Raw genomic sequence first — 72,089 nt, 5'->3', positions numbered from 1 at the left:
GTTTTCTACTATTCCATGTGGTCTCCTAATGCTTCTATTTGCTAATTGACAAATCATTAATGTTTTATGCATGCAATTTAAATCAAGGGCTTGGTGAATAGATAATGGCATCACATTTATAGCAGGCCCTACATCAATCAATGCATTTGAAAAATTTGTATTGCCAATTTTGGATGGAATAGTGAAAGAACTAGGTTTCTCACACTTAATAGGGAGTTGAGGCTTCATTATAGCACTTATAGAAGGGGCTAATTGAACCCTTGCATTAGGCCTAAACTTCCTTTTGTTTGTACAACAATCCTTTAAAAATTTTGCATACTTGGGAAAGTTCTTAACAATATCCATCAAGGGTACACTTACATGTATCTTATGAAAGAAATCATATACCTCTTGATTAAATTTCCCTTTCACTTGCTTAGAGTCTACTTGTGCTTGAGGGAAAGGAAATCTCTGCACAACCTCTTGACTTTACTTTGCTTCTTCCTTTCTTAAACCTTCCTTGCTTTCTTCTTTGTTTTCAATCTCTCCTCCTCTTTCTTCTCTAAAACTCTCGGCCAAAGTCATCTTCTCTACCTTAGATGGTGGTTGCCCACATATGATCTCCTCAATGTGCTCATCATCATAATCCCTATAAAAAAGATGCATTATTAGGAGAAAAAGAAGAACTAGAAACATTAAACTTAAGAGAAGAATTCATAGAGTGGTTATTGGCCTTCCCTTCTTTTTAAGATTCTCATACTCTTTCTCCCAACTCCTTGCCACTCCTTAATGTGATAGCATTGAGATTAGCTTTAAGATTAGTAATAGTGTTGGATGGTAATGTAAGAGCTTGAGCATTGGCTGCACTCAATTGGTTACAAGCATGCTCATTTGAGAAGTAAGGTCATCAATTTTAGAATTCATATTCTCACACTTGTAACCCATATTCTCTACCTTGTTCCCAAAGCCATCTTTCATATTCTTTTATAAGGAATTCATTTCAATCAATTGCTTGAATAACACATTCACATCATTAGAAGAACTAGAGTTAGAAGAACTCCCAATTGGAATAAGCCTCTTATCACTATAAGAATTAGAAGAAGGTATAAGAGAATTACCATTTAGATTGTAGTTTTGGGAAGACCTACCTTGAGACAAATGAGGTAAAGGCTCATGGCCTTGAGTGCCTTAACAGTAATTGGATGAAGAAGGTCCTTGAAACTCATGGCCAAAATTATTTTGGATTGCTCCTCTTGATTGGTTGTCCTGCAAAGCCACATTTAGGTTTAAGTAGAACAAATTAGGATGCTCTCTGTGTAATATCCACCTCCTTCTAACCCATGATTAATTCTAAATCTCAAGTAATAAAGAGATTATATTAAGATAATTAATATAATACCAAATTATTAATGGGTGAAAAAGTTAGGGTCCTAAGTTTACAAAATTAAAACCATTTTCAAAGTCTTTTAAGTAGACAAATCAGAGTTCATAAATATGCAAAAACACAAAATCATTTCAAATATGAGTGCATTTGCAAAAACATTTAAAAACAAAATAATTTTGTAAAATTTTAGAGCATACGCCACGACGTGTTTGCTTCTGTGCCATGCACCGTGGCTCATGGTACCATACGTTGTGGTGCATTTGCATGATTTTTGATAGTAAATTTTGTTGTTAATTTGACAGCTTTTGAGGCAACTTATGACTTATCCTAATCCTCCGTTCGACGTCTGATTGATGCAAACTAGGTGCTTACAAAAAGCACTTTTCAAGCTCTAACCAATGGCTTTAGTTTCATAACCAATTATTACACAATCAATATCTAGACACTCTTTTCAAAACTTGCACTTTTTTAACAATTTTCATAAAACTAAGTGTCCAATTCATTTATCAAAAGCCAATAGCCATTGACAACAATTAGACCATATGAAAAACTTCAAAACTAACTCATGCAATACACCACATCTCATTAAATACTTATAGATCACAATTTCAATACTCAACCCTTTAATCTCAAAAACACACAAGGGGTAGTTCAAGTCACTTTTCATCAAATATTTCATAATCAATATACATTTTACCCAACCCTTACTTATATTAGTATTTTAGCTCTATCACATATATCTTACTTCATAAACTCACTCCCTAGGGCCAAAAATACACTTACAATCCACAAAAGCATAATGCAAGTAAGAACAAAAATGGACTAATTCCTAGTTGGCAATTTAAATTGTCAACTATACATAATGACTTAAAAAATAACAGGCATATTAAATAGGATCGTAGTCCTAAGCCTCTGGGTGCTTTCCTTTATCTGATCCTCTTAAGCTATTCTCTATAATATTGAAGATAATAGGGTGAGTATAAACACTGAGTAACTAAGGTCCAACTAACTTATACTAATACATGTCAATTAATATGCAAGTGGCAAATATAATTAATTCTCCAAACCATATAAAACATTTGAGAGTATAAATTTACATTTCCAAGCATAATAGCACATATATGGGAAATAATGCTTTTTAACAATTTTCATATCAAAGAGAGTTTGTTAAACAATTCAATGACATATACTTGGAAGTGATTAAGACTCAATTCATGAGTATTCTCATTAGGGTCACAATACAGATAACCATATGCCCTTACTCACTATATGCATGATCACACTTCTCTTATATACTCCTTATTCCTTTGAGATAAAACTGTGGGCTATAACACAATAGGATAGTCTATAATCCATGACTTCCCTAGCCTAAACATTTATGAGGGGATTACCCAAACAAGACATACCCAACTCACTTATGGAACATGGTTTCTCCTATTTCTCACACTATAGGGTTTCATACTTCCTTAAACTAGCTTCCTCGTTGAACCAGTAGATAGCTAACTAGGTTTGAGTCCCTTATTGAACTAGTACAGCAACCCCTCATTGAACAAGTGGGATAATATGAATATAATCAATCCGAGAAAGCCATCACTCGGATGGGAGCCCTACTACATAGATTAAATCCTCTACTCCTCTTCTTAGGTGAACTCCCACCTCTCATGATCATGAAATACATATATTATGCAATATTTTGAAACATGCAATTACTCATTGTCACGCATGCACAAACACATCATCATACATAAAAGTCACATATAAGTCAGATATTGGACTCCTTATAATCATCAAACTCCTCAGTTTAACTTTTCATTGAACTTCATAATACATAAATCATTGAACTTTTCAAATTCACAATCATTGTACTTTATCGACTCATAATCATTGTACTTTAAACTTTCAATCAATCATGGAACTCCATTATTTTACACATTATTGAACTCCTCATAAAAACGTTTTCATTAAACTTCATAATACATAAATCATTAAACTTCTCAAATCCACAATCATTGAACTAAATTAAATCACCACTTCATAGTGAGCTTTTCAAACAAAACAAGCCACATTTGCATGTTAACCAATTACACACAATTCAATCATCAAATATTATTCAACAAACTAATTAACATACAAAAGTACAGGATAGAATTCCCTTGGTTACCTCAAATATTTGAGAGGTCAAAAGTTTCACCCCTTAAATACTCACTCCCAAAGCTTCTAAGCCAAAGATAGTCAATCTACAAGAATTTACAATGTAAATCATCAATATCCACATTTGGGATAATTTTCATTAATACTTCAGCACTTCTTAATACTCAAGATTCATTCTTGACTCATGTAAAAGTATCCATATGGTTTCTTAGCTTCCTTTAACTCCATTAATATCATTGAGCTCTTTAATTATCATTAATGGAGCCACATTGTCCTTAACTAACACATTTATAGGAATTTTTAAACACTTAATGCTCCTCAACCACTAATCACCATATAATCATAAATACCAAGTTTACTTAGCTCAATCTACTTTTATTAACTCTATTTAAGTTGATGGGTTCAGACCCATAGCTTTTATGGATCGAAAACCACCATTATTAATCAAACCATAACTTTTACCACTAAGAAAATGGAAGAAGAGAGGAGGATTTGAGTGTAGGAAACTTACCTTTGATATTTATGAGCTCTAAATTACTCCTACTAGTTGGTTTCTTCAAACCCTAGTGTAGCTTTTTAGACTCTCAAACTCCTTTGTTCTTCCTTTTTTTTCATCTCGCAACTTTATTACAGTAGAAAAGTGACCATACACCATGGTGGATGCAAAATGCATTAAGGCGCATGGCACAAAGAGCACCTCCTATGTGTGTTGCCACATATGCACCACGGTAGCTTATTCACAAGCGACGATGTGTGGCATAAAATCTTGCCTTTCAGAATTTCTTCCTCTTTCATTCTTGAGTGACCCGATTCTCCTTTGAACTTGCGTTTAGGGATGAAATTGAAACCAAACATGCCTGTAAGGCCCCTCTAGCCACACACCTCACTAATGGACTTAAATAATCTATTTAGCCTTAATTAATCTGGTTTAAAATCGAGGATGTTACACTCTCTATTAAGGGTTATAAGTATTTGAATAAGCATTTTGCCCATGCCTCCAACCAAAGGCTTGTTTTTCCATTGTAGATAGCATTAACTTGCTAAGATTTTATATGACAATTGCTTTCTACATGTATGGGTGAGTCATAAAAAGTACAAGAATAAGGGACAAGTGCTTGAGAAGTAGTTACATTGCTCACTTGAGATATTTATAGAGCTAACATTCTCCTAATCTTGGTAGCAAGCAAGTTCACATGTGAATTATTAAGCATAAAAGAACTAATCGTGTTGATACTTCTCTTCTCTCTTGTTGAGTATTGAGCACCACTTGAGGTTATTTTGTCAATTAATTCCCAAGCCTTTAAAGAAGTGAGGTCAATCAAGCGTCTACCTCTAGTAGCATTCATGTTAACCTAGTCTCTTGGAGTCAAGCTCTCATATAAATATTGGACTAAATTCTCATTAGAAATTTGATGGTGTGGGCATTTAGCCAAAAGATCTTCAAATCTAGTCCAATACTTATAGAGACTCTCATCCTCTCCTTGTTAAACCTTATAAATTTACTTCTTTAAGTTGGTGACTTTGGAATTTAGAAAGAATTTATCAAAAAAGGCCTTCTTAGCTTGACCCATATACTCACTTTGACATAGGAAGGGTAGTTAAAATACCACTCCTTTGCTAAGCCTTCGAGAGAAAATGCAAAAGCCTTAGCTTCAACATCATCAACATTTACATGCATAGGATTCATAGTATCATAAATCAAATAGAGAGTATGCAAAAACCTATGGCAATCCTCTCCCTATAACCCATGAAATTTTGGCAATGCATTAATCAAAGAGGGTTTAATTTCAAATTGAACATTAGTAGGTGGAACACACAAACCATAAGGGTTATTATGCCAATTAGGTTGAGTTAATTGTCTAATGCTCCTCTCCTCTCTAGGATTATGCAATCCCTCAAATTCATTATTAATATGGCTTTTATCATGTAAATGTTCATGACCATTCCCATGGCCCTTATCATGCACATGTTCATGCCTTAGTATACCTTCCATTTTTGAATTACAAACTAAATGAGAATCAAGAATAGGTTGGGATCTTCTCAACTTTGAAATAGTCCTTTCAATTTCTAGATCAAATTCAACAAAAGGGGTATGTTTCCTACAGCTCATACACAAATCAAGCTCAAGAAAAACAAAAACAAAGAACAAGCTATGCTAAAATGCAAAGCACAAAGAGATAATTCAAAACACACAAGAATAAAGGAATCTTTTTTCTTGTTCTATTAAAGTCAATAGTAATCAAATGATCAAACACAAATAAAAACAATACCAAACGAGTAAAAAAGGAGTTAGAAATGCCCAATAAAAAAGCTTTGCTAATTCTAGAAATCATGCAACAGGCTCTCTGGAGACAATGAACTTATGGATTTTGTAGCAACTAATCTACACGAGTAATTCCCCTAAAAATTTTACGAGAGACACAAGAGATATACAAGTAATGATAAAAAATTTTAGATTAAAATTCCTTCTCAATCATTCCCAAAATGTTCCACAAGTTGGCCTACAGTTCTAGAGAAATAGGGTTTCATCTAGAAGACCTTCAGAGTTTTCAACAAACTTTTAAATAAGATAAAGGAAAAATTGATGAAAATTTTAAACAAAAGAAATAAATATAAGACAATAAGGAGAAATTCAAGATTAGAATTAGGAAATTTAGACATATAGAGTAAGAGATATGCTAACTCAAAATTGCAATAGGGTTTTGGAAATCCTTTGTAAAGGCTCCCTGGACCTTGTTAGCTTGTAAAAATTACATAGGAAAATTCCCATATCTAAAATTGACCAAACCAAGTTTAAAATGAAGCTAAGAGATATAGCTTTCAAATGCAACACATTTCAAGTCAAAATTTCCCCAAGTCTGTTCTTAGTTGATTTTTCAATTCAAGGCAGAGACATTGGAAATAGAGTATTGTCAAGTTCTATACTAAACCAACGAAAACTACACTAATTTTTTTATTTTTTCTAAAACAGAACAAAAACACTCAAAACACAAAAAAACAGTAAGACAAACACAAAACAAAATTTTTATGATTTTTTCAAAATTTTCTAGAAACACAAAATAAACAAATTAAGTACTAAACAACCTTAAAATCAAACCTAAACATATTCCTTAGCAACAGTGCCAAAATTTTGATCAGAATTAGTTGCTTACCATTAAAATTAAACTAAAGCTAAATCTAATGCAATATAGGGCCAACCCTAGGTTATATCCTAAGGAATGGTTTTAGTCTAATTAAAGATTACCTAATGTAATAAGTCACCTAAAATTGGAAGTTTGATTACCTAGTTACTAAACTAATTACCCTATTGACAAATAAAAGTGTGTAACAAATGTGTTCTATTACCCATAAGATTGGTGTAATGGAATTATTGTATAAATAATACTTGTATATAAGTTGCCGTAGTTGCTATATGATCATGTGCATTCAAATGTGATATTGCACTTGTGTGAGATTCATTCTGTAGCCTAGCCCCATAGCGTATATATGTGTGTTTTGTGGTGAATTTTTATAATGAGGGCTAATGAACTATTACAAGTGTAGTTATGTAATTTGATATGTGATAGAAGTGTGTAAAGTTTGGCCAATAATGAGATTCTATGTGGAAGTGTGTTATTCTACCCAAGTGTATATGGAACGGGTAGTGTATAAGCCAAACTTGTATACATGAGTGATACTATGTATATATCTGGTCAATTAAGTGTTAAATGTCCCAATAGATGTGATCAAGGCTCTAGAAATGCCCAATGACATATGGTTTGAATTTGAGGTTCTGGGGTGAAATAGATTGACTTAAAACAATTAATTTGCACTTGGGTGTCCAATTCTCTAACAAGATATCAGATTTGAAAGAAACTAGTGTTATTGGTTAGATTTTGGAATAAGCTATGTGTGAGTGCTTGAGTTACCCTAATTGAACATTTGATGCAAAAATAGCCTATGTTTAAAGTTTGTATCAGAACTTTTATATTGACAGCAGATTTTGATATGTGCGCCATAACACCTAAAGACATGCTATGGCACATGACACAGCTAGAACCCATGCCTCGATACCACATGCCATGGTGTATAGGGCTATTTTTCCTTAAAGTGTTGTTGTGTTTCTGTTTTCTTCTTATGCTTTATGTAGATAAATTTGTTGTTTTTACTGTGTACACATTTATATTTTAGCATATTGGAAATGGTTTTCAAATAATTTAAATTGGGATCCCAAATCTTTTTATGGTTTTTAACCTTTTATGGTTTTCAATCATAAGCTTAAGTGTTTTTGCGTGTTGGAACTGTAATGTTGGTTGGCATTACAAAAAGAGTTGAGGTAACTAGATAATTTACATTATTTATTAGTTTGAAAAAGTTATTCTCAAGATTGATTTGTGTATGTGATTGGTTTCATACATATATACATACATACATATTGTAAAAAGCGGAGCATTTTAGAAAAAAAATTGTAATGCAATTATTGGTGAAACTTCATGCTTTTGAAAAGAAGTAAGAGTATTCATGATATTTGTTTAAAAATTTGAAATGTATGGTTTAGTGGAGATATATAGTAAAATGTGACATATTAGTAGGTAAGAGTTCACCTTTGTAAAGATAGTGAAAATAAAGTCCACATGGCACTGTTAGCACGTCGAGATGTGAGATGCAACTTTTATTTCTCCTTAGTACCCAAAAAGGGTGTGTGTTGGAGAATTACTCTCCTTAGTATCCAGTAGGTTGCAGAGTTGAAATTATACTCCTTAGCATTCATAGAATGCATTCTATAGCTCAATCTAGTATGTAAGATTCTATTGAAGCTCCACTTTTTCAAGCTTAATCACATGTGACGAATCCGATTGGCACTTTTTCATTTATGACACGTGAAACACATCATGTACCCTAGATAATAGCGAAGGTAAAGTGATTTGATACCCTATAGGACCCAGTCTACACAGAATATGGCATGGCCTATTCTACCTTAAAGTGTCGTTATGCTTTTGTTTTCTTCTTATGCTTTATGTAGATGATTTTGTTGCTTTCACTATGTACACATTTATATTTTAGCATATTAGAAAGGGTTTTCAAATAATTTAAATTGAGATCCCAAATCTTTTTATGGCCTTTAACCTTTTATGGTTTTCAATCATAAGCTTGAGAGTGTTTTTGCGTGTCGGAACTGTAATGTCAGTAGGCATTACAAAAAAAGTTAAGGTAACTAGATAATTTACATTATTTATTATTTTGTAAAAGTTATTCTCAAGATTGATTTGTGTATGTGATTGGTTTTATACATACATACATGCATGCATATTGTAAACAGCGGAGCATTTTAGAAAATGTGTAATGCAATGATCGGTGAAGCTTCATGCTTTTTAAAAGAAGTGTTAAGAGGATTCATGATATTTGTTAAGAAATTTGAAATGTATGGTCTAGTGGAGATATATAGTAAAATGTGACATATTAGTAGGTAAGAGTGACCTTAGTAAAGATAGTGAAAATAAAGTCTATATGGTACTGCTAGCATGTCGCAATGCTAAATGAAACTTTTATTTCTCTTTAGTACCCAGAAAGGGTGTGGTGTTGGAGAATTACTCTCCTTAGTATCTGGAAGGGTGCAAAGTTGAAAATGATACTCTTTAGCATCCATAGAATGCATTCTATGGCTCAGTCTAGTATGTAAGATTCTATTGAAGCTCCACTTTTTCAAGCTTAATCACATGTGATGGATTTGATTAGTACTTTTTCAATTGTGACACGTGAAACATGTCATGTACCCCAGATAATAGTGAAGGTAAAGTAATTCGATATGCTACAGGACCCAGTCTACTCAAAATCTAGTATAATCCTATATAGTGAGGTGACAACTTCTTAGCCCGTGTGGATCTTCCCATACTAGTTAGTGGAGAAACCTTAAGAAATACATGGTCCTCGACCTTAAATTCCAATAGTTGACGCCACCTATCAGCATAACTCTTCTGATAACTCTGGGCAGTAACAAGTTTCTGCTAAATAACTCGGATCTTCTTTGTGGTTTGTTCCATAATGTTTAAACCAATCATACTTCTTTTACTTAGTTTAACCCAACATAGAGGAGATCTACACTTTCCTATATAACACCTCGTACGGTGCCATCTGAATACTCATGAATGGAAACTATTGTTATAGGTGAATTTAGCTAAAGGCAAATGGCTGTCCCGACTGCCTTTCCAATTCAAGGGCACATGATCGAAGTATATCCTCTAGAGTTTGTATTGTGCACTCAATCTGCTTATCAGTTTGTGGGTGATATAAGGTACTAAACCTCAACTTATTACCCATAGCCCTTTATAGTGCTCCCTAAAATCTTGAATTAAACTAGGGATCTCGATCTGAGACTATAGTCTTACAATCTCTTTCACATACACTTTGGCATACTTTCCCATATCATACGTTGTCTTCACTAGCAAGAAGTGTGCTAATTTTGTCAATCGATCTATAACTACCCACACAAAGTCATATCCATACTGAGTTCTTGATAGACTAGATACAAAGTCTATTAATATGCTATCCCACTTTCATTGGGAAATCTCTAAAGGTTGAAGCATCCCAGTTGGTTTCTGATGCTCAATCTTCACTTTCTGACACATAAAACATCAACTTACAAACTTAGTAACATCTCACTTCATACATTGCCACCACCAATATTTCTTCATGTCATGATACATCTTGGTAACACAAGGATGTATTTGATATTTGCTCTAATGAGCTTCTTGCAAAAGTCTCTTTTTGATTCCCTCATTTGTAGGTATGCAGATTCTATCCTTGTACAAAATAAACCCATCATTGTTGAACCATGAAAGAGTAGTATGATGGAGGCTTATGTTACTTACACTCTAAAATAACTAAGTTAACACTAATATAGTACTAGTGACAACCTAGGTCATTTTTTACTAATGAGACTAACTAGGGTTAATTAAGGTTAGCTAATAGACTAAACTAATCAAAAGTTGATTGATTTTAGCTAATTAAACTAAGTGGATAGATTTAACTAAACACCTAATTAACTAGTGAAATGGAAATGTGAGTGATTAAACCTTTTTAAAGTAGAGTCCTAGGAGTTATGGGATGCTAAATTCCTTGTATATTCTTTTTAATTAAGCTTAGGTTAACTTCCACTCTCTTGACCGAATTAAACCCTTTACATAATTTTGTGTTGGTATGCCTTCTTAACCAATTCAATTAATCAAGTCCTTGCACAATTTTGTACAAGTCCTTAATCAATCTCTTAGCTAGGTACGAAGTGATCAAAATTTCCCTTATGTTCCTTTTAAGTACAGCTTGGCCTATGGTAAGTCTAATGTATAATTTTACACATAAGAAATTTTATCAAACACTAACCAAACATATTTATACATAGTCAATATAAGACACATTCGACACACATAAAACATATATTTATATGACTTACAATGTATTGGCGAAAATTTCTAGCAACTACATGAAGGAGAATTAAGTAGAAAAATAATAAACCATCAAGTTAAATACCAATTTTGGTAAATAAAAAATGACATATAACAATGTTCTTAATTTTAAGAACAAGATTACATTAACCTAGATTTAATGGAGAGTGGCCATGACCTTCATCCTTTCTTGAGAGACTTCAAGACTCCTCTAGCATCCTTCCCTCCTAATACTTCTTGTAGATTTAACCTCTAGTCATCTTGGAACCCACTTGAGCACAATCCCTTCATCACAGCTGAATCATACTCATGAAAACCTTAAAGATTTTGAAACCAAACCAAGAAAATAAAGCTTAGAATTTGAAGAGTGAGGCAGAAGAAGAAGAATAGTAGAGTCGGATTAGGATTTTGATAGTTACATCATGGGATATGGAGGAGAGAAGGTGATGTGGAGATGAAGAATAATGGAGAGAGAATGGAGAAGGGTGGAGGCTGAAAAAAATGCTAAATAGAGGTGGCATGAATGCTGAAAATGTATTAGGGTAGTTTGATTCAAATTTAGGGTAAAAGGCCCTAACTCTAGTATTAAGTGAATGGATAAAAAATAAGCTAGGGTAATTTTATTTTTTATTAGGGTAAAATATACTAAAATTTAGATGAAAATGGTCTGAAAATTGAATTAAATAAAGCTAAAGACAATGGAAAATTAAGAGAGAGATCAAAGTGTGGTACAATGTATGCAAGACTATGCAAGGCTTGTACTTTCACCCAAAACTCAAGTAGTTTATCTCTTGACTCACCTAGTATTCCAATCCAATCGTCCTCACATACCAAATTTAAGACGTGTAACTCTACACAAATAAATGTGACACACAAGATCAAAGTTCAAAACATATGGATAATATTTGCATTTTTAAATTAAAATTAATTCGAAAATATGTGAAAAAATGCAATTAAATAATAAAAACCAATCATGACATCACAAAAGAGGATTTGGAGCATGACCTAGAGCCTAAAAATTATAAGCCACACAAGCGCAACAATGCCTAGCCTAAATGCAAGAAAACAAGTTTACCCAAAACTTTGACTTTTCAAAATTGTCAACTTGTGAAAATAATTACTCTCAATTTAAAATGAATTTTAAAAATATAATTGGACTATTGTTCTTCTGGACTAAAAATTCATCTTGACTAATTTTCTCAAAAGTCTAATTTTCTATCCAAAATGCCTTTAATGCATAGAATCCTGAACATAGGTGATTATTCACAATCAATGCAATAAGTGTGCAATTTAGGTAGATATAACATGATTTTTGGTCAATAATAATAAGAAAAAGTGTGTAATAAATGTGATTTATCATATGACCTTCTTCAATATCTTCTTGGGTACTTGACAAGAACTTGTCTTTCAACTGAGCTTCTCGTATCTCCCACCAAAACTCATTGGAAATCATTGTAGAGACTGCATTCAAAGAATAATCTAATGCCTCAAGTCAGTAACAGAAGGGTTAAGGTAACTTGATAACATACACTACTTATTGACTTATTAGAGCATATATGAGGTTTTATAAATGGGTAAATAAGTACATATAATTGTGAACAAGCATGTGGGTATGTGATTGATATGTGAAATTGATTTATTGTAGTGGAATATGGACTTATGTTACTTGTGTGCAAGTCTAATCAAAATGCATATGTGTGATATGGATCAATGCAACAAAGGGTTACATGGTTGTGATTGTATGATGTGGATCATAGCAATATGTGGTTGCATGATTGTATATATGAGGATGACAAGTTCATCCTAGGTGAGAAAATGTGTGTAATTGATGACTTAATTAAAGAAACAGGTATTATGAAGAATTTAATTTGAGGAATTATTTTTAAATGAGGAAATATGTGTACTTAAGGATTTTATTGAGTAAACGTATGTAATTGATGACTTAATTGAAGAAACATGTATTGTGAAGATTTAATTGATGATTTATGTTGATTAAGATTATGGACATTAATCAATTATTAAGGAACTTAATTATGGTTTAGAATAGGCCTAAGATCATGTATAAGGGTTATTAGAGGTCCAAAATAGGTGTTAGGCTAGGTTAGGCCTAAATTATTGGGCTTAAGTGAGTTTTTCTAGTACTATGCCATATGCCACATGACATGCATATATGTTGTGGCATATGGCACATTTTCAACATATATTGTTTTAGTGCAAAAAATAGAATCATAAGGGGGAGAGGTAGGGATTAGTGCTCAATTTTAATGCTCGCTACTAGCATTTGGTAGGAACATTGATTTCCTATATTTTTGAAGCCTCAAATCTTCTAAGGTAAGCTCATTTAATCTCTTATCTACCTTCTTTTCTCCTCTTTAGCTTAGTTTATGAAGAGGTTGGTGCTTGGATATCTTTTTTAAGTTTGCCTAACCCTCAGATTCAAATTATAAGGGTGTTTTGAGGTTAGATGATTATTATTTAAGTTGTTTTGATGTTGATAAATGTGGTAGGATAATTATATCAAAAGGCACCATATGAGGCTCTATACGGAAGAAAGTGTAGTCACTATTGTGTTGGACTGAGTTGAGTGAAAGAAGTATAGTAGGACCTGACATTATAGACTAAATGATATAGAAGATTGAAATGATAAGCTAGAACCTTTTGACAGCTCAAAGTAGATAGAAGAGTTACAACGATTGGCATAGAAGGTTGTTAGAGTTTCTGATCAATGATCATGTGTTCTTGCGAGTTACACTAGTAATTGGAATTGAGGAGGTCAATTAAGCTAAAAAGTTGACTCTTAGATTCATGGGTCTGTTTAAAGTTCTGGAGAGGATTTGACTAGTCACCTATCGTGTTGCTTTACTACTGTAGTTGTTTAGGTTTCATAATATGTTTCATGTGTCTCAACTCAAGAAGTACTAACCAGATCTTGGTCATGTGATTAAGCCTAAAAAGATAGAGCTATAAGAGAATATGACCTACCTGACCGACCCAGAATAGCTAGTGGATGTGAAAGATAAGCAATTGAGAAATAAAACTATTTGACTGGTGAAAGTGTTTTAGAAAGGAATAACTCTTGGTGATGCAACTTGGGGAATAGAAGCCAAGATGAGGCAACAGTATTCACATCTGTTTTGTTAGGTATGTGTTTGTAGTTGTTTCAATTTTGAGGACAAAATTCTTAAAAGGAGGGCTGAACTATAACATCTTGAATTCCTAATTCTGGAATTAATTACTAATTAGGGGTAAGTTAGTAAATTAGTGTATGATTAGCATTTTGGATGGTGAAATGATGCTTTTACTCTTTAGGAGAATGGCATTGCAAAGTGGAACATGCGAGCATGGTGAGAGTTTCCTTTCTTATGCCAATGATTGGAAATTAGTTGCTTACCCTCAAAATTAAACTAAAGCTAACTCTAATGTAATATAGGACCAACCCTAGGTTATCTCCTAAGGAATGGTCTTAGTCTAATTAAAAATTATATAGTGGAATAAATCACCTAAAGTTGTAGAAATTTAGTTACCTAATTATCTAAACTAATTACCTAATGTTCAAGTAATTAAAATGCTAATTAAAATGAGTGAAATGAACTTTTCTTTTCACAAGAGTAGAACCCTAGAGATTAGTTGATCTTGGACTCATTATCTTCTCATGATTAGGCTAAGTTAAGCTTCTCTGTCCTCTTGACTAAAGCTGTCATGACTTAAGAAAATTATCCTAAGCCAATTAACCTATCCCTAGGTCTTAGATTAAAGTCTCTAATTTAATTAACCAATTGGTGAAGAAATTAGTGAAGTGATTCACTCAAACCTCTCCCTCAAATACCACGGCCAAGACAAGGAATCAAGTAACCATAATATTATGTCAAGCTACTTAACAACTTAAGCCTTAACACCATAAGATTATGCAATATTAATACAAGTAATTCACTAATTGAAAAATGCAAGATTATGTGCTAAACTCATAGTGGTTGAAACACTATAGCTGTCCAAAGAAAGAAATTAAATGAAACAATCCTCTCTCTTTACATCAACATCAAATTCAAATTAGAATTTACAAGTTAAGATGATCAAACCTTAGATAAGAGGATATAAAACAAAAGAACTTAGCCAATTTGAAACTTAAGACTCATCCTCCATCTTCATCTCTCTAGGATTCCACCATGAAACTTAGCCAACCATCTTTATCTTCAAGAACCCTAGGAGAAACACCTCTTGGCCAAAATTCATAGAAGCTTGGATGAAGAAATTGAACTTAGATCCTTGTGAGAATGGAAGGGATGGGATGAGAAAGGAAAGATATGAAGAATGGTATAGGTTTTGTGGTGGTTTGGTTGCTGAAAGTGGGAGATATGATGCTGGAAAATGAAGAACACAAGAGAGAAAATGAAGAACACTATGAACCAGTGAGAGAAAATGAAGGAGATGAAATGAATGAGGTGGGTGATCTGAAATTAGGGTTGAATGGTGTGATTCTAGGTGTTTCCCTCAGCTGAAAGCTTAATTACAGAATAAGAAAAGAAATTAGAAAGGAAACGGGAGCCTTGTCACACTTGCAAGGTGGCAACCTCCTATTGGTTTGTAGATGATTCCAAAGTATGCCTAATTTCTCATGTGTCATCCACATTATTAAGGTTGATTTAATCCCTCAAATGAATCAAAAATCATGCCATGGTGCTTCAGCCTTTGACCTCTAGATGTGTTAACCTTAATTGCTAAATTGATGCACAAGTCACATGTCACCTATGTCATATAAATCACATAATTTAATTAAATAGCAAGTAGCATAATAATTTTTAATTAATATCTAGAATTAAATTCATACTTATAAGGGAGAATTTACTAAAATAACTAAGTTTCAGGTTGCACAAAATTATATAAGAATTTCCACATAAGGGCAAACTGAAAACTAGGTCAAACTAAGATACTTTAGAAAGTGTTGACTTTTTATTTAATTACTCTCAAAATAAAATGAATTTCAAAAATCTAATTTAACCACTCATCAACTGGATGTAAAATGCACTTTTTTAATTTTTTTTTATACATTTTCTCAAAAGTTCATCTTTTAGACCAAAATATCCCTAGTACACTAAACTTAAAAACTTAGCAAAATTTCAAATCTAATGCAATGTGTGCACTTTGAGTGATAAATCAATAATAAAAGGGTCCTAATTGACAAATAGAAGTTTTTAACAAATATGTTCTATCAATTTCGCCACACTTATCTTTTGTAACCTGAGCAAAATCAAGTGAAAAAGGTCCCTAAAGGAAACTCTAAGATAAAGAAACAAGAGAAAAATAATATTCAAAGTCATTAAAATACTAGCTCATGAACTTCTACAAATTATCAATCAATGTGGAAATAATTAAGAAAGAATTATGCACATCACAAACAAGCCCTTACCAAGAATCAATATCAAAGAGTAAGCCTCTCTAGGTTAATTGTTTGCTCTTATCACTCAAAGTGTATAAGGTATTTAATTTCACTTAAAATTGCTTAGGACAAACCCTACCATGAGTTTGTAACCCTTCTACATCTCCACTACTAAATAGCACTTGCAATTAAGAATCAAGTGAACTATATTAGGTTTTAATGTCAGTAATGAAATGATGTTTGAGAAATGCATATATGAAAAATAGGGTTAGCATCAAGATAATGCTAAGGTAAATATATATTGTAAGCCTTACCATTATCTACTCGATACAGGAAAAGATTAATAAAATTACCACTTAAACACACTTATTAGTAATCAAAGAATTTATTTGAAAAGCTTTAGCTAAAGAATTGTTTCACAAAATCATCAAAACCATAATACATTTGAGTAACACATAGTGGAAGCCATTCATATCCATTCACATCACTCATTGCATGCCATAAAAACCACAAAATTAGGTTGAGAGTTAGGTCATGTGCAGCGGCATCTAGTACATACATTACAGCATGTGACACAGAGCCACATGCTTAAACTTTCTATGTCATGCGCCGTGATATGTGACACCAAGCGCCGTGGCGCACCTGTCTAAAATTTTTGCTATTATTTTGATAGCAAAATGATGAACTTCCAATATGCACCATTTTCACATGCAACATCCAATTGGAGTGATTCAAGTATATACACATAGCTTATTTCATAAGCTAGCTATGAGATAGGTTTGGACATGATCTAATGGTCTGATCAAAATTTGACAATGGGGTGCAGAAAGCTAGTTTTTCTGAAAATCTTGCACACCCAAGCGCTCAAATTGATCCCTTTCTTTCATTAGACCACACAAGGCCTTGAATTAGTTTAAGAGGACCTAATACACCTTATTAACTACATTATATCACAATTTCACACCTATACTAAAGTTTGACCCTTTAACGGCCAATTTCCACATTTCCTAACTTTATAGAATTTAACACATTTTGACTCATATTGGCCCTCTTAGCCATTTACTCAACACATTCACATAGGATCTCATCCATAACATATTCACAACATAATTTTAACCCTAAATTACTCATTTCATCATAATTTCACACATGGGCTTAAGAATTACTAATATTAACAACAATTTCAACACAAACAAACTTAAATCATAGCCCCTGATTCATTTCATCATAGAAATATACAAATGGGCTAAGATTTCACAAAATTACTACTCAAAGCAGGAATGCAACCCTATGGCAACTCATATACATATATATATACACAAGTTCTGTTCATTATACAAACTCCCAGTTCACACAGTTTCAACAACTCAAGCTAACTTAGACTCTCTTCCCTTACCCTGATCATTACTGTGTCCTATAAAAATATAACCATAGGGGTGAGATAAAAATTTTAGTAACAGAATAACTACTCCTATTGACTATCACATGCAACAATATGAAAGTAAAACATAATATACTATTTTATATAACATATCATCTATTTTGTTTCAAATCACCACTCATATCACACATTTTATTACTTTTACATTTATTTCATCACTTTTCTCCACTTATACCACATATAGCAACATATAGCATCACATAGCATTCTATAGCATGATCACTATCAACCAAACCTCCAAATCACCCTAACACAAAACCATAGGCTCGTCTTAAACTAATGTACACTCTCATTAGTTGTGAACTCAACTTTAATGGTAAAATCAATTGACTAAAGATATTCTATCTTACTTTCAGACTATGGTTTCTCCCAATACACACAATGGGGTGATGTTAATTCTAACATTATATCACACAAATATTAAGGTGTTCTATATCTCCAACACCGCACCTCAATAGGCACTAAAGAGATCTTCTCCAATACCGCACCTTAAAAGGCATTAAGAAGGCATAATTCTCCAACATTACACCCTATTGGGCACTAAGGAGAATATACCATATGGTCTTATTATCACTTTTCTGCTTAGGTGAACTCCCACCCCTATGATCATGCTTTTCGAACTATTTATAGGTTCTCAATCATCACCTTTCTCTTACATATATATACATACACACATTTTATAGCAAACTCGATAGATTTCATCATTCATTTAACTAAAAGTTCTTTTTACATAATAAACATTCAATGCCATAAAACATGCTCAGTTCAAAATAATTTCATGCACTATATAACATACTTACACATAATTACAATAAACACTCAAACAAAGGAAGTTTTTCAATTACCTTAAGCCTTCTAAGCTTCTTTTCTCAACTGACCCGCTCAATATGTCAATCTGAATACATTTGACACATTTTAGTCATTTGTCCCTTTTGACAGAAAATACATTTTCACTACCTAGGGCTATATTCATCCGTAAACTCTTTTTCATTTATCCATTCTAGGTCTATTACTACTCAATTATTATTTTACATCACCTCAACCGGTCTCATTTTGCCCAAATACAATTTCACCCTAGAATCTCTCTCTTAAAGCTAAAATTGAGCTTATGGGTTCAAAGCTCTATTGTTTAGCTTTAAACTAGTCACAAAGCTCTAATTTAACTTTTGAGAATTTTTTATTATATTAGGCAAGAATCAAACCCTTAAAATTCCACCAATTCAATTTTCTTATAACTCATTTTCAGAGAAATTTGTGTAGAATGGAATATAAGAGCTATACGTAGCTTACTCACTAAGTTATCAATTAGAAGTACCTTCTAATGACTTGAAATGGCTTGCCTTAGGACTTCAACCCTTCTTTTCTCCTCCCTCTCATGTGTTCTCAATTTCTCTCTTTTGAAATTTTTAAAATTTCATGACTTAAGAAGTCATTTTCTGGTTTATGTGTCACGGTGCATGCAACACAATCTACGGCGATTGGCACAGTGAGATTTATTCTTACCACGTACACTTGCTTTGACCCAAAACACAATCCTCTCACCTATATCTGTTCAAACAACATACCAATAAGTCAAATCATCACACAATCATTCAAATCTCTAATCCCACACTAATTACCACTTTACCTTCGGTTAACGGCTAATATTGGGATTAAGAAATTTAGGATGTCACATTTCCCACCTCTTTTTATGAATTTTATCCCTAAAATTCACAAAACACTTAAACACTTACCTATGGAAATAGATGGGGATACTTCTGCGTTATTTTATCCTCTATCTCCTAGGTAGTATCACTTGAAGCTATGTCTTGTTAGAAAACTTTAACCAATCATATTGTTCTGTTCCTCAATTATTTCTCTTTCACATCTACGATCCGTTCTAGCTTAGCTTTAAAGGTCAAATTCTCCTGGAGATCAATCTTCTCCAGTTCTATCATATATGAAGGATCAAATTAGTATTTCTTAAGTTAGGTCACGTGAAACACATCATGTACACCAAACAACTATAGTGGCAAAGCTATCTTATAGGCAACTAGTTTAATCCTTTTTTGAATCTTGAAAGGACCAATGAATTTAGGAGTTAACTTTTTGGCTCTTATCAACCTCCTTATTCTTGTTACTAGTATAACCCTTACAAATGTTTGGTCTCCCATTAGGAATTCTAATGGTCTTCTATGCCTATCTGCGTAACTATTTTGCCTACTTTGAGCTGTCAATAACTTTTGCCTTATAAGTTCAATATTTTGAGTCATCTAATCCACAATATCAGGTCCTAACATACTCCTTTCACTCAACTCTATCCAACAAGAGGTGACCTATACTTCCTTCCATACAATGCCTCATATGGTGCCATTTGAATACTGGGGTGGTAACTGTTGTTGTAAGCAAACTTAGCTAAAGGGAGATGACTATCCTAGCTTCCTTTTAACTCTAATACACAAGCTCTCAACATATCCTCTAGGGTTTATATGGTTCATTTTGTCTACCCATCTGTCTATGGGTGATATGTCGTATTGAATCTCAACTCAGTACCCATGGCATGCTGCAAAGCTCCCTAAAACTTAGATAAAAACCTCAAATCTCTATTAGAAAATATGCTCTTTGGCACACCATGCAGCCTCACGACTTCTTAGATATAGATCTTTGCTAACTTCTCTAAAGAATCACTTATCTAAATAGCCAAAAAATGAGCTGATTTTATGAGTCTATCAACAATAACCCAAATGGTATCATGCCCTGACTGAGTCCTCGATAACCCAGTTATGAAATCCATAAAAATGCCACCCCATTTCCACTTAGGAATATCTAATGGATGCAACATCCCTGCTAGTCATTGGTGCTCTATTTTAACCTTTTGACAGGTCAAACACCAAGTCATAAATTTTGTAACATCTTTCTTTATACTAGGCCGCCACCAATACCGCCTCACATCTTGGTACATCTTTGTAGCTCTTGGATAGATTGTGTGTAACATCCTAAATTTTTAATCTTGTGTTAATGATTAATTAGGGATGAATTAGTGATTTAATGTAGGGATTAGAGTTCTAAGTAGTGAAGTGATATATTAACTCATTAGGATGTTATATAAACAGATATGAGGAGAAAACCGGGGTCTTGAAGTAGAGCGTGTGAGCATAGTGAGGATTTTTCTCACTGTGCCACACATCGTGACGGGTGGTAGATGCACCGCGACGCATGGAGTAGATATCAAATTAATAGGGACATGTTCAGCTTGAAAAACAGAAGGGAGAAATATGGGAGGAGATTGCTAGTGTGGAAAAGAGCTAAGGCTGTGCTAGGGCAAGCTAAATCAGGAGTAATAATGGTGTTTTTGACTCGTTACTTATCAGGGAAGTCACGTACTACCTTAACTTTGAATCTACTCTATTTTCTCTTAGTCTTAACTAATGAGAAAGTGAATTCGAGAGTTTTAAAGAGTTAATTTCTTACCCAAAAGTAATAAAAAGGTTCTCTAGAGTTAAACTAGTGCTTTGTAATTGGTTAAAGTTGAAACGATAAAGTTTTAAAGCTTTAGGTAAGAATTGCCCTAATCTAGAGAGAGAGTAGTGAGAGAAAAATTGCTAGACAATGTTAAAGCTTGAAATGAGGGATGATTAGTGGTAATGTGCATAATCGAGTGTGAAATATGAATTTGATAGCAATTAAGTGTTTAATTGCGATAATTAGCACTTTTGGTCAATAGAGGAATTGACTCTGAATGCCAATTCTGTGTAAATTCTAGTGTGTGATGCATGAATTACAAGAGAGGAGCTTGAATAGGGTTTAAGTTACACTAGTAACCCTTTCTAATGAATAGAAGGGTTGAGGTAACTATATAGTTTATTATATTTATTAACTAATATAACTGTATAAAAGTGAATGTTAAATGTTAAATTGTGAATTTATGAGTTTTAGCATGAACTCTACATTGTGAAATGAATTCAAAAAGTTATTAATTTCAATGGATATATATATATGTTATGGAAAGGTGTATAAGTAGTGAAAGTTGTGAAAGAACATGATCATAGGGGGTGGGAGTTCGCCCAAGATATGTGGGGTTGTGTGTGTGTAGAGATTTAGGAGTGAAAAATCTATATGGTCAGGCTGGTATCATGGGACATCCAATACAACATTTTATGGGCCGTTACCATGGGTAATCCGGTACAACATCTTATGGGATTATTACCATGGGACATCCAGGCACTTTGGCAACTCTCTAGTGCCTATTAGGGTGCGATTAGGAGTCAACAATACCTTTATCACAAGTATGTGAAGAGAAAAAATCATAGTTTGTAGGTGGGTTAGATTACATTTAGTCAGGTGTTTCTACTACCAAAAGTGAGCTCGGGTCAATAAGTGGTTGATTCAGAAGAGCCTATGGTTTCACATTGGGGAGCTTGGGATGGTTGGTGGATAGTTGATCATATTATGGTGTAAAAGTGTTTGAAATGTGATTTATATGCAAAAAAGATAATTTAGTATTGATATGTTATATATATATGTTATATAATGTTTTCAGTTACTTTAGCATGGTTATTTATGATAATAGACATTTAATGAACTATATTTGGTTATTGAGATTTTATCTCACCCGTGATTATTTACATTTTTTAGGTTTTGGTACTAGTGGGTTAAAGGGAAAGGATATAGGCTGAGTTGATATCTCTTGCCTAAATCTGTGTATGATATAGTGTAATGAATTTAGTAGATATCAGCCTAGTATATATATATATAAGTTGCCATAGGATTTGTACATGTGCATAAGATATGATTGTGGTATGGTTTGTGATTTTGAACTCCCTAGCCTTGTATGTGTGTGAATGATAAAATAACTAAAAAGGCTAGTGGATAGATATGATTATGTGTGTATATGAAATGGGTGGAGATTATATAGAGTGATTTGGCCATATATGAGACTAGAAAAGTGAAAATGTGATTTTGGCCCATAGTGTGAAATAGGCAGATTATAGACCAAAATTATGTATGTGTGATATATTGTGCATGTGTATGGTCAACTAGGTGTATTTTGTCCATTTGGACTTGATCAAGGCCCAAAAAGTGGCTAATGATAATCGGTTTCAAATTGAGACACTTAATTGACAAAAATTTGACAGAAAATGGTCAAAGTACACTTTATTATCCAATTTTTGATAGAAATATCAGATTGGGATGAAACCAGTGTCATTAGTTAGATTTTGAAATAAGCTTTATGTGGCGCTTAAACCATCCCAATCAAACTTCGTATGTGGAAATGGCGTACATCTGAATTTCATATCAAAAATTGCCATTTGACAGCAAATTTAGGTATGTGCGCTGCGACGCATGTACCCGCATGTCGCGGTACATGAAACATCCTAAAACTTCAAATCTAGAAAATTTGATTAATTAAGGGATAAATTAGTTAAAAATATGATTAATTTATTTAATTATATTTTTGGATTGCTAATTAGATTTTTGAGTCATATTTGGCTCTAAATTGAGATAGGATGAAAGTCGGATCAAGTCAGGTGGCATTGGGGATAGCAAAATCAACATTTTACTCGTTGCGTCGTGAGCCACAGCTTACGTGGCATGCACTGCGGCGTACAGCACAGTAGGCAACTTAAAATTTCGTAAATCATCAGAAATTGATAGATTTTGGGATGGAAAACCTAAAGCACGAAGGGGGAAACTTTGGGCACTGTTAGGGCATCATTTTAGTAGGATTTTGAAGACAAATTGAGCCTTCAAACTCTTAAGTAAGTTTCCTACCTTTCTCCTCTACCTTTTTATCTCATTTTCTATGGGATTTAGAAGAGTGAGAATTTGGTCTGATTGGATTAAGCTATGAGTCAATGTTTTGAAGGTTTCTATTAACTCTAAAGGTTTTATTTAGGTTTATTGATCTTGGATATGTGGTAATAGGAAGCTACTTTCTTATTTGGTGAATTTTAGATCAAGCCTTAACTTGATCATAGGGTGTTGAAGTGTAATAAGTTGAGATATTAAGTTTTATGTTGTGATAGAGTAGAAGAAGGCTTAAAGGGATTGTATGAACAAATTCTAATCTTAACAAGCCTCTTTGTTGAGAATATGAGTAAGAAGTGGGAGAATTGGGAGGTTATTATTAGCTAATAGTGCTTGTGTTAATTGAAAATTAATATATAGTACTTGTTGATGTAGAATGTGGAGTGGGAAGACTTACCTTGACACAAGAAGAGAATTAGTACCACAAGTAACCCTTTTAGTAACAAAAGGGTTGAGGTAACTAGATAATTTACATTATTTATTACCTTGTATAAGTTATTCTCAAGTTACTTTTCTATGAGTTGTTGAGTATATATGTATAAATTCTTTAAATGTTAACTATTTTAGAAAATGAGTAGAGTATTGCTTTGTGAAATTCTATATTTTTGAAATAAATGGTAAGATTTTGTTATATTTTTTTGGAAAGTTGTTTATGCCTAGTCAAGTGGAGATATGTAGTGAAATGTGGCATATTAGAGGGTGGGAGGTCACCCTAGTAGAGATAGTAAAGATTAAGTTGAGATAGTGAAGATTAAGTCCATATGGCATTGCTGGCACCTCGGGAAGCTAGGTGCAGCCTTTACTCTCCTTAGTGCCCGAAAATGGGTGCGGTGTTGGAGACTTACTCTCCTTAATACCTAAAAGGGTGTGTAGTTGGAGACTATGCTCCTTAGCATCCATAGGATGCGGTGTTGGAGTAACAACACCCTAATTACTTGTAATAGGGGGAACCAGTAGTCAGAAGTGGTTTAGGACACCTTGGCTGGGTAGTCGTACCATGAATGGTGAGCTTGGGAGCCATATATGTGGTTTGGTTCTATGAAATAGCCTACTGGTTTGGTCGGGAGTATTGGAGGACCGGATGGTTAGGGATCATGCATGTAATTTGTGGTGATCTTATATGATGTGATTATGTTACTTATTTTAATGGTTGTTTATAACTTGGCTTGTTAATCAATAATGTAGATTATCTTAGTTACTGAGATTTTTATCTCACACTGTGGTTATCATTTTATAGGTTCTACCAGTGAGACTGAGCTAGGGAGGGAATTAGGCAAGGACTAGCATACTTGCTACATTCTCATTGTAAAGCGGGATTTCATTTTGAGTCATGCACATAAACTTATATGAATGATATTATATGTTGCCAACTAGGAATGCATATCATTTTGATTGGTTGCATTTGTTTCATACTATGTTGTTTTGTATTTTAACCCAATATGGTAGGTGATGTGAATATGTGTGAATTTTTATGGTGATGAGCTAAAATACTAATACAAGTGTAAGGAATGTTTTATCTATGTGGTAACAATGTAATTGTAATGTATTATATGGTAATAGAAGCCAAATAGTGCATGCATTGTTGATTGTGTGTTTTGGCCATATTGGGTGAAATGGCCATTGAGTGGCCAAATTTTATATTTAGTATGTTTTTGTATGTTTGATTGGTCACTCAAGTGTATTTTGGTCCACTAGACTTAGTTCAAGCCTCACAATTGGTTAATGGTATAAGTTATGAGTTTTGGGTACTTGGATGGTTGAAAATTTCTTTAAAAACTGACTTTTGGATCTGAGTGTCTAAAATTCTCATATGGTGTCAGATCGTAACGAAATTATATCATTAGTTAGGTTATTGAATAAGATTTGCGTAGGTACTTGAATTACTCTAATCGAACATCAGATGCAAAAATGGCGCGCGTTTGAAATTCGTCCAGAAAAGTCATCATGACAGCATTGCTGTCACGGACACATGCACAGCGACGCATTTCACGCAAGCTATGGTGCACGGTATAGCGAGTGAACTTGGCTTTCTGTACCACATGCCACGGTGCAAGGACCACAAGTCACAGCGCATGGACCAAAACACTCAAAAATGACATTTTTGGCCTTGTTTTGAAATGGTTTACTTCCCAAAACTTTTCCATACTTCCAATATCTTTATAAGTCATTAAGTTTGAGCTCAAACTATCAATATGAAGGGTTTTTATGGGATCCCAATTATTCCACAATTATTTTTAAAAGATTATTAGTTTTAACTCTTATATAGATAATATGAGCTTAGGAGCAATCCTTGCTCCTAATTATGATTGTTTATTGTGATTGTATAGTGAATTTTGGTAATGTCAAGGTGGACATTACAGCACAACATAAAGCAGGCGATTGTGGCCTCTTTGCCACATGCTGCGGCGCATGTGGCACGAGTTGCGGTGCACGATGCAAATTTTCACTTTATTTTTAAGTGATGCACATGTTTTTTTAACCTTTGATGCACTAAGTTTATATGCTTCCACTATGTATGTAATTGTGTATGGAGTTAAATAATCTAAATGTTTATAAAATTTTTTACGAAATCTTTTATTGGGATCCTAATATTTTCAATGATTTTAACTCAAAGATTAGAAGTAATTAGTGATTTTTGTAATGGAGAGTATGGTAATGTTAGTGAGGCATTACATTGTCTACTTAGTAGAACGAGCTTCATTTAAGATTACCTTTCTCAAATTAGCATCATTAGGCATACAAATCTTATCCCAATAAACCATAAACCTATCATCATTGAAACTGAAATCTACAGCTTAATTTGCTTTGATTTCTTCTCTAATTCTTAGAAGACTCTCATCTTCTAGTTGTGCCATTCTCAATTCTCTCCAGAAATCATTACTGATCTTTGTGGAATAAACACCAACTAACGCTTTCAATGGCATATCCAGCTATGACTCAACAAACGCTTCCATCAATCTATACTCCTTTACCATAAGACTTGCAACGTGTAAAGTCTTCCGGCTCAAGGTATCAACAACCACATTAGCTTTACCCTGTATTTCAATTCAAAGTTGTAATTCTTAAGAAGCTCCATCCACCTCTACCTCATATTCAGCTCCTTCTGATCCATTGGGTATTTCAAACTCTTATAGTCACTAAACATAGTGAATAATGTACCATACAAGTAATGGCACCAAATCTTTAGAGCAAACACCATTGTTGCAAGCTCTAAATCATGCGTAGGATAGTTGTTTTCATGCAATCTCAATTGTCATGAAGCATTAGCTACAACCCAACTATCTTGCAACAACACACATCCAAGACCTCTCAACGATGCATCCGTGTACTCCCCGTAAGGTAACCTCAGATTAAGGATAATCAATACAGGTGCTGTGGTTAACTTCTCTTTTAGTTTTTGAAATGCCACTTCGCACCAGTCATCCCAAATATAAGACTAATCTTTTCGTGTTAGCTTAGTCAGAAAAGAAGCTATTTGGGAAAATTCCTCAATAAATCATTGATGATACCCAACTAATCCCAAAAAAGTACATATCTCTGTGACTAAACTAGGACATTTTGTAACACTCCTCTTTATCCACTCAGTACAAGAGAAGATTACTAGGTGCACCACATAAAACACATCAATCACAAATCAGAGGATTTATTTGAAAAGCTTTAGCCAAAGACTTATTTTGTAAAACCATTCAAAATCATACCATATCGGAGAATACACAGTGGAAGAAAATCATATATTTATCTAGTGCATAGTAGACACAACTTATGAGAATTCTCATCTCAATTACATGCCATTAAATCATAAAATAAGGTTGGGAATTGGTTTGTGCATCATAGTATGCAATACATGTGCTGCGACATGTGGTATAGAGCTACACGCTCAACCTTTTTGTGCCGTGTGTTGCGGCATATGACACCATGTGCCGTAGCGTGCCTATTTGAAATTTTGCTGTCATTTTGATAGCAAAATGATGAACTTCTGGCGTGTGCCATTTTCACATATGATATCCGATTGGAGTGATTCAAGCGCCCATATGTAGCTTAACTCATAAGCTAATTAACAAGATAGGCTAGGCAAGATCTAACGATTTGATCAAAATTTAGACACCTGGGTGTAAGAAAGTCAATTTTTTTGAAAAATTTGTGCACCCAAGCATTCAAATCGATTCCTTTATCTTATTAGACCATATAAGACCTTGAATCAAGTCCAAAAGGACCTAAGACACTTGATTGACCATATTATATTATAATCACACACACATATATTGAAATTTGACCCCTCAATGGTCAATTTTCACATTTTCTAACTTTGCACAAATTGTCATTACTTGGCATAACTTAGCCCACTTGGCCTTTTTCTCAACATAAACATACATATTCACATTCACAATACTTTTACATTATAATCTTAGCCCTAGATTACTCATTTCATAAAAATTTCTCACTTAGGCTTAAGATTCACTAATGTCAACAATAATTCCAATAACAAATATGCTCAAATCATAGCCCTTGATTCATTTAATCACATATACATACAATTGGACTAAGATTCCATAAAATCACTACTCAAGTCATGCATGCAACCTTATGGAAACTCATATACACATATATACATAAGTTCTTGGTTCATTACACAAACTCAGAGTATACACAACTTTAACACTCAAGCCAGTCTAGACTCTCTTCTCTTACCTTGATATTGCCCGGTTCTGTAAACATGTAACCATGGTGGTGAGATAAAAATCTCAGTAACAGAATAACTCACTCCAATTGACTATCACATGTAACAATATGGAAGTAAAGCATATTATGTCATTTAAAATTTCATTAACATAATATATATGTCACATATTCCATTCTCAATTTTACATCCATATGTATCCATACACCACTTTCTACCACTTTCACACATAACGTACCATAGTATGATCATTATGGACTAAACCTCCAAATTAACTTGACATGAAACCGTAGGCTTGCCTTAGACTAATGTACACTCTCGTTAGCCTTGAGGTCACCTGAAGTGGTAGAATCACCTGGCCAAAGATGTTCTATCTCATTATCAGACTATGGTTTCCCCTAATACACACAACGGGATGTCGTTGACTCCAACACCTATCACACAGACACTAAGGAGTCTTAAATCTCCAACACCGCACCTCAATAGGCACCAAGGAGATCTTTTCTAGCACTGCATGCATTAAGGAGGTACATCTCCAACACTGCAGCTTGTTGGGCACTAAGGAGAATCTGCCATATGGGCTTATCACCATCTCTCTACTCAAGTGAACTCCCACCCCTATGATCATGCTTTTCAAAACATTTAAGGTTCCTCATCATCACTTTTCACATTTTCTCAAGCATAACTCATATATATTAACATATCATTAGAAGTCACCCATTTTAATGCTTTTATGCTATCAAAAACTATTTCATGCATCATTTACACAATGCTATAAAATATGCTCAATCCAAACAAGTTTATGCACTATATAGCATACTCACACATAGCTACGATAAACAGTCAAACAAAGAAAGTTATTCAGTTACCTCAACCATTCTGTCACTAGAAAGGTTACTCATGGATTTCAACTACCACAATAACTTATCATAAGCTTCCTTTTTCAACTTACACATCCAATATGCCAATCTAAACACATTTGGTACATTTTTGTCATCTGGTTCATTTTGACCAAAAAATCATATTTACTACTTAGAGCTATATTCATCCGTAAACTCTTTTCCATTTATCTATTCTAGGTCCATTACTACCTGATTACTACTTTACATCACCTCAACCAGTCTTATTTCACTCAAACACAATTTCTACCCTAAATTCTCTCTTTAGGGTTAACATTGAGCTTACAAGTTCAAAGCTCTTTCGTTTAGCTTTAAACTAGTCGCAAAGCTCTAATTTAACTTTCAAGAATCTTTTTATTAGTATTAAGCAAGAATCAAACCTTTCAAATTCCACCGGTTCAATTTTTTCTACAACTCATTTTCAAAGAAATTTGTGTAGAATGGAAGGTAAGAGTTTAATGTGGCTTACCTGACAAGTTAGCGATCAGAAGTACCTTCCACGGCTCTAAAATAGCTTGCCCTAGCACACCTTTTACTTTCTCTCCTCTCCTCTCATGTGTTTCAAATTTCTTTCCTCTAAATTTTCTGATATTTCACGACTTAAGAAGTTATTTTTTGGTCCATGCATCGTGGCGCATGCAGTACAAGTTGTGGTGCATGGCACAGTGAGATTAATTGTCACCATAAACACTTGCTTCAACCCAAAACGCACTCTTTCCACCCGTATCTATTCATACAACACACCAATAAGTAGTAATCATCCAAATCTCTAATCCCACGCTAATTACCACTTTACCCTCAATTAACCATTAACTCGAGATTAAGAAATTCAAGATGCCTTCTCCCTTCCTTTTAAGAATTTTATCCCCAAAATTCATAAAATCTTAAACACAAACCTTTAGAAATAGATAAGGATACTATTGCCTCATTCTATCCTCTGTCTCCCAAGTAACATCACCAAGAGCCATACCTTACTAGAAAACTTTAACCAATCGTATGGTTTTATTCCTCAATTGCTTCTCTTTCACATCTAGGATTCTCTTTGGCTCAGCCTTAAAGGTCAAATTCTCCTGGAGTTCAATCTCCTTCGATTCTATCACATGTGAAAGATCAGTTAGTACTTTTTGAGTTGCGACACGTGAAATACGTCATGCATACCTGATAACTGTGGTGGCAAAGTGATCTTGTAGGCAAATGGTCCAATCCTCTCTAGAATTTTGAAAGGACCAATGAATCTAGGAGCAATTTCTCAGCTCTTATCGACCTCCCAATTCCTATCACTAGTATAACCCTTAAAAACACATGGTCTCCTACTAAGAACTCTTTTGCTTATCTGCATAACTCTTCTACCTACTCTAAGCCATCAACAACTTTTTCCTAATTAACTTAATCTTTTGAGTCATCTAATCCACAATATCAAGTCCCAACATACTCATCTCACTCAACTTTGTCCAACAAAGAGATGATTGTATTTCCTTCCATACAACACCTCATATGGTGCCATTTGTATATTGGAGTGATAACTGTTATTGTTGGCAAACTTAGCCAAAGGGAGATAACTATTCTAATTACCCTTCAACTTTAATATACAGGCTCTTAACATATCCTATAAGGTTTGTATGGTTTGCTTTGTTTGCCCATCCATCTGTGGGTGATATGCTGTACTGAATCTCAACTCAGTACCCATGTCACACTAAAAAGCTCCCTAGAACTTAGAAGTAAATCTCAAATCTCTATCAAAAATTATACTCTTTAGCACACTATGTAGCCTTACCACTTCTCGGATATAGATCTCTACTAACTTTTTTAGAGAATCACTAATCCAAATAGCCAAGAAATGAGCTAATTTCATGAGTCTATTGACTATAATCTAAGTGGCATCATGTCTTAATTGAGTTCTTGGCAACCTAATTATAAAATCCATGAAAATGTTATCCTACTTCCACTTAGAAATATCTAATGGTTGCAACATCCTAATTGGTCTTTAATGCTCTATTTTAACCTTTTGATAGATCAAACACTAAGTCACAAATTCCATAACATCTTTCTTCATACCATGCCACCACCGATATCATTTCATATCCTGGTACATCTTTGTAGCTCTCGGATGGATTGTGTATTTACTACAATGAGCCTTATTGAAAATGACTTTCCTCAGATCTAGATCATCAGGCACACAAATCCTATCTCAGTAAACTATAAAACCATCATTATTGAAATTGAAATCAACTGCTTGATTCGCTTCAATCTTTTTTTAATTCTTAGAAGGTTCTCATCTTCTAGTTGTGCCATTGTTAATTCCTTCTAGAAATCATTGTTGTCTTAGGTACATCCACTATACTAACTCTTAACTGATGATACCCTAACGTTAAGTCAATCTTAGAAAAGACTGAGGCACCAGGCAACTGATCTAAGAGATCATCTATCCTTGGCAAAGGATACTTGTTCTTCACAGTCACCTTGTTGAACTACCGATAGTCTATACAAAGACGTAGACTACCGTCCTTCTTCCTTACAAACAATAATGGTGATCCCTAAGGTAATACGCTCGGTTTGATGAATTCTTTCTCTAGCAAGTTTTTAATTTGCTTCTTTAACTTACCCAATTCTGATGGTGACATTCTGTATAGGGCCTTCGATATTGATTTCCAATAATCACATCTATTCCTTTCATAGGAATACAAATCATATTAGTCTTGGAAACTCTATCCTCAAATTAAATCTCTACCTTTTGGCAAGTTTTACTTATAATACTAGATGATCCAGAAGGTGTCATTACTCTTATAAGCACAAGAAATTCTTGCAAAGACAAATTCAATCTATCTACACACTCCTAAGATACAAAGGAATGAGTGGCACGTAAATCAAATGGTGCCTCTACTTTGTGACCATTAACAAAAATTGTACCTCTGAGTAGCTTTGGAAAGGCTCTGGCCTCTTCCTACGTAACTGTGAATACTCAGCCAAGAATTATAGATCTCTGCTCAATCCCCTTAACTCTGCCCTCTAGGCATTATCTCACTATGTATCCTGACTTGCCACACTTGTAACAAGCCCAACATCTTTCTGAATGAGATCTGCCACAAATGTTGCATTGGGTGTCCTTCCAGTACTCAGAGTCAGAGCTAGAACATTCAATGCTTGGCTTGAGGACTATGGAGGCCCAATTCTCACACTTCCACCTATCTGCATTGACCCTTTATGCATAGGTCAAGATTAAGATCCTCTACTGAAACCTCTCCTTCTAGAAGAATTGGAGATGAAAACCTATTAATTAGACCTAAAGGAGATGAAAACCTTCCCATACTATCTCACCTCCTCTTGGTATTTGCCTCTCTGCCATACCTAACTGCTATCCTCAGCTTGTGGCACATCTCCTCATATGTCATCACATCTAATAGGGAAATCTATTGTCTGTACTCAAGTCTCATCTTTTCAAGTAATCTGTCAGCTTTCCACTTTGAATAACTACTGTGTTGGAGATACGTGGAGTAAGTTAATAGATTATTGAACCTCCTTATGAACTCTTTTTCATCTAGGTCTCCCTGCCTGAAAGCATAAAACTCCTCTTCCTTCTTGGTTCTGAATGAGACTGGGAAATATTGATCAAAGAAAACTTCCTACCACCTCTTAGTAGCACTCACTAGCTGCACTGTGGTAAAGATAACCTTATGCTTAAAGGTCCAAATCACCACCTCAAAGATGGTTTCTAGTCACCCAATCTAGAGCTCTGCTTCCCCTTCTTTCATGCTTCTATCAAATGTCAGTATGTTAAACTGAACAATCATTTTCTAAGCACGATCAATAGATGGATCAGTGTTAGTAATCTCCATTCTGCTACCTAAACCCTCAGATAGTCTATGTCTATTATGTGCTTCCTCACACACCGAAATATTCTGAGCTTCAACTCTCTCTTCTTGCTCTCTACCTCTTAGGATCGTGTCATGATCCCTAACCATCTATCTTTTGTCCACCATATCCTCGAGCTCTTTAAGTAGCTCATCATGTCTATCCCTTTGTGGCTGAACTGGTTGAACTTCTAGCTCCTGCTCCTCCTCAATAATCTATCTAGATACAGCAGTTCTAGCACGAGTGCCTCTCATACTATACTATTTTCTCCCCTGCCAAGAGTTGTGTAATGAATAAGGATAAGTTGCCATATCTCTAAATGAGTGCATCAATCATAATTAGGTCTTGAAACTTGAGAAATTGATTCTAAAATGTAACCTTCCCCTATATACTCCAGATACAGGAGACGATTACCAGAGTTACTACATCACACGTTACATTAAAAATTAAACATCTCATTTGAAAAGCTTTGGCTAAAGATTTATTTTGTAAAGCCATCCAAAATCATAACATATCAAAGAATAAACAGCGAAAGCAAATCACACATTTTTCTAACGCGTTGTGGACACCTCCCATAAGCATTCCCATTTCACTTGCATGTGCTGAAGCTTACAAAAATTAGGTTGGGATTTGGTTAGTGCATCGCAATGTGTAATATATGGGCCGTGGTATATGGCACAGAGCCACACACTCAACCTATTCTGTGTCATGTACCATGACATGTGACACCGTGCGCCTATCCCAATTTTTGTTGTTATTTTGACAGCAAAAATGATGAACTTCCAGTGTGCGTCGTTTTCACATACAACATCCAATCGAAGTGATTCAAGCACCCACACGAAGCTTATCTCATAAGCTAGCTAATAAGATAAGTTTGGATACGATCTAATAGTCTGATCAAAATTTGGATGTTCGAGTGCAGCAGGTCATTTTGTTTGAAAAGTTTGCGCACTTAAGTGCTCAAATCGATTCCTTTCTCTCATTAAACCATACTAGGCCTTGAATCAAGAGTAAAAGGACCTAATGCACTTGATTGACTACAATTCATCATAATCATACACATATATCAAATTTTGACCCTTCTATGGTCAATTTCCACATTAATCAACTTTACACTAATTGCAAACACTTGGCATAACTTAGCCCACTTGGCCTTTTTCTAATCATATTCATATACATACATATTACAACATATTTATTACTCAATCTTAGCCCTCAAATTACTCATTTCATTATAATTTATCACTTAGGCTTAAGATTTACCAATATTAACAACTTCTACACAAAAATAACCAAATCATAGCCCCTTAATTCATTTCATCATATATACATACAATTGGGCTAAGATTCCACAAAATAACTACTCAAGTCATGCATGCAATTCTATGCCAACTCATATATACATATATACACAAGTTTCTTAGTTCAGTTCATTCTACAACTCTAAGTTCACATGACTTTCAACAACTCAAGCTAGCCCAAACTCTCTTCCCTTGCCTTGATCACTACTCGGTCCTGTAAATATGTAATCACAGGGGTGAGATAAAAATCTTAGTAATAGAATAACTCACTCTTATTAACTATCACATGCAACAATATGGAAGTAAAGCATAGTATACCATTTAAATATCATTAAAATAGCATTTATATCACATATCACATTTCCATTCATATTCATATAACACATATCTATTCCCTACTTTTCATCACTTTTATATTCCATAGCATCTCATAAGCACGATCACTACCGACTGAACCTCTAAATCACCCTGACATGAAACCATAGGCTTGCCTTAGACCAATTTATACTCTTATTGGTATTGAGGTCACCTGCAGTGGTAGAATCACCCTGCTAAAGATGTTCTAGTGCACATACGGACTATAGTCTTCGCCAATACACACAATGGGGTGTCATTGATTCTAACATTGTAAGAGACAGATACTAAGGAGTCTTACATCTCCAACACCGTACCTTAATAGGCACTAAGGAGATATTCTCCAACACTGCACTTTATAAGGCACTAAGGATAATTTTCTCTAATACTGTACCTTATAAGGCACTAAGGCTAATTTTCTCCAATACTGCACCCTGCCCAGCACTAAGGAGCATATGCCATATGGTCTTATTATCACCTCTACTTAGGTGAACTCCTACCCCTATAATCATGCTTTTCAAACCATTCAAGGTTCTTCATTTCCACTCTATATACTTTCTTACACATAACATATATATATAATACATGCCATTTGAAATCACACATTTCAATACTTTGTTTCAATCAAAAGTTGTTTCATACAACAATCACACAATGCTATAAAACATGCTTAGTTCAAAATCATTTCATACACTATATAGCATACTAACACACAGTTATAATAAACAATTAAATAAAGGAAGTTATTCAATTACATCAACCCTTCTGTCACTAGAAAGGTTACCTATGGATTTTAAACACTGCAATAGTTTATCTTAAGCTTTCTTTCTGTACCCATAGGTTCCACTATGCCAATCTGAACACATTTGGCACATTTTAGTCATTTGGTCTATTTTAAGAAAAAACTTACATTTACTACTCGGGGCTATATTTATCCTTAAACTCTTTTCCATTCATCCAATCTAAATCCATTACTACTCGATTATTGCTTTGCACCACCTTAACTAGTCTTATTTCTCTCAAAAAAGATTTTTACCTTAAATTCTCTCTCTAAGGGCCAAGTTGAGCCTATGGGTTCACAGCTCTATTGTTTAGCTTTAAACTAATCACAAAGATATAATTTAACTATTGAGAATGTTTTTATTACTATTTAACAGGAATCAAACCCCTCAAATTCCACCAATTCAATTTTCTTATAACTCATTTTCAGATAAATTTGTGTAGAATGAAAGGTAAGAGTTATACATAGCTTACCTAATAAGTTATCGATCAGAAGCACCTTCCAATGGCCTAAAATAGCTTGCTCTAGCTTCTCAACCCTTCTTTTTTCCTCCTCTCGTGTGTTTCTAAATTTCACTCCTATGAAATTTTTGAATTTCATGACTTATGAAGGCATTTTTTGGTCCTTGTGCCACAATGCATGTAGCACAAGCCATGGCGTGTGGCATAGTGATTTGTTCTTACCACGCACACTTGCTTTGACCAGAAATGCACTGCTTCCACCTGAACCTGGTCATACAACATCCCAATGAGTCAAATCATCAAGTAATCATCGAAATCACTAATTCAACACTAATTTTCACTCAACCCTCAATTAACTACTAATCATAGGATTAAGAAATTCAGGATGTTACGCTAGCAATGCAATTTGTTACCAGTACTCAAGTCTCATCTTCTTTATTACTGCTATATTGGAGATATGTGGAATAAGCTAATAAATCATTAAACCTCCAAATAAACTCTTCCTCATCCAGGTCTCCCTATCTGAAAGTATGTAATTCTTCATCCTTCTCAGTTCTAAATGTGACTAGGAAATACTGATCAAGAAGATCTTCTTGAATGTATCCCAACTCAACTAAATACTACCGATTGACCTTATAGAATCCTACTACCTCTTCTCGCTCTCTACCTCTTAAAATCATGTCATGATCCTTAATAGTCTGCCTTATATCTACCACCATATCCTTGAGCTCCTTAAGCAGCTTATCATTTCTATCTCTTTGTGGCTAATTTGATTGAACTTTTGGCTCCTACTCCTCCTCAACAATCCATCTAGACACAGCATTTCTAGTACAAATGCCTCTCCTCATACTGTACTATTTTCTCTCCTCCTAAGGATGAAAATAAGAAACACAAATGACATCAAGGAAAGAGTTGTGTAATGAACGAGTATGAGTTGCCATATCTCTAAATAAATGCAGTAATCACAATCAGGTCTTAAAACTCGAGCAATTGATATGAAAATGTAATCCTTACTTGCATCCACTTGATATAAGAGAAGATTAATAAAATTACCACTTAAACACACCAATTAGTAATCAAAGGATTTATTTGAAAAGCTTTGGCCAATGACTTGTTTCGCAAAATCATCAAAACCATATTATATTTGAGTAACACACAATTGAAGCCATTCATATGCATTCACATCACTCATTGCATGCCATAAAAACCACAAAATCAAGTTAAGAGTTAGGTCATTATTGCGGCATGTAGTACATGTGTTGCGAAACGTGGCACAAGGCTAATTAAGGTTTGAAGTGTGTTACAAGTTAAAAGGTGTATGGGATAGATTTAAACTCAAAACTAATTAAGCTAATTAACCTAATTCTAGGGTGAATGGAATGGATGTGCGTAAACCTATTTAAAGTAGGAACTCTTATGTGGAATTGATCACTATACTTGTTTGATTACAACCTAACTAATTTGGTTTCTTCTCTCATCTCTTTAGTATTAGTGACTTAGTTATATTAACCAAGACTTAGCTAATACCTTGATCAACCCCAATCCAAGATTATGGTCTTAGAGTGAGCCAAAGAAAAGCTAGCATTAACCCTAACCAAAGTGTTAGAAACATGAATCAATTAAGTCAAGCACATGTAAGGGAATCAACATGCTCAAGATTATGGTTTATGAAGATATACACATGCATTTAAGTTGACAAGATTATGACAAACAAGAAAACATGTTAGACTCATCAAACTAACCAAGATTATGAATCAACTTGAGGAGGCCAAAATCAAGATCTCAAAGTAACAAAACTCAAGTAGCAACAAGCATCTCTCAATAATATGAATCATCACTTAAAATTACAAGATCAAAGAGTCATACAAATTTATAATTCTAGAGAGAGAAAGTAGAGAGAAGAAATTTAAAACTAGCTAGAAAATAATATAAACTCAAGGTTTCCTCCTCCTCATAGTAGCTCCTTTAAGAACCTAGCCTTGTATTTTCAAGTTTTCTTCAAGATGAATCTTTAAATCCATGGCTGATTTTCTCATGACTTTTTCCTAAGGAAGACAAGGTTTAATCCTTAAGAAAACTATTAGGTTTTTTAGAGGAATAAAATAGGAAGAGAATGGTGGTGGTTTGGTGAAATTTGATGGTTAGATTGAAAGATATGGAGGAAAGAGAGTAGAAGTGTAGAGAGAGAAGTGAGACAACTTAAAGAATATAAAGATAAAGATTCAAAATGTGGGTGAATGATCTAAAAATTTAACCCTAAGCCCTCTCTAAATGTGCTTTGGATGAAATTTGGGTAGGAGACTTGCTAAACAAGTTTCCAAAAAACTTAAAACAAGTCATTAGGTTAAGTGAGGTTAAGGGTAGTCTAGGTTGCAAGTCAACTTGGGTGATAATTCCAATGTTACTCTTCTAATCCCATATGTATATGGACAGGTTAAGAACTTGTGTTCCCCTTAAAAACCTTGGAAGTCACACCTAAACCATGCCTAGAATCAGATCTGAATTCTCTTCAAAGCTTCTTAAATGCATTACAACTATCTTGAACTTTGATAAGTCAACTTGATCCCTTGTGTGCAAGTGCATGGAAACTTCATGTGTGCCTCATTGGCCTTGATAAATCACACCATTTTGAAGTCCATTTAGGTCTGAAAATTTCTTCTCAAGCTTCCATATGTGCCAAGCCAAGTCTTGAACCAAGCCTTTTTCATGCAAAGTGTCACCTAAGGCAACAACATGAAATTTGACTAAGTTATTTTACACATGTAATAATTATGAAAATATTTAAACTCCAATATCTTGTTGCATATATTTTTAAAATTCATTCAAAAATTCACAAATACATATAAAAAAATTAAGGTGGTGATGCATGGATGCAAATTAGGTCAAACTAGCCAAATTGGCAAGTCAACCTAAAATGTTGACTTTTTAACTTTAGGTCCAAATGTGACTTTAAGACTAAATATTTCAACCCTAATAAACCTAAAACTAATGAACACATCAAATTCCCAATTTTCCCTTGAATTCCTAATAAATTGCAAAATGACCAAACTACCCCTAATGTGCACATTTTCTCACTAAAGCTCAAAACCCTAATTTAACACCTAGAATGCACATTTTAGGGCTTTTTTTATCATGAAATGTGGTCCTAAATGCCTAAGAAAAATGTGTGACAAATATGACCTATCATCTATCTCACTTCCGGACCATGGTTTCCTCCAATACACACAATGCGGTGTCGTTGACTCTAACACCATATCAACAGACACTAAGGAGTTGTATTTCTCTAAAACTACACCTTACTAGGCATTAAGGAAATCTTCTCCAACACTACACCTTAAAAGGTACTAAGGAGGTATAATTTTCTAACATCACACCTTGTCGGGCACTAAGGATAATATGCCATATTTTCTTATCACCACTTCTCTACTTGGGTGAACTCCCACCCCTATGATCATGCTTTTTGAACCATTTACAGGTTCCTAATCATCACCTTTCTCTCAGATATACATATACACATTTTATAGCAAACTATACAGATTTCATCATTCATTTAACCAAAAGTTCTTTTTATGTAATAAACATTCAATACCACAAAACATGCTCAGTTCAAAACAATTTTATACACTATATATTATACTCACATACAGTTATAATCGATAGTCAAACAAAGAAAGTTATTCGATTATCTTAACCCTTCTATCACTAGAAAGGTTACCCGTAGATTTCAACCACCATTATAGCTTATCACAAGCTTCTTTTCTCAACTCATCCACCCAATATGCCAATTTGAACACATTTGGCACATTTTAGTCATTTGGTCCATTTTGACCAAAAATATATTTTCACTACCTAAGCTATATTCATCTATAAACTCTTTTTCATTTATCCATTATAGGTCTATTACTATTTAATTACTACTTTACATCACCTCAATCAATCTCATTTTACCCAAATACAATTTCACTCTAAAATCTCTCTCTTTGAGGGCCAAAATTGAGCTTACAAGTTTCGTTCAGCTTTAAACTAGTTGCAAAGCTTTCATTTAACTCCCAAGAACCTTTTTATTTTTGTTGGGCAAGAATCAAACCCCTAAAATCCTACCTATTCAATTTCCCTATAAATTACTTTCAAAGAAATTTGTGTAGAATGGAAAATAAGAGTTATTTGTAGCTTACCCACTAAGTTATCGATCAGAAGCACCTTCCAATGACCTAAAATGGCTTCCCCTAGCACTTCAACCCTTCTTCTCTCCTCCTTCTTGTGTGTTCCCAATTTTTGTCCTCTAAAATTTATGAAATTTCATAACTTAAGAAATCATTTTCTGGTCCATGCACTATGGTGCATGCAGCACAAGCCATGGCACATGGCACGGGGAGATTTATTCTCACCACACATAGTTGCTTCAACTCTAAATAGAATCCTCTCGCCCGTATCTATTCATACAACATACCAACAAGTCAAATCATCACACATTCACCTAAATCTCTAATCTCACACTAATTACCACTTTACCTTCGGTTAATAGCTAATCATGAGATTAAAAAATTTAGGATGTTACATATATCCCCTTAATATGCAAAGCATAACTTAATTCAATTGAGTAGACACCTTAACATAATGAGAATAGAGAGAAATGACAAGAAAAAAAATGAAACAATAGAATTAAATGAGCTAGGCAACTTTTATTCTTGTCTTTCTTTTGTTTTTCACATTCTTTTCTTTTTCTTTTGTTTTCTTTTCTAGCAACTTTGTTTTTTTTCTTTTTCATATATTTCTCTCTCTCTCTGTCTTTCAATCTTTCTTTGCTTTTCTTTTTCTTTTAGTTGCCCCTAACTCTTTAAAAATAATGGAAATAATAGATATAATGGTGTGATAATGAAATATAAAGTAATGCATAGAAAAATGAATAAAGACATCCACTCGCTTAATCTAGAATATGCAATATATATTAAAAAGATATATAAAAGTGTAGCATGCATCCCTTGGGAAAATAAGGTGAATATTTATTTTTGAAAAGAATGAAATCAAAAGCTCAAAGTAGCTAACAAAAGATAATTAATAGAAATGGGTTGGTTTTTTTGACTCTTGGCTATTTTTATAAATGCCATCTATCATCTTCCATCAAGCAAGTGCAAGAAATATGGCCTTAAATAAGAAGTAAAATAAATTCTAGAGGTAACATCACTAAGAAACCAATCACACATAAGTGTCTGGCTTCTTCTATGAAAGGGTAATGTGCTACTCGAATTATAATTCAAGGTAAAAGAATGTTCACTTTACACCAATTCAATCCTAAAAATTACTACATCTCAAAGTATTAAAGTATTCATTCAAAGAGCTAGGTCAGTTGGATCATGTGTTTTGATGATTACAAAACTAAGAGAAGAGATATTTGTTATGTGTGCAGATATAAAGAATCATGGATGAAGAAAAAACCTATAGAGCATGAAGAATCAAGAGAAGAGGAAGAATTTTAGGATAAGTTACTTTAATTCTCTTAGATTCAATGTGAAAACTTAGAGAGCTTAATCAATTTTCATAATCTTTGAATGAATGCATCATGTGTCTCTTTTATATGCATTAAGACTTATCTAAGTAAGTTAAAGCTTGCAAACAATGTCCTTTTTGCATGTTGATTTCCATAAAAGCTATTTGTATGGTGAATGATAGAACCACATATGATTCTGCAGGTTATTTATGAGTTTTTGCACGTTAGGCATACTGACTGCTAGATCACGTGAGTATGAAGAAGTGATTCACGTGTGATTAGGCACTTGTGTCATGTGATGCCTTAAGCTTTGGTTTTGCATGCAAAACCACACGTGAAAGGCTTTATTGTCCATGTAAGTTTTAGCATTTGGGCTTCATTGTATTATGACAAATTGTAAAACCACGTGTGATACTGATAGTAGCCATGCATGATTTTTCACTTGTTAAACAATCACACTTTGGTTTGTTAAGTCTTAAATCTTCTCAAGCCAAGATAAAATTGTTTATATATATGATCATTGATTCACAAGTCTATATCTCTTGATCATGTAAAATCTTGCTTGAGTTATGTATTGTTCCACATGTGAATATGCATCAAACAAGTTTATGCATTAATGCTTGCAATTTCATGCGTGATATCATTCTGGTTCCATGTGAGTTTTGATCACATAAAATGACATTGGCATTCCGCAAACCATTTCATGCATGAGAGAGTAGAGGTTCCACATGTGGTTTGTCATACAGAATTGATGATAGTTTCTTATGTGCAAACCATGCATGAGACCTAATAGTGCACTCATAAATTTTAGCACATAGAACTGAATGAATATTCAAAAGTGCTAAACCACACAAGAGAGAAATGAGGTACTACATGAGTTTTAGCACACGGAATTGAATGAATATTCATAAGTGCTAAATCACACAAGAGAGAAATGAGGTAACACATGAGTTTTGGCATATAAAACTGAATGGTTATTTCGAAGTGCAAAACCATGCATGAAAAGACAAGGTTTTCACGCTTGATTCATCATATTCAATATTCTAAAACTTCTTCAGTGCAAAATCACGCATAATTATACCAATCACTCATAAGAAAATGCACTAACAGATAGAATCACTGCTCCAATTGTAACATCCTAAATTTCTAATCCTGTGTTAATGAATGATTAGGAGTTGAATTAGTAATTTAATGTGGGGTTAGGGTTCTAGATAGTGAAATGTTATATTGACTTCTTGGAATATTATATGAATAGATATAAGAGGAAGAATGAGGTTTTGTGCTAAAGTGTGTGAGTGCTATGAGAATTTCCCTTATTGTGCCATGTACTATGGCAGAGGATAGATGCACCATGACTCATGGAATAGAATTATGATCAATTAGAACATGGAGCAACTTGTGAAATCGAAGGAAAGAGGAGAAAAGGGAGATCTAGTGTGGAAAAGAGTGAGGGCTTCACTAGGGCATTGAGTTTTGGGAGTAAGGATGGCATTTTTGACCTATTATTTATCGGGTAAGTCTCGTACTGCCTTAACCTCTGATTTTACCTTATTTTCTCTTAGTTTTAACTAGTGATAAATTGAATTTGAAAGTTTTAAGGGGTTAATTTCTTACCCTATAGTAATAGAAAGGTTCTCCAGAAGTAAACTAGTACTTTGAGACTGGTTTGAGCCAAAATGATAAAGCTTTAATGTTATAGGCACAATTTGCCCTAATCTAGAGAGAGTAGTAAGAGAATGTGTTTGTGAGGGAGTTAAAGCTTGTTTTAAGGGGTAATTGATTGTGATATACGTGAACAAATGTGAATTATGGAAGTGATAGTGGTTTGATGTTTAGTTATGGTAAATGGCACCTTTTGTCAATAAAGTTATTAACACTGGGTGCCTAAATTGTGTCGATTCTAGCATGTGACATGTGAATTACAAAAAGAGCTTGAATAGGGTTATTGGAATATGGGTAACCCTTTCTATTGAACAGAAAGGTTGAGGTAACTATATAGTTTATTATGTTTATTAACAGTTATAACTGTGTAAGAGTAAATATGAAATTGTTGTTTTATGAGCTTTATGCATGATTGAGCATTGTAAATGCTTTTAGCATGAAATTGAATTTTGAAATAAAATTTAATGATTTCTAAGCTTTGTTTGATATATATGTATATATATATATATATGGTGGAAATTGTGGAAAGAAAGCATTGAAAGTTGTGTGGAAAGTATGATCATAAGGGGTAAGAGTCCACCCAGGATATGCGGGGATATGTGTGTATACAGAGGTGTGAGTGAAAAAATTCATATGGTCGGACTGGCACTATGGGACATCTGGTGCAGCATATTGCGGGATGGTATCATAGGTAATCCTATATAGCATATATTGGGACTGTTACCATAGGACATCCAGGCAGTCTGGCAACTCCTTAGTGCCTATTAGGGTGCAGTTATGAGTCAATAATGTCTTTATCACAAGTCTGTGAAATGAGAGAAACCATAGACTATAGGTGGGTTAGATTACCTTTAGCTAGGTATTTCTACCATCGAAAGTGTGCTTAGGTCAACAAGTGATTGATCCAATAGAGCTTATAGTTTCATGTTGGGGAGCTTTAGAGGATCGGTGGATAGATGTTCATGCTAAGGTGTAAAAGTGTGTGAAAATGATATATATGTGAAAGTGGTTATTTAAGCTATGTTATAATACATACATATGCTATACTATGGTTTTTATTACTTTGACACGGTTGTTTGTGTTAATATACATGAATGAACAATATTGGTTGTTGAGATTTTTATCTCACCCATGGTTATTTATATTTTTTAGGTTATAGCATTAGTGGTTCAAAGGGTAAAGACATTGGCTGAGTTAAGATCTCTCATTAAAGCCTTTATAAGAATTTGGTGTAATGAACTTGTATGTTGTTAGTTATGAATGTGTGTAAGTTGCCTTATGATTCGAGACATGTGCCTAATGGGATGAATATTGTGTTTGCTGGTTTTAGGTCCCTAGCCTTGTGTATATGTGTGTATGTGATGAAACGATAATATGTGCTAGTGGATGGAGGGTATTGTGTGAAGATATGACAAATGTGTGAAGTGCATTATGAATTTGGCCTTGTATAAGATTGGGAAGATGAAAATTTCATTTGGCCTAATATTACTACAAACTTTGGTTGATTTATTTCACTAGATAACTTTCAATTAAACTTAAAATTATTTCTTAGGAGATGACCTAGGGTTGACCCTATATTGCATTAAGGTCGGCTTTAGTTTAATTTTAAGGATGAGCAACTAAATCCCTATCAATGATCAAACCCTAGATTAAGGAATCTAATCATTTAATAAAAAGAGAAGAGGATAGGAAATAAAAGAATTTAGCTATATTGAAGCACAAGACTCATCCTCTATCTTCATCTCTCTAGAATTCCACCAAGAAACTTAGCCAATCTTCATCATCTTCAAGAACCCTAGGTTGGAAACTTGTTGACTGAAATTCATAGAATTTGGGATGAAGAAAATGAGCTTAAAACCTTGTGAAATAGAAAGGGATGGAACAAAAATGAAGAGAGGAGAAGAATGGTATGAGTTTTGTGGAAGTTTGGTGGCTGAAAATGGAGGTTAAGGTGATGGAAAATGAAGAACAAAAGAGAGAAAATGAAGAGCACTATGAACAAAAGAGAGAAAATGTGGAAGATGAATAAGATGAGTGTTGGATCTAAATTCTTGGTGAAATTGGCATGATTATTCTCTTTCCTATCAGTTGAAGCTTAGTTAGAAAAAAGGAAAGGAAAATAAAAAAGAAAATGGGAGCCTTGTCATACTTGCAAGGTGGCAACCTCCTATTAGTTGGTAGATGATTCCAATGATTCCAATGTGTGTGCAATTTCCAATGTGTCATCCACATTTTCAAGCTAATTTAATCCCCAAATAAAGCCTAATTCACGGCAAACCATTAGCTTTGACCTTAAGGAGTGTTGACCTCAATTGCCCAATTGATGCACAAGTCACATGCCACCTATGTTACATAAATCACATAATTTAATTAAATAGCATGTGATATAATAAATTTTAATTAATGTCCATAATTAAATTCATAATTAGAAGGGAGAATTAATTAAAATAATCATGTTTTAGGCTGTACAAAATTATATATAAATTTTCACACAAAGGAAAACTGAAAATTAGGTCAAACCAAACCGAAAATTAGGTCAAACTAAGACTTTAAGAAAGTTTTGACTTTTTATTTATTACTCCCAAACTAAAATGAATTCTCAAAATATAATTTCACCACTCATCAATTGGACATAAAATTCACTTTATCAAATTTTCTTGTATATTTTCTCAAAAGTTTATTTTTTAGACCAAAATGCCCCTAATGCATTAAATCTAGAAACTTAGGCAAAATTTCAAATCTAATGCAACGTGTGAACTTTGAGGTGATAAATCATTAATAAAAAGGTCTTAATTGATAAATAAAAGTGGGTAACAATTGTGTTATATCAAATAGCCCATTTTACCTTCTCAATACCACATTACACAATGGTAGACTTATATGAGGAATACACATATACAACATATATTTATATATACAACTAGACTTGTTTCACTTTCAACCCTCCGACTCTTGCATATAGGGCTCTGCCTTACCATATGGTTGGGAATCACAAGTGTACTTGACTTTTTTAAATGGGGCTTCGCCTCACCATTTGTGTCAAGTTCTCATATAACAACACAATTCACATTCAACACATAGTCATCATATCAATTCACATATAAAAAACTGGAACAAGTTACAAAACAACGTTTACTTGTTTGTTTCATATTTAAGCCTATCCACATATCCTCTACTGGGGCACTCTTGACATAATGCAACACTATATATATATACAAGCAAGTTTTCACAACACAATTCACTTTCTCATATTCGCATACACTTATGCATCTTAGTTATCAACTTAACTCTATCAACACATTATACATTCATTTACACTAATGGTAGTCATACCACTACCAAAATGAAAATACTCTTTCCTTGCTTCCTTTCCCAGCCTTCTCGTACTCTCTTCACCTATGTTCAAAAGTAACAGAGTGGGATATACATCTCAGTCACTTGAAGGTAACCCCAATTATTTGTTAGTAAGAAAAATCATAAACAAGCAATAAAGTAGCATGTGTATACATTCCTTCTTGTTATGCTCATGCAATACATTCCTGGTTCCACCTAGTGGAGTAATCTCTACGCTCGAATTACGAGTTTTAGTCACAAGGAACAAGGCTTACCATACTACTATGCAGACCAAGTAATCCTCTTTGTGTATGGGTGGTCTCCTAGGTTTGTCATGGCAGAGTTAAAATTTACGCTTTGGATTATCAAGACTTCCTAGCCTTATACTGAGTTAGACCACGACTCTTTACCCTAGTCTAAGGTAACCTTGTGGATCATTCAATGTCCTAAATTCAATATCCTAGGTCTATCATGGTGTAGTCAAACTCTACACTCTAGATCATCAAGATTCTTCTCCTAGGTCCATCATGGTAGAGTTAAGCTCTATATTCTAGATCATCAAGACTTCCTGAACCTCTTCACAGTAGGGTTGTGTCCCCCTACCATAATCTAGGGTATTCTTGTGAATGCAATGCATGTCAATACACATGCCATCTCAAATTCATTTCAGTCAATACTCACACGCCTGCATGTATATTCTTTCATAATGCTGCTAATCTAGTAGTTCAAAATACAATGCACAAAGTTATATAAAAATACTTGTAAATAATTTCACAACTAAACAAGTAAAAAGGTTAATCTAATTACCTTTAATCCTTGTACTAAGGGTTACCAATCACACTAAGCTCCTAGGGGCATAGATTCTTACCAGCAATGTTATAAGTGCTCAATCTACACAATACAGTACCTCTCAGTCAATTCTTAACACTTAACATAGGTATCAATTCAGCTAAACTGAATCCCTTAACACATGAAACAGTTCAATTGAACCCTTTTGAATTCACTTATCTATTATTTATAGTCATTAGCCCTATAGGCTATTCAAACGACCATAACAACCTCCTAACTCATTTATTCAACCAAAATCCTAATATTAACCTAACTTTTAAGCTATTTTGAGCTTAAACTCTCAGAGCTCAACCATTCAACTCCATACTAATCACAAAACCTTAGTTTTATATTCGATAGCCCATTTTAACACTTTCTTTTAGATTACAACACCTTAAAACTTCATGATTCAATTTTTCAATTGATAAAATTCAATAAAAATGAGGTAGAAATGAAGCTTGAGATTGAGTGATACTTATCCAACAAGTTACCAATCAAAGTAGATTCTCGAGCTCTAGATATCGCTTGCCTTAATAGAGCCGAGCTTCTCTACCCCTCTAGATGCATTTTTCACACTTCCTCTTCTGATTTCATGAGCTAATCACATCAGTTTTGCATGATTCCTGGATAATATGCCATGGTGCACGCAACTTCCATCGTGACGCAAGGCAAAGTGAGTCCAATCTCACTTGTACTCGTGCATTATGCCTTGCATTATCGTTCTACCCTTCAATCTTATTAATATAACATTCAAACAATACAAAACATTAACTCAAACACCCAAACCACAATCAACCCATTAATTACTAATTTACCCCTAGATTAGCAACTAGTTCCTCGAATTAAAATTCAGAATGTTACATTTTGCTTCTGCTATCTTTTTCAATATCTTATTATTTTATTTCTTTTATAAAAATAAAAGAAAAAATGAAAAAAATGAAATAAATATTAAATATATTAAATATATTATTAAATATATTAATATATATTAATATATTTGAATTTAATATATCTTAAAATTTAATATATCTTAATATATCTAAAATATTCAAATATATTCCAAATCAAATTGGAAGAGAATTTTTTCATTTTTTTTCATTTTTTTGGTGTAAAATACTTGGTGTGATTGATTTTGATTCTTCTGCTATGTAATAATACATATTTTGAACAAATTTGAAACGGTTTTCAAGTATTTTAAGTTAGCATCCCAAACCTTCAATGTTTTCTAATTCTTTTATTTTAAACGGTAATGTTGAGTGTGATGGCGTGTAAATAGTAATGTTCAAAAGGGAATTACATTTTATATTGCCTTGTGCTCCTATTTTGCCCTAATCTATTTGGGGCTTAAATATAAAGAAATTGAATCAGGAGCTTTAAGGGGTTAAATTCTAAGTAAATAGTTGTGGAAGGGCTATAGGATCTGAAGCTAAGGTTTTGCCACTAGTGCAAAAAGCAATTTTTGCCATAGTTAACAACCTATTTTCATAACACAAAAGGGTGTGGTAGAAATGAGTGTAGTTGTAATAGAAGATTTTTTGCCACAAGTTATAGTAAAACTGTGGCTAAAATAAAGTAAATATTGCCACAGGTTAGATTTGGACATTGGGCCGTAATAGATAATTATGGCCACATGCCATATCTTGGACTGTGGTTATAATTGGTGCGAATAGCAAATTACAACCACAATTATTTACTGAACTTGTGGCTGTAATTGGTGTGTGAATCCAATTATAATGACAATTATGGTCAATAACTGTGGCTATAACTTATTTTTTCTTAAAACCCACCTTTTCATATTCATGCATCCTTTACTTACAAAACTTACATAAATATATAAAAAAAAGCTCCAAAAACTAGTACCAATACAAATATATCAACTAAAAGTCTACATTTCCAATACAACTATCTATAAAACATCTAAACTATAATCTTGTTAATTCTAGGAAGAAACCAGACCAAATATTGTGTATGTGTCTCAGTTCCTACTTAGTATATGGCTCAAAACTTTTGATATGCTACAAATTCAATAACAATATATGTATGAATAATAACTCAAGCATAGTGCACACTCTAAAATTTAAATCATTATTAACAAATTATTACCTGATCAAATGAGTGAAAAATACCTTTATTAGTCATGATTTCATATATAAAAAGCATCACATAATAACCACACTCTACATTTCTTGATTGTTGATGACACTATCAAAAAATAAAAATAATTAAATTCATAAAACCTATAATATAATCTTTATTCTAATTAGAAAATAAATATGAAATACTTACATGCAGACTCACCAACTTGATTTTAGTCTTCTTCTTGTTCACCATTTCCACAAACCTCCAATACAACGTTAAAAGATCTATTTATTAAATATATGCACTTATAAAATAATAAATATATATTAATATTAACACAAAACAGAATTATTCAAAAACTTACGATTCAATCAATAACTTCATATCGTCACTTACTTGCCATTGTAGCGAACAAAACCAATATATAGTATTTTCTAGATTCACTATGTAAGACCCACTGTGTGTATGCTTTGTAGAACCCGAAACAAATTAGATGATTTTTAATATCCATAGGACTTTATCACAACCCATTCAAACACTTGACACAAGGACAATAGGATAATCCTTTGTTATTATGAACATTGTTCTTTACAAACTCCAAAAATTGATCTACCCCTATCTTATATTCATCACTTGTTCATAAGGTATCTATTCAATTACGATTCATAATTACCTAATTCAAATATTAACAAATAATTTATGATTTAAAATTTAAAAAAATTAGCAGCATAACGACTTATAAATTGAGATTTACAAGGCATTAAACCCCTTCAATTTTAGAACATATCAATGGAATTATCAATTCCAATTAAAAAAAGTTCAAGTTATCGCATATAAATATCAATCATACAATTTTTAATGAATAATCATTAAATAGAAATCTATGATAATGGGTGCCCAAAAATTATCCCAACAAATAACCAAAAAAATAAAATATATATAATGAGAAAAGAAAATAAAAAATAGAACAAAATTTGTTTTTCTAAGCTAAAAGAATAAGTAATATAGCTGGAGAAGAAAACAAAACAAGAAAATTTGACCAGATCAAATGCAAAAATTAATTCAAAAAATATATATCTGGACGCTGAAGGTGCCCTGCAGCAAGCGAGTGGAGGAAGAGCTATGGGCAGAGTTGTGGCCAATGGAAATGAAAGCACGAGCTAAGGGAGAATTTGACAAAGGGAGCTCCAAAGATGTGGGAGCTGTGGGAGGCAGAAGCTGGGGGAGGAGATGGCAGGAGCTGGAGGTGAAAAAAATGGTAGCTACGCGAGCTGTGGGACGCAAGCTAAGGTAGAAGGAGGCATCAGGAGCTATAGGGAGACGAGTGCGAGCTAACACAGAAGAAGATGGATGGATTTGCGAGTCGTGGATGACCGCAAAAATGCAAGCTGAGGGAGAAAGAGTGTGGATGACATGTGAACTAATTTATTCGAGAAAGGTCGAACTGATTTACTGGAAAAAGTAGGGTAAATAGGACAATTATAGCAACGGTTTGAAAACAAAACTATTACTATAATTACAATTATGGCCACAAGTTTTAAACTTGTGGCCATGATTGATGAGAGAAACCTTCATTATGGCCACAGATTTGAGACAAATTAAATATTCAAATTAAAGTAAATTTAAACATTATGACAACAGGTTTCATATACACCAATGGCCATAATTGTTGACCATTACATGCATTATATCCACAGGTGTCTTTAAAACCTGTGGCCATTAATGTAGACAATAAATTTTTAAAACAAGGCATATTAAATAATCAAATTAAGCTAAATAATTAAAAAAACTAATATTTTGTAAAGCAAATATTATAAAATAAAAATTAAAACATTATGGCAACAAGTTGAACATAAACCTGTGGCCATAATTGTTAACCATTAAATATCAAACAAACCTATGACCATAAATGTACACTATCAATTTTATCATAAACAAGACATATTAAATATTAAATATTCAAATTAAAGAAAATTTAAACATTATGGCAACAGGTTTCATGTACATTTGTGGCCATAATTGTTAACCATTACATTATATCCACAGGTGTCTTTAAAACCTGTGGCCATAAATGTACACAATAAATTTTTTCCAAAGCAAGACATATTAAATAATCACATTAAACTAAATAATTAACAAAAATAATATTTTATAAAGCAAAAATTATAAAATAAAATTAAAACATTATGGCGACAGGTTTAACATAAACCTGTGACCATAATTGTTAAGCATTAAATATCAAACAAACCTATGGCCATAAATGTACACTATCAATTTTATCAGAAACAAAAAAATATTAAATATTCAAAATAAAGTAAAGCTAAACATTATGGCAACGAGTTTCATATACATCAGTGGCCGTAATTGTTAACCATTACATGCTTATATCTACAGGTATCTTTAAAACCTGTGGCCATAAATGTACACAACAAATTTTTTCCAAAACAAGACATATTAAGTAATCAAATTAAACTAAATAATTAACAAAAATAATATTTTATAAAGCAAAAATCATAAATTAAAAATTAAAACATTATGGTGACAGGTTTAACGTAAACCTGTGGCCATAATTGTTAACCATTAAATATCAAATAAACCTTTGCCCATAAACGTACACTGTCAATTTTATCAGAAACATGACATGTTAAATTTTCAAATTAAAGTAAATAATTAATAAAATTAATATTTATGAAATAAATACAATTTAAAAATTTAAACATTATGGCCACAGATGTAACTTAAACCTATGGCCGTAATTGTGAGGCAACATGCATTATCACCACAGGTTTCAAACAAACCTGGGGTCATAAACGTGTCTTATTTTAGACAATTAATATATTAGAAACTAGACTGATAAAAAATTAATTAAAATTTATTGGTTAGGAGAGTGATGTTTTATATTTACTATGGTGATAGGTTTCATGGAGGACTATGGCCATAAAAGTAATATTTTTCCACATATTTACATATTTGCCACTAGGGTTATTATTACCATAGTTATTTTGAAACTATGGCAAAAATTATGTAGTTAAAAATTTATTTTGCACTAGTGTGCTACTGATTTAGGGTTTAATAGTTGAGCCTTGGAGTTACAAGCTCCATTTGACCTAAAGTGAGAAGCTCAAAAAGGGTAGAAATGTTTACGTAGTGTGTTGAGAAGTGGTTTGACTATTTTAATGGCCTAAGGGTGTGTGGATTGGATGAATGGGTTAAAGTGAGTTTAAAAAGTATTTTTGAGATAGATATAAGTGCTAAGTAATGTGACTTAGCCAAGTTTAGTGTTTTGCATTGAGTTTGGAAGCTAACTAAGGACCTTTGTTTATGTAGATTGAGTATTTGGGTGTTATTAATGGAAATCTACCATAAAGTGCTTCAATGCAAATGGTAACCCTTGGTAAAAACGGTATGAGGTGGCTGGATAAACCCTTTTATCTATTAGCTTGTAAAATTATTTACAAGTTACTTATGTAAATTACTTTTATCAAGATTTCTAAATTGATAAAGTAGCTTTTTTGTAAATCATGATACATGTGATGCATATAAAAAGTGATACATGTGATGTGTGTGAAAAGCAATGCATGTGCTATAGTGTAAAAGTGATAAATGATTGTGCATGAGAAAGTGATACCTTGGTCTAAAGTAAAGGCTTGTGGCCTTGGCTTGTGTAAGGATGGGAAGTCCTAGTCCAGAGTGTATATGTTGATCTACTAGTGAGACTCAAGAATGCATAAACATTTATTATGATTGAAGGTAGGAATTCACCTTGTGGAGATATGCAAACCATGGCCTTGGCATGTGTGATGCCTATGCCTTGTATACCATAGTCGACAAGCATGCTTAGGATACTTGGACTGACTAGAGAGGTCCTGCGTATAGCCTATAGGATTAGTCGAGAGATCTAAAGGTTTGGTGGATGCTTGTGGAACATATTCATGCATTGCATTATTAATTATATACATATATATCGATATTTATTTGCAAAAGTGATGTTACTCTATCTCCTGTGTGTAGTTTTCCCTATTAATCTGTACTTGGTTTATACAGGTTACTAGGACTTTTGTCTCACTTTGTTACTTCATATTTACAGGTGAGAGTTTGAAGAGGACAGGAAAGGAAACACAAGAAGAGTACTTTTGTATACAAATGGTAATGCTATTCTAGTGTAAATGAATGTATATTTGTGTATAGTGTTTATGTTTCCAACTAGGGAGCAAACATGTATATATTGTTTGAGGTGACTCTCTTGTACCATCTTTAGAGCATCTTCGCCATTTGTGGAAGTGTGTATAAATATGAAGGGTTGGCTTAGATGTTATCATAAGCAAGTGCATGTATATATCTAATCTTGTGAAATCTTGCCTCATAACATGTGATAATTGATATTTCTTTAGCTTGTGGTGCCTAGAGTGTAGGTACTTGTGTAAGGCTAGAGATAAGGAGCAAGATTTGAGAATTGAAAGCGGTCAACTTGTTCCACTAGTATACTATATGCGTTTTTGTGATATTGTGTATATATGTGTGTGTGTAAATTAGGTGTTAATTGTGAACCTTAACTATATTGCTAGACTTAGCCTTATACATGCAAGTTAGGTATATGTGAATGGAAAAGTAGAAATGTATGCGTGGTAGTGTTTTTATTTATACATATTATTATGGAAATCTCATGTTAGCCCACTAGGCAAAAGGTGGCATTGAGTGATCAAATTGTGTATATGAAACACTATATGTGATATGATGTGTTAATCAGGTGTATTTAGTCCTTTTGGACTTGGTTTAAAGCCCTAAGTTGTCTAATGAAGTAAGGAATGAGATTTGAATGCTTAAGGCACTTTTTTTAAAAGAAAAGTTCCTTTTTGCACCAGAGTATTCAAATCGAGTTCGGATTGTTAGATCGTGTCTGAACATGTTCAACAGTTAGCTTGTCCTACAAGTTATGTGTGGGTGAATCATCTGATTAGACATCATGTGTGAAAATGGCACATGACAGAAGTTTGTATTAGCAATGCTGTTGTGATAGAAAAATATGATACAGGTGTCACGATGCATGGCGGCATGACCACAGCGCATGTTGTACATGTCACGACACATGGTACTTTTTGAGAAAAATAAATTTTTAATCCCTATCTTAAGGGTAAGGTGTTTATGTCTTTTTGAGTGTTTTCCTTGTGCATTAGCACCTACGTTAAGTCTTTTTAACTTAAGTCAGAATCTCACATTTTTAAAATAAAATAACTATTAATGTTTGCAAACTTTTGGTACTAGCACATGTTAGTAAAGCAAGAAGTAGAGTTTAGTACTTTTCCCTTGCTTAACTTAGTGATATGTGTTAGTAAAATCTATGGTGTCTCGTGGGACTTTACAAAAAGCATGCTGTTAATGTTTGGAAATAAATTTCCAAGTGTGTTATCTTATACTTATATACTATGTTTGGTATAAACCATGTATTTGGAAGCATGAAATTGTTCAAATATACTTAAAATATGCATGACTTGTCAAGTTTTGAACTGTTGTTATTTAGGGATTTTGTTTAGAGATGTTCCTACCATATGATATGCCCTCATTGGACCCAATGAGAGGTAATTAGCTTGGATTGACTTACCTTTGGTTGGGTTTGTTGTAGGTATGGTATTTGGAGAGATATAAGATATGGTCTTGCATTTTCTTTAGATTGTTTCCATTTTGTGTTTGGAAATATGTTTTAATATGCCTACTTAAAAAAATGGTAAAATAATCACATGTATCATTGCATATTAATTTTTGTTACTAAGACCTTTGTGTCTCACTCCCTATGGTTAACATTTTTATAGGAAAGAATTTAGCCAGAGAAGTATCAGAAGCATAGCTTGGTGTGAGTAGATACCATTAGGCCTTGTTAGCCTTCTTTTTGTTAATGTATGTATAATTGCCAATCTTAGGGCATTTGTTTCATAAATAAGCATGTAACTCTCATAGTTTTGATTAACTTCCTATATGATTAACATGGAGTAGTTTTTGATGACATTCATGACCTTCATATGATAAGATGCTTCTTTAGGTATTTGAATAAAAAAGAATTTCCTATGCCACATGTTATAGCATTCTATATAGAGTTGGGAATTCGGGCGAGCTAGGCTTATTCGGGCTGAGAAGCCTGAATAGCCAAGTCCAGCCCGAATTCCTTCAGGCTTCAGGCGGCCCGAATACCTGAATTTATATTTTTAAAATTATTTTTAATTAATTTTTTCACTTTAAAATTAATTATTTTATTTTATAAAAAATATAAAATATGTTTTTTGACACTTAAATAATGTATAAGACTCAAATATATGGTATTTTAGTATAAAATAACCTAAAACTTAATTAATTAATTAATATTTATCATATTTAATATATTTTGTAAAAGTAAAATATTTTTATGGGTTTGGCCCGAATTTTCTCAGACCTATTCGGGCGAATATAAAAAAGTTATATTTTTTCTAAGCCTAACCCTAACTTTTTTCGGGTGGGTTCGAGCTAGCTCATCAGGCTTTGCCTGAATTACCAGCTCTAATTCTATATATAACTGTGTTGGGTGGCTGTAACCCAACATGGGAGTTGTATATGCATATGCCAAGTCGTTGATGTAAAATGATTGTTTAGAATGTATTCATGTTGGTCAAGTGTCCTACATATTACCCGTTGACTTTGGTTTTGGGTTTATGAAGTGTAAAATTATGTTTTGTCCCTAAAAGGAATTTTGTGGATAAAATCCTCATTTGGAGGAATTTTGTACCAAACCTAAGCCATTAGCTAGATCTTTAACAAGCTTCATGTAGACAACTTGAATTACTCAATTTGGATATTTGTAAAGAGAGTTATGTCCATGTGAAGTTCATTGTGACTGTTTATGCTATCAATTATGTAGATGCAGCATGATGTGCTGCAGCACTGTGTTGCATATTGTAATTGTAACCTCCTCTTATATTCACTTAATATAGGAGAAGATTACAATATTATCACATCATTCACAATCATTAGTAAACAAATGTTTTATTTGAAAAGATTCGACCGAAGACTTATTTCACAAAATTATCAAATAATACAACACATTAGAGAATATGCAGTAAAAATAATCTATATGCATTCACCTCCATCATTGAATGCCTTTAAACCATAAAAATAAGGATGGAAATAGGTCCGTACACTGCGGCATGTAGTGTATGCACCACAATATGTGGCATAAGCCATATGCTTAACTTTTCTGTGCCATGCTCTACGGCATATGTCACCATGTGCCAGGTGTACCTATTAGATTTTTTGCTGTTATTTTGACAACAAAAGTGACAAACTTCCAACATGCTCTATTTTTACATACGACATATGATCGGAGTGATTCAAGCACCCACCGTAGCTTACACTAGAACAAAATATGAAATTTATAGGGTACTTTTTACATCGGTTGGAAGGCAAATGGTGTAAAAAATATAGGCGGTGACATTTTTATAATTATGTTGAAGTTTTAGACACTTTTTACATAGGGTGGACCACCGCCCAGTGTAAAAAGATACTTTTTACACTGGGTGAACTGACTCGGTGTAAAAAGAAGACTTTTTACACTGGGTGCATGGCCACCCAGTGTAAAAAGAGGACTTTTTATATGGAGTGAATCCACTCGGTGTAAAAAGTCTTATTTTTACACCTGCTGGTATGAACCTAATGTAAGAAGAGGACTTTTTACACCGAGTCAATCCACCCAGTGTGAAAAATATTTTTAAATTCCCCTCCTTCTTCCTCCTCCATTCATTTACTCCTTCTTTATTTGCTTCCTCCCTCTTGCTGCCCTTCCCCTCCTCCTTCTCCCTCTCACCGCCTACCCTTCCTCCTTCTCCCTGTAGCTGTCCCTTCCTTGTCGTCTCCTCCCCCTCGTCTCCTCCTCCCTTACCGCCCCCCTCATCTCCCCTTCCCTCGTCGCCCCTCCCCTTCGTCTTCCCCTCCCTCACCCACCCCCTCCCCCTTCCCCCTGTCCCTACCCTCCCTCCTCAGTGCCTCTGCCCTGCCACCACTCCTTCTCCCCTCTTCACTCTCTTAGTGCTGAGCTATTGCTACTGCCACTTAGGTATATGTTGAATATGAATTTTTAAATTTTATAATGCTTAAATTTAGTTTTTAATGATATTGATTATTGTTGGGAGTGCTGTTAGTGGCTTTATAAGGCCTCAGATTGTTGCATGTGATCATTTATTTGGTTAAAAATTGTTAATTTTCTCGTGTAAAATTTTCTAAAACTGTTGGGAAGTCCGATTTTTAGGGGAGACTTTGTCGAAATTTTTTTAAAATTCATTCTTTCATCTAAATTGCTTAAATTTAGTTTTTAATGATATTGATTGTTGCTGGGAGTGCTGTTAGTGGCTTTATAAGGCCTCAGGTTGTTGCATGTGATCATTTATTTGATTTAAAAATGTCAATTTTCTCTTATAATTTTTTTTAAAGTCTTGGGAGATCTAATTTTCAGGGAAGACTCTGCCGAAAATTTTTCAAATCTTAAATTAATTAGAAATTTAGTTTCTTGAAATAGTTTGAAGATAATAACATTAGTTATATTCTTTAGGAGGTGACATATGGATCGTAGTTAGATGAATGCTAGACCAATGAGTGACGAGTATGATAATGGGTGAAAGAATTTTTTAGAATTTACTAAGAAAAATACTGTTGACAATAGTGAAAGGTTCTATTGTCCTTGTGTTAATTATTTGAATGAGAGGAGACTAGGTGTTGCCGAAATAAGAGAGCACTTAGTTTGTGATGGGATTTGCAAAAGTTATACAATATGGATTTGGCATGGTGAACGATTGGAAAATTATAGTAACACGTCTTAATGTGTGGAAGTTAATAATCTTGATGATGAAGTAGAAATGAATGAAGATCGGTTAGAAGACATAATCCGTGATGTTAGGGAAGAGACTTTTGAACGAGCACATGTGTATGATAACTTGTGCACTGACACAAAGAAGCCTCTATACTCGGGGTGCACTAATTTTAGTTTGTTATCTGGGGTGTTAAAACTTGTTACCTTAAAGGCAAGAGTTGGGTGGAGTGACTAAAGTTTCACATGGTTGCTAGAGTTACTTCAAATAATGTTTCTGAAAGGAAATGTACTACCAAATTGTTATTACGATGCCAAGAAGATTGTATGTCTAATAGGTATGAAGTATAAAAAATACACACTTGTCCTAATGATTATGTGTTGTATAGAAAAGAGCTTGAAGGGGAGGAGAAGTGTTTGAAATGTGAGGCACCACGATACAAAGAGAAGGGGGCTCCTACAAAGGTCTTATGATATCTTCCAATTATACCAAGGTTTAAGCGTTTGTTTGCAAATACTGATAATGCAAAGAACTTGATATGGTATGTAAATGAGAGGATATCTAATAAAAAACTTCGACATCCAGCCGATTCTCCTCGATAGAAGAAAATTGATCACTTGTTTCTTGAATTTAGCAATGAGCCAAGGAACTTGAGGCTTGGACTTTCTATCGATGGAGTGAATCCTTATGGTAGTCTTAGTAGTATACATAGTTCATGGCCTGTTCTTTTGGCAATTTACAATCTATCACCTAGGTTGTGCATGAAATGGAAGTACATGATGCTATCCATGTTGATTTCGGGACTAAAACAACCTAGAAATTATATTGATATTTACCTAAGACCTTTGATTGAAGATTTAAAAGTGTTGTGGGAGGTAGGTGTGGAAGTGTTTGATGCAAATTAGAAGGAGAATTTTAAGTTACGTGCTATGATCTTTTGTACTTTAAATGATTTTCCTAGATATGGAAATTTGTTTGGTTATAGTATGAAAAGTCATAAAGCTTGTCCAATTTGTGAAGAAAGCACAAACTACCATCAACTTCAACATGGAAGGAAGACAGTCTACCTTGGCCATCAGAGGTTTCTTAGACGAGATCACCCATATCGTAGATTGAAGAAAGCTTTTCATGGTCACCAAGAACACAATGATGCTCTGGATGCTTTGACTAGGGATCAAGTGTATGAACATGTAAAAAACATTGATATTATCTTCAGTAAGACTAAAAAGAATACTGATGCAAAAAGCAAATGGAAAAAAAGGTCTATCTTTTTTGACCTCCCATATTAGCGCAATCTTAAAGTAAGAAATTGTATTGATGTTATGCACGTAGAGAAAATATGTGTGATAGTATTATTGGAACGCTTTTGAACATACCAGGTAAGACTAAGGATGGTGTGGATGCAAGATTGGATTTGAAAGAAATGGGAATACGGGAAGACTTATACCTAAGACCAAAAAGTAAACAAACTTATTGTCCCCCAGCCTCTCATACATTATGCAAATTTGAGAAAATAAGTTTTTGTGAGTGTTTACATGGAATCAAAGTTCCTTCGTGCTATTCTTCAAATATTATGAAGCTTGTATTTGTGAAAGAGTTGAAACTGGTAAGCTTAAAATCTCATAATTGCCATGTCTTGATGCAACAGCTATTACCTTTGGCTATTCAAGGCATATTAAAAGAAGATTTAAGACTTACAATAATAAGACTTTGTTTTTTCTTCAATGCTATATGCAGTAAAGTTATTGATTCCTATAAACTAGAAGAGTTAGAACAAGAAGCTTGTACTATCTTGTGCCAACTTGAGATGCACTTTCTTCCTACATTTTTTGACATTATGGTTCACTTAATAGTGCATCTAGTAAGGGAGGTAACATTGTGTGGTCTTGTTTATTTACGATGGATGTACCTAGTTGAGAGATACATGAAAATACTGAAAGGGTATATCAAAAATCCATATCAACCTGAAGCATCGATAGTTAAGAAATATATTGCTGAAGAAGCTATGGAGTTTTGTTCTGATTACTTGTCAAGTACAGAATCAATTGAACTTCTAAATCTCATCATGAGAAAAGGCAATATGGTCAAGGCACACGTGAAGTATCAGTGAAGAGCATGAATCATGATGAATTACAAGAAGTACATTTATATATCTTGAATAATATTAATGAAGTTAAATATTACATATCTTCTCATAAAGAACTTCTAAAGGCAAAAAATTATCAAATGAGAATGACAGAACAAAAGTTGTTAAAAGAGCACAATAGGACTTTTGTGGATTAGTTCAAGCAGAAAATTTTGAATGAAAGTGGTGTTTTTGAAATAATTAAATGGTTGGCTGGAGGTCCTAACTTTGATGTTATATGTTGGAGTGCCTATGATATTAATGGGTATTCCTTTTATACAAAGTCCTTGGATGAGAAGAGTACAGTGCAAAATAGTGGAGTTATGATAATGTTTGAAGCCATACACTTCTCTAGTTCAAAAGTTAAGAAACCTAAACTAGCATCTAAAACTTACTTTGGGGTTATTGAAGAGATTTGGGAGGTTGATTATACAAAATTTAGAGTTCTTATTTTCAAATGCAAGTGGCTTGACGTCAATAGTATTCGTGATGATAAGTTTGGATTTACAATGGTTGATCTTAAAAAACTAACTTTTGAAGATAAGCCATTTATTATGGTAGACCGAGCTAAATAAGTTTTCTATGTCACAGATCCAGCACATAAAAATTGGTCAATAGCATTTAAAGGAAAAAGGATGATTGATAGTGATGATGATCATGAATCAAATTTTGATATTTCTAAAACTCCTAACTTCTCAAGTGGGCTACCAATTTTGGATGTAGTAGATGAAATAGATGATGAACATGCCATAAGAAGTGATCACCATGAAGGGATATGGGAGAATATCCCTATATGAGTTTAGTTTTGAAATTAAAGTATGTTAATTTAGTTCAATTAAATTTATGTTATGGGATTGTTTTTCTTAATTATCTTATCTTTGATTATTTTTTTAATTATTTTAATTTATTTGAATTTATAGGAATATGGAGAATCAAGGTGATGACACTCAAAGCCAGCCCACTACAAGCCAATCAATTGGTGATGTTGCTCTTAGTGAGGAGCTGAGTCAAGGCACCCCTAGTGAGGAGCCGAGTCAGAGCCAATCTATGAGGAGGGGGAGATGTGGCACACGATTGAGAGATCTAACTTTAAATAGGAGTGCTAAGTGTAGCTTACCAATTCAATTTGACCGGAGATGGAATCCAATAGGGCCACATAAAGCCAAGTTTGTTAGTTTTCTTAGCCTCCTATCTCATACCAAGCCTCCTATTATGTTTGAGGATTGGCCTGATCTGCCAGAATGTGTAAAGGAACAAATTTGGGAAAGTGTTCAGGTAAATAATTAAAAATTAAAATTTTTTTATGGTTATATATTATTAGGCAATTACTGATTATTATCTTATATCTTCATTGTAGCTCACATACGATGTTCCATCTAATCAAGATTGTCGACACAAGTTGATTTCTTGTTGTGGAACACATTGGAGAAATTTTAAAACTGATCTTGCTAGAAGATATATCTTTGTCGAGGTGCCAGAGGGTTAAGCTCGTCCTAACCCTCTTGATACATACCAGTTCCTTGATAAAGATACTTGGGAAGAATTTGTCATGATTCGGACTTCTGAAAAGGCTTTGATTTGTTAATTTTTAATTGATTTAAGTTTTATTTAGATTTACTTCAATTATAAAATCTAAAATTCAATTTATTAATAGGAAAATGGAGCTAAAGGGCGAGAAATTGCTCAGCAGAATCAATGCCTCCACACCCTATCTTGTGAGGGTTATGCTAGAGCTGATGATATATTGATGGCAGAGAAATAGAAGAAGAGAGAAGAAGAAGCTAAGTCTGATCCTTCCATACTCCTTTCTCCACCATCACCTGTCTCTCGAGAGGAGAAATGGAGATATGGACATTAGTACAAGAAAGGGGGCTATACAAGTAAGACAGCATGGGAGATTGCCGAGAGGATTGTAAGTAAAATTATTATTCCTTGTCCCTTTAAATTTCTATACAATTATATATATATTATTAATTAATATTGTTATTTGTATATTATAGGATGCTCTTAAGGAGCAACAAGCCCAAGGAAGCTTCATTTCAAAGGGCAGAAATGATATCTTAATAGTTGCTACAGGCAAGCCAGAGCATCTGGATCATGTGAGGGACATTAGATATGGTGTGGGCATTAAAGACTACTTTGGAGCACCTGCACATCCCAATTCAGGAGGTGTGGTAACTAGAGAAGAGCTTGATACATTGATATCCACTGTGAGGCAGCAAATTAAGGATGAGTTTCAAGCTTCATTTGTAGCTCAGCTTCTACAAATGAAAGAGCAAACGAAGGAGGAGATGATGAGCATGATGAGCTCACGACAAGAGACAACTGCTGAACCAGTTCATACGTCTCCTGCATTTCATAGTACGAAAGGGAGTAATGTTCTTGAGCGTGTGTTAGAGGGTCCTTCTGGTGATAATATTGGTGAACCATGTGAGATATTTTTAAAAGATCTTGATAAATGCTTGGTTGCTCTTGGTAGCATCTACAGCTTGGGGTCAACCATCCATCACAAGCAAATTCAAGATGATCAAGTAAGAGTGGTGGTTGCAAATCCAAAAGTGCCAGATGCTTTGGTTCCATTCCCTACTGATGAGGTGAAGACTGTGGTTGAAACTGTTGGCAATTTTATCCTATGGCCCAAGAGACTTGTGAATCTAGTTCAAGTTGTGGTATGAAATTTCATGAATTTTTATTATGTAGCAACTTCCTAATATATGTTTTTTATTGACTATTTCTTGCCTTTTTATTATGTAGAAGCTTTCCTCACCAAATCTCCTGAAACTTCCACAACCCTCGTTGACTCCGCATCAGTGAATGATCTTAATGGCATATGATTTATCATTCAAATTCTAGAGTTTAAAAATGGATCTGGAGGTTGTGGGTAAGAAAGACTGATAGCGACAATTGAATGGGAAGATTTAGTTCAACTTCTGTCGAATAATCAACTTACCACACCATACATTGAACTATTTATGATGTAAGTATATTTTTCTTTAATATAATTGCATTGCTGTAAGTAAACTTAATCATCAAGTTTAGTAAACTAATATAATTGCATTGTTGTAGGTACCTTCATCATTTGTGCATTACATCAGGTAAAGGTGATAGGTTTGAATTCCTTTGCCTTCATCACATGACAAAGAAAGGTAATACTCCAAAGTTAAGGGTCGCGTACCTCCAACAAAGAATATGTGAAGTCAAAAAGGATGTTTTTATGGCTCCATATGTGCACTCGTAAGGATCAATTTATAATTAATAGTTTTTTTAATATGGTTTTACTTTAACTTGTATCATATTTAGCAGGGACTATTGGTAGTTATTTGTTCTTTCAATGAAGAGCAACACTGTCGTCTTTTTATACTCCCTCCATTACAAACTTGAGAAAGAAATGAAGAAAACGATAGACTTGTAAGAATTATTTTACTTAGCCATGTCTTAATTTTTTTTTTGAATATTTTTACTAACTTGGTGATCTTGATCATAGGGCAATGAGAACATATCAAAATGTAGTCTTACAAAAGCATGGATATGAGCTCAAGAATCCCACATGGATTGAGCCAAAGGTGATGCTATACTTTATTAATATGTTCAATTATTAAGATTTCTTACTAATTTTTTATGATTTGTTTTTATACAGAGTCATAGACAACTGGTGAGGATGAACTTGTGCGGTCTATATGTCATGAGACACATGCTCAATATTATCACATTAGGCATGACCGAATTTACAAAAGAGGTAAATATATTTTTAAAAGTTTTATTTTATTATGCTATTTGAGATTGATTAATACGCTTATTTTATGAATCAAATTTTAGATGTTTGACAATTCAGATGTATTTCCTGAAGCTGAAATTGAAGAGATCCGCATACGTTGGGCAACCTATTTTGTGGAGAACTTGTGAGATTTTTTGTTACTTTTAGACATTTTAATTTTGATAGTTGACACAATTTAGACAATTATTAGTTTTTCTAATAGTTAAATAATTTTGTATAGTTGATAAATACTTGATAAACAATTATAAATGAAATGAGTTGTCTGATTTAGCAATTTTTATGCATAGGAATGGCAATTTTGACAATTTTGACAATTGTTAGTTTTTCTAATCATTAAATAGCTTTGTATCGTAGATAAATACTTGATAAACAATTATAACTGAATTGAGCTGTTTGATTTGGCAATTTTTACGCACAGGAATGGCCAAAATTGATAAAATAAATATAATATAAAAAAATTGAATACTTTTTACACCGGTTATTACTATAACCGCTGTAGAATATAATATTTTTTACATCGATTATGGTAATAATCAGTGTTAAAAGTTCACTTTTAATATCGGTTGGAAGCCCAACCAGTGTTAAAAGTTAAAGTAATTTTTTTTTATTTTCTTGTATATAACTTTCAACATTGGCTTTATAACTAATGTAAAAATATTAGTTTTTACATCGGGTTTATAACTGATGTAAAAAGAGGGACTTTCTACACCCCCTAGAACAACATTACCTGTTTAACTGCTATAAAAAGTTATTTTTAACCATTGTAAAAAGTCATTTTTGTACCAGTGTTAACTTATAAGCTAGTTAATGAGATAGGTTTGGACATGATCTAACAGTCTAATTAAAATTTGGACACTCGAGTGTAAAAAGTCACTTGTTCTAAAAATTTGTGCACCCACATGCTTAAATCAATCCCTTTCTCTCATTAGACTATACTAGGTCTTGAATCAAGTCCAAAAGAACTTAATACACCTAATTGACCATAATTTAACACAATCATATTCATATATTGAAATTTGACCCTTCTACGGTCAATTTTCACAATTTCATAATTTATACACTTCGCTATTTCTTGGCATACCTTAGGCCTATGGGGCCTTTTCTAATCACATTCATATACATTCATGTTCACAATATAATCTTAGCCTCAAATTACTCATTTTATCATAATTTGTCTCTTAGGCTTAAGATTCACCAACACAAACAACCATTTCAACACAAACATACTCAATCATAACTCATTGATTCATTTCAATACATTTACACACAATCAGGCTAGATTTCACAAAATTTCAATTCAATTCATGCATGCAACCCTATGGCAACTCATTCACATATATACATAAAATCTTGATTTAATTCATTGCATAAACTTAAAGTACATGGCTTTACAACTCAAGCCAGTCCAGACTCTCTTCCCTTGCCTTGATTACTTCCCGATCCTGTAAACATGTAACCATGGGGGTGAAATAAAAATCTCAGTAATAGAATAACTTACTCCTATTGACTATTACATGCAACAATATAGAAGTAAAGCATATCATATCATTCAAATCTCATTAAAATAACATTTATACCACATATCTCATTTCATTCTTAACTTTTCATCAATCACATAGGATCCTATGCCATCTCATAACATATCTCAACATATCATATATCATGCTAGTATGATAACTACCGACTAAATCTATAAATTACTTTGACACGAAATCATAGGCTCACTTTAGACCAATGTACACTCTCATTGGCCTTAAGCGCACCTGTAATGGTAGAATCACCTGGCCAAAGATGTTCTAACATACAATATGAACTATGGTTTCCCCCAATACACACAATGGGGCATTGTTGACTCCAATACCACATCATAAAGACACTAAGGAGTCTCTCATCTCCGACACCGCACCTCAATAAGTACTAAGGAGAATGTTTCCAACACCACACCCTATTAAGTACTAAGGAAACCTTATCATATGGTCTTTATTCTTTTCCACTCGGGTGAACTCCTGATCATGCTTCTCTGAACCATTTAAGGTTCCCATTTATCATTTTACTCATTTCTCAAACATAACACACACACACACACACACCTTACATTCCATTTGAAATCACACATTTTAATGCTTCATTTTAATTAAAAACCATTTCACACAATAATCACACAATGTTATAAAACATGCTCAGTTTAAAACCATTTCATCCACTACATAGCATACTAACATATAGTTACAATAAACAGTCAAACAAAGGAAGTTATTTGGTTACCTCAACCTTTCTGTCAATAGAAAGGTTACCCGTGGATTGCAATAACCTCTATAGCCTATCTCAAGCTTCCTGCCTCTACTCACGCATCCAATATGCTAATCTAAACACATTTGACATGTTTTAGTCATTTGGTCTATTTTGACCAAAAACTCATTTCTACTACTAAAGGCTAGATTTATTTGTAAACTTTTTTCCATCAATCCATTCTAGGTCCATTACTAACCAATTACTACTTTACATCACCTCGACTGGTTTTTTTTAACTCAATTCATATTTTTTCCTTAAAACTCTCTCTCTCTCTAAGGTCAAATTGAGCCTACAGGTTTAAAACTCTATCGTTCAGCTTTAAGCCAATCCCAAAGTTTTAATTTAACTTCCAAAAACCTTTTTATTACTATTGGGTAAGAATCAAACCCCTTAAATTCCACCGGTTCAATTTCCTTATAGCCTATTTTCAGAGAAATTTGTGTAAAATGGAAGGTAAGAATTATACGTAGCTTACTTAACAAGTTATCGATCCAAATCACCTTCCGATGACTTGAAATGGCTTGACTTCGCTTCTCAGCCCTTCACCTCTCCTCTCTCAGGTGTTTCTCAAATTTTCACTTCGAAAAATCACTAGATTTCACAACTTAAGAAGTGATTTTCTGGTCCATGCTTCACAGTTCATGTAGTACAAGTTGCGGTGTGTGGCACAGTAAGATTTATTCTCACCACATGCATTGCTTTAACCAGAAACATACTCCTCTTGCCTGTATCTGTTCATACAACACATCAAGTCAAATTATCAATTAATCATCTGAATCTCTAATCCCACACTAATTACCATCATCCTTCAATTAACTACTAAACTCGAGATTAAGAAATTCAGGATGTTACAGTAACAACCCAAATTTTAATCCTACATTAATGACTGATTATAGAATGAATTAGTGATTTAATGTGGGATTAGGGTTCTTAAGAGTGAGATATTAATTTGACTCATTTATGAACAAATATGAGTGGAAGAGTGGAATCCTGGAGCAGAGCGTGTAAGCATAGTAACGATTTCCTTTACTGTGCCATGCGCCACTGCAAAAGGTGGATACGCTGTGATGTATGGTATAAAATTTTGATAAGTGAGGTTGTGGCAGCTCGTGAAAATTAGGAAGGAAATAATGAGGAAGAGGGTCTGGCATAGTGAAGAGAAAGCACTATGTTAGGGTATTGGTTTTCTAGAGTAAGAGCGACCTTTTTGACCTATTGCTTATCAAGTAAGTCTCGTACTGCCTTAACCTCCAATTCTTCCCTTTTTTTCTTAGTTTTAACTAGTGAGAAATTAAATTCGAAAGTTTTAAGGAGTTGATTTCTTACCCTATAGTAATAGAAAGGTTCTTCGAAACTAAACTAGTACTTTGTGACTGGTTTGAGTCAGAATGATAAAACTTTGAAGCTATAGGCATGATTTGTGTAGCCTCCGCTTATATTCACTCAATACAGGAGAAGATTACGGAGTTACCACTTCAACACACAATTACAAATTAAAGGATTTATTTGAAAGGCTTTGGCCAAAGACTTATTTTGTAAAATCATCCAAAATCATACCATATCAAAGAATATATAGCAGAAGCAAACCACACATTTGTCTAATGCATAGTAGATGTAACCGATGAGCATTCTCATCTCAATTGCATGCATTTTCATCATAAATCAAGTTAGAAATTAGTCCGTGTACTGCAACATGCAATATTTGCACATGGCATGTGGCATAGAGCTACACGCTCAGCCTATTCTGTGTCATGCGCCACGGCATGTGTCACCATGTGCCACGGCGTACCTGTCTAAAATTCTGCTATCATTTTGACAGCAAAAATGATGAACTTCTAATACATGCCATTTTCACATACAATGTCTGATTGGAGTGATTCAAGCACCCACACGTAGCTTATCTCATAAGCTAATTAATGAGATAGGTTTAGACACAATATAATAGTCCAATCAAAATTTGAATACTTGAGTGCACAAAGTCACTTTTATTGAAAAATTTGCACACCCAAGCACTCAAATCGATCCCTTTATCTTATTAGACCAGACAAGGCCTTGAATTAAGTCTAAAAGGACCTAAGACACTTGATTGATTATAATTTATCTCAATCACACAAATATATTCAAATTTGACCCTTCTTTGACTAATTTTCCACTTTTCACATATTTACACTCCTATTAACTATCACATGCAACGATATGGAAGTAAAGCATAGTATACTATTTAAAATCTCTTTAAAATATCATTTATATCACATATCTCATTTCCATTTACATTCATATAACACATTCATTTCCCACTTTTCACCACTTTCACATAGCATTTCATAGCATCTCATAGCATGATCACTACCAATCAAACATTTGAATCACCTTAACATAAAACCATAAGCTCACCTTAGACTAATGTATACTCTCATTGGCCTTGAGCTCACCTACAGTGGTAGAATCACCCAGCTAAAGATGTTATATGGCACATATGGACTATGGTTTGCCCCAATACACACAATGGTATGTTATTGACTCCAACACCATATCACATATTTTAAGGAGTCTCGCATCTCCAATACCGTACCTCAATAGGCACTAAAGAGATCTTCTCCAACACCACACCTTATAAAGAACTAAGAGGAATTGTCTCCAACACTGTACCCTGTCGGGCCCTAAGGAGAGCATGGCATATAGTCTTTATCACCACATCTACTCGGGTGAACTCCTACCCTTATGATCATGCTTTCTGAACCATTTAAGGTTGCTCAGTACCACTTTACACATTTTCTCATACATAGCATATATATTAACATACCATTTGAAAACACCCATTTCAATGCTTTTATTCAATCAAAAGCTATTTCATATAACATTAACACAATGTTATAAATCATACTTAATCCAAAACAAGTTCATGCACTACATAACATACTCATACACAGTTACAATAAATAGTCAAATAAAGGAAGTTATTCAATTACCTCAACACTTTTGTCACTAGAAAGGTTATCCATGGATTTTAACTACCACAACAGCATATCACAAGCTTCCTTTCTCTACTAACACGTCTAATATGCCAATCTAAGCACATTTGGCACATTTTAGTCATTTGGTCCATTTTGACCAAAAACTCATATTTACTACATATGGCTATATTCATCTATAAACTCTTTTCCATTTATATATTCTAGGTCTATTACTACCTGACTACTACTTTACATCACCTTAACCAGTCTTATTTCATTCAAACATGATTTTTGCCCTAAGTCTTCTCTCTCTAAGGGTTAAATTGAGCCTATGGGTTTAAAGCTCTACCGTTCAGCTTTAAACCAGTCGTGAAGCTCTAATTTAATTCCTAATAACTTTTTTATTACTATTGGGCAAGAATTAAACCCCTTAAATTCCATCAATTCAATTTCTCTATAATTTATTTTCAGATAAATTCGTGTAAAATGGTAAGTAAGAGTTATACGTAGCTTACCTAGCAAGTTATCAATCAAAAGCACCTTCCAATGGCCTAAAATAGCTTGCCCTAGCTTCTTAGCCCTTCTCCTCTCTTTCTCTCATGTGCTTTCAAATTTCACTCCTTTGAAATTTCTAAAATTTCATGATTTATGAAGGCATTTTCTAGTCCAGGTGTTACAGCACATGCAATGCAAGCCGCTACGCTTGCCACAGTGATATTTATTCTCGCCATACGCACTTGCTTCAACTTGAAATGTACTCCTTTTACCTGTATCTATTCCTATAACACACCAACAAGTCAATTCACTAAGTAATCATCCAAATCTCTAATCCCACACTAATTACCACTTTATCCTCAACTAGCAACTAATCACAAGATTAAGAAATTTAGGATGTTACAGTTCTTTCCTCCTTTTAAGAATTTTGCCTCCAAAATTCATAAAACATGTAAACACATACCTATGGAAACAGATAAGGATACTATTTTCTCATTCTATCCTTTGTCTCCTAGGTAGCATCACTAGGAGCCATGCCTTAGTAAAAAACTTTTATTAATCGTATGGTCTTGTTCCTCAACTGCTACTCTTTCACATTTATGTTTTGCTCTGGCTCAGCCTTATAGGTCAAATTCTCCTAGAGTTCAATCTTCTCCGATGTTATCACATGTGAAGGACCAAGTTGGTACTTCTTGAGTTGCTATACATGAAATACGTCATGCATACCAAATAACTGTGGTGGCAAAGTGATCCTGTAAGCAACTGGTTTGATCCTTTCTAGAATCTCGAGAGGACTAATAAATGTAGGAGTTAATATCTTGGCTCTTATTGACCTCTCGATTCTTTTCACTGGTGTAACCTCAGAAACACATGATCTCCCACTAGGAACTCTAACGGCCTTTCACGCCTATCTGCGTAACTCTTTTGCCTACTTTGAGTCATCAAAAACTTTTATCTTATCAACTCAATCTTTTGAGTCATTTAATCTATAATATCTAGTCCCAATATGCTCCTTTCACTCAATTCTATCCAACAAAGAGACAATCTATATTTTCTCCCATATAATACCTCATATGGTACCATATGTATACTAGAGTAGTAACTGTTGTTGTAAGCAAATTTAGCCAAAGGAAGATGGCTATTCCAGCTACCTTTTAACTCCAATACATAGGCTCTCAATATATCCTCTAAGGTCTGTATGTTCCGTTTCGTCTACCTATCCATCTATGGGTGATATGCCATACTAAATCTCAACTCAGTACCAATGGCATGCTACAAAGCTCCCTATAACTTGAAAATAAATATTGAATCTTTATCTGATACTATACTCTCTAGCTTACCATGTAACCTCACCACTTGTATATAGATCTCTACCTACTTTTCCAAAGAATCACTTATCCGAATAGCTAGAAAATGAGCCGATTTCGTGAGTCTATTGACTATAACCTAAATGGCATCATGTCTTAACTGAGTTCTAGGCAACCCAGTTATAAAATTTATGGAAATACTATCCCATTTCCACTTAGGAATATTTAGTGGTTGCAACATCCTTGCTGGTCTCGAGTGCTCTATCTTAACCTTCTGATAGGTCAAACATCGTGTCATAAACTTTGTAACATCTTTCTTCATACCAAGCCGTCACCACTACCACCTCACATCCTGGTACATCTTTATAGCTCCTGGATGGATTGTGTACTTGTTATAATGAGCCTCGCTCAAGATCACCTTTCTCAGATCAACATCATCAGGCACACGAATCCTATCCCATAAACCATAAATCATCATCATTGAAACCAAATTCTACAGCTTGATTCGCTTCAATCTCTTCTCTAATCCTCAAGAGACTCTCAACTTCTAATTATGCCATTCTCAATTCCTTTCAAAAATCATTGCTAGCTTTTATCGAATAGGCAGCGACTAATGCCTTCAATAGCATATCTTGTTATAACTCAACAAACAATTCCATCAATCTGTGCTCCTTAACCATAAGACTTACCACATGTAAAGTCTTCTAGCTTAATGCATTAGCAACCACATTAGCTTTAACTGGATTGTATTTCAATTCAAAGTCATAGTCTTTAAGAACCTCTATCCATTTTCTCTACCTCATATATAGCTCCTTCTGATCTACCAGGTATTTTAGACTCTTATGATCGCTAAACATAGTGAACACTGCATGATATAAATAATGGCACTAAATCTTTAGAGCAAACACCACTACTACAAGCTTTAAATCATGCGAGGATAGTTCTCTTTATACAGTCTCAATTGTCATGAAGTATATGCTACAAGCTAACCATATAGCACTAGCACACATCCAAGACCTCTTAATGATGCATCCGTATATACCTCATAACGTAACCTCAGATTAAGGATAAT

General features: G+C 33.8%; 3 long non-coding RNA genes across 3 annotated transcripts; 2 read left to right on the top strand and 1 right to left on the bottom strand.

The window, feature by feature from the left end:
* Nucleotides 1-46,070: 46,070 nt before the first annotated feature.
* On the bottom strand, nt 46,071-50,680 carry LOC129315211 (uncharacterized). The gene is made up of 2 exons (XR_008594417.1): nt 49,455-50,680; nt 46,071-46,403 (listed from the first exon to the last, which is right to left on the bottom strand). It is a non-coding gene; the product is annotated as an uncharacterized LOC129315211 (long non-coding RNA).
* An 11,129-nt stretch (nt 50,681-61,809) lies between these two features.
* On the top strand, nt 61,810-63,547 carry LOC129315161 (uncharacterized). Its single transcript, XR_008594400.1, has 4 exons — nt 61,810-62,106; nt 62,195-62,863; nt 62,949-63,171; nt 63,261-63,547. It is a non-coding gene; the product is annotated as an uncharacterized LOC129315161 (long non-coding RNA).
* A 137-nt stretch (nt 63,548-63,684) lies between these two features.
* LOC129315162 (uncharacterized) lies at nt 63,685-64,137 on the top strand. The gene is made up of 3 exons (XR_008594401.1): nt 63,685-63,757; nt 63,832-63,930; nt 64,011-64,137. It is a non-coding gene; the product is annotated as an uncharacterized LOC129315162 (long non-coding RNA).
* Nucleotides 64,138-72,089: the final 7,952 nt, after the last annotated feature.

This window comes from Prosopis cineraria, unplaced genomic scaffold (genome assembly GCF_029017545.1).
Source record: "Prosopis cineraria cultivar Desert tree isolate PC_DT_omini unplaced genomic scaffold, ASM2901754v1 PC7, whole genome shotgun sequence".
Classification (NCBI taxonomy): Eukaryota; Viridiplantae; Streptophyta; class Magnoliopsida; order Fabales; family Fabaceae; genus Prosopis; species Prosopis cineraria.
This window is presented reverse-complemented; position numbering and strand designations above follow the sequence as displayed.